This window comes from Humulus lupulus, chromosome 1 (assembly GCF_963169125.1).
Source record: "Humulus lupulus chromosome 1, drHumLupu1.1, whole genome shotgun sequence".
In the NCBI taxonomy this organism is placed as follows: domain Eukaryota; kingdom Viridiplantae; phylum Streptophyta; class Magnoliopsida; order Rosales; family Cannabaceae; genus Humulus; species Humulus lupulus.
The window spans coordinates 259,598,930-259,671,018 of record NC_084793.1 but is presented as its reverse complement, the minus strand read 5'-3'; positions in this window follow the sequence as shown (position 1 = coordinate 259,671,018).

The following is a 72,089-nucleotide window of genomic DNA, read 5'->3' as shown; positions in this document are numbered from 1 at the left end:
CCTGGGGCATGCCACCATGATTTCCCTGTCGGACTCAACATTCTCTTTGTTGACCAAGATGATGAGGCTGTGCTTCCCGCTGATAGGGAAACTTTGCATGTTGCCTCCTCGGCCCTTGTTCTTGTGGGGATGGCAAGGTGCCTGGGGGACCCGACCTCTGGGCCTCGCGTGGTCTGTATTGGCACGCCTGGGTGAAACGCCCTTGGCTCCACATGCGCTGGTGGCTTGGCGGTGTCCTCGGGCTCATGGGCCTTCACCCATACTAGCTGGCCTCAGGACCTGATTGTCTTTAGGGTTCCTACATGCCTTCTTTGAATTTGGAGCAGGGTTATCATCAACCTTCCCTTTGCCATGATCTTATGGCGTAGGTGGGATTCCATCTCCATCTTGGTGTCTGGAAGGCAAGCCTACTGACAGTTCTCACGCCAGCCTAGCTGGGTGCTTGGGAGGCAACTGGCTTGAGCAACAGGTGGCATTCGAACTGGGGCCATAGAAGGCGCACCAGCTGGCTGCCCATATGGTACTTCACCATGGGGTCCACTCACTGGCCTTGGGCCGCCAGAGTAGCATTCATGGTGTTAACCATCTCCTGCGGGGCGGCGATATTACCCTCTTGGGTGTCGATCTTCTGTATGATAAGAATTATATCTTTATGGCAAACGGTAAGTTTATAAAGATAGTTAATTCAAATCGGTCATGTCATATATAATCTCTATTATATGCAGTATTTTTACTAAGATGTCTATCCACATCAGTAATCTAAATCTAGACTACTTGCATCCCGTATACTTAGTAAATTATTAATTGTATATTGTCTTAATTCTCTCGTACTAATACAAGATCATATCCTCATAAATGAATATGGAATTTTCTTAATATTCATTTAAATTATTCAAATAATAATTATAACATTAAAATATAATAAAATTGTATTTTTATTTAAATCAATAAAATGTCTTTACATGCTTTTAGGGCATATATCCTGATATTATGAACTCCCCGTGTCTTAGTTATTTCTTGCGAGGTGTTTGGAACGTTTGTTAGCACATCGAGAGGTACGTATTCCCTTTGGCCTGCCGGAAAAGCTGAATGTTTCTCACGTGTCGATCTTCTAGTAGTCATGACCATTCTTACAAAAAAAAATGTTTTCTAAACTACTAAATGACTTGCCATCTAGTACCTAAAACTGAATATTTCAGCTCATATTTTCAGGGTACAACAATATTAACAATGTGGTGTGGTGCGATTTGAATTACGTTTATACTCTACTACAAATATAGGCTTTCTCTGTGGTTTTGTTTCAACAATAAATAAAAAGCACAGAGAAAAAGTTTGAAAGAGTCAAAAAAGTTTTATTTAATGTCTGCGCCATATTTTATTGCGGTTTAAAAAAAAACGCAGTGAAAAGTTTGAAGTGGGTCACTTTTCTCCGCGGTTTTGGATCTATAACTGCGGAGAAAAGTGTAAAGCATTTCTCTACGGTTCTATACCCAAAATCGCAGAGAAAAGCACTTTTCTCTGCGGTTTTGGGTATAGAACTGCGGAGAAAAGTGTTCCCTCCTCCTACATCAGCCCGAGACCCTACTTTTCCCTCTCATATTAGCATTTTTCATTTTCACAGAGAGGCACACAACGCGCTCCACCACCGTCCCTAGCCACGGGTAAGCCCCATTTTGTCCATTTTTTTTTTTGTTTTTTTTTCATTTTCTTGCATATTAAAGCTTGAAATCATGTAAATATACTTAATCTTGATTTATTTTGAAGTTTTAGGGTAAAAAGAAAGAAATATTGAGTGGGTTTAATTGGGGTTTCAATGTAAGTTTATATGGTTATTTTCAAAGTTTTTTCTAACATTTTTTAAAGTTTATATAGGATTAGAAGACATTTTCATTGTTTAAAACATGTATTGATCACTAAAACTTGATTTTTTTAATGTATATTTTGGTTTTAGGGTATTTTTTGTATTATTTTATTTATAATAATGTTGTTTACATAATTTTTTATATTGAAATATTATTGCTTACTTAATTTTGTATATTATTTAGGTAATGGTTTTTTAAAAGTATATTTTTGTTAATTATATTATTTTAGGATGAATTCAATTACCATATATTTACTAATGTTTAAATTTTTATTGTAGGAAATATTTGTTTGAGTGTGAAGTGTGTTGAAATAGTTGAAGATTAATTTTGAAGGTGAGTAATAATTACTACTTAATTTTTTTTTTATAATTACAAACTATTGTTAGAGGAGTTTGAATATATTAGATATTCATCCGTAGTGAAGTAGGTTCTGAGATAAAATTGTGTGCTGCAGAGATAACAGAAGGTTGATAACATGTGTCTTAGTGAAATAGGTTTTGTGAATTATGTGTGTGCTGCGGTGACTTATGGTTGAGAACATGCATGTTGTTTGTTATATGTTTTGTTTGATGTGAATTTATAGGTAGATAATTTGGGATATGCTATAAATACAGAGGAAACTCTGCCCAATTTTTTTTTTGATGATATTAATTGAACATATTTTATAAGTTAATATATGTAATAATTATGTTTTTGTTTATGTTGAAATTGTAAATACATATGAATTTTGGATATGTTATAGAAATAAATGAAATTCTGCCCATTTCATTTTATAATTTATTAATTGAACATAATTTTTTCAATTACAATATTAATTTTCTTTTAATTATCGACTTAGGAATTAGGTAGATATTATCATTATGGATAAGTCATGGATTCTTGAGAATAGAGAAACAAAACAATTTCAAGGAGGATTCAACCAATTTTTAGAATTTTTCCAAACAAATTGTAGTGATCCGGGAAAGAATTCATTGTCCATGTATAGATTGTGGTAATGGATCAAAAAGAAATATCACCATGATAAAAAAAATCGTGTATTTTGTTCGGGATTTGATACAAGTTATTGTACATGGTATTGGCATGGGGAATCATTGAAAAATAATAATCCATATCCATTCGGGAGGCAAGGGATTGATGATTTGGGTTATAGTGATTTTGATGATCATCCTATGGAATTGCTCGATGAAGCACAAGAAGAGTTTGTTGATGATCCTTCAAAATTCGATAAATTGGTTAGAGATGCAGATAAACCATTATTCAATGGTTGTCTGAAACAAAGATTACAAACGATGGTAAAATTTGACAACATAAAAGCACAAAATGGAGTTAGCAAGAAATGTTTTAGTCAATTTTTAGCTGCTTTTAAGGAGATTTTGCCGTCAGATAATTGCTTCCCTGAGTCTATGTATGAAGTGAAGAAAACTTTAAATTGCATAGGCTTGAAGTATGAGAAGATCCATGCATGTCCGAACGATTGTGTGTTATATCGTAAAGAGTATGAAGACATGGACACTTGCCAAGAATGCGATTCACCGCGCTACAAACCTAACAGGAGTAAGGAGATTAGGAAACTTATTCCTCAAAAAGTGATGTGGTACTCGCCTTTGATTCCGCGGCTTAAGCGATTCTATCAAAGTGCATAACACTCTAAAAACTTAATATGGCATGAGACTAGGCGAGTGAAAGATGGTAAACTTCGACATCCTACAGATTTGCAAGCTTGGAAAAAAGTTAATAACTTAAATCCAAAATTTAAAACTGAAGCAAGACATCTTCGTCTAGGTCTAGCTGCCGATGGTGTAAATCCACATAAATCTCTAAGTAGTTGGCATAGTTCGTGGCCTGTCTTCCTTGTTATGTACAATCTTCCTCCGTGGTTAATGATGAGAAGAAAGTTTTTGATGCTCACGTTAATGATTTAAGGCCCAAAACAATCGGGACACAATATAGATGTTTATTTGGCACCATTAATTGATGATTTGAAAGATTTGTATGAAAATGGTGTTAAGGCATATGACGGTTTTAATAAAGAAGTCTTTAACTTAAAAGTTGTTTTGTTGTGGACTGTTAATGATTTCCCAACTTATGGTAATCTATCAGGGTTAAGCACAAAAGATTACCAGGGATGTCCAATATGTTGCACTAACACAAAGGCTATTCATCTGTCGAATGGGCACAGAATTTGTTATATGGGTCATAGATGATATTTGCCCCTAAATCATCATTATGGGGGAAAAAAAGCATTTGATGGTGATAAAGAACAAGGTGTTGCTCCTTTGCCACTTTCGAGGCAACAAATTCTTAAAGAAGTGGAGAAAATTGATTTCAAGTATGGAAAAATGCAGAAAAATAAGAAAGTAAATGGATGTTTCCAAAGGAAATCAATTTTTTTTCGTCTCCCTTACTGGAAAGATTTACTTGTTCGACATTTTTTGTGTTATCCCCATTTCCTGCATGGACTCGGGACCTTCGTCCAGGCCCATGGTCAGGGGCTGTGTAAGCATGCGGGCCCGGCCCAAGTCCCCTTGGTACGGAGATGTCCGAGAGGAGGGGTATGGGTCGGGGGTGCATGTCTGGGCCCATTGGAGGGGTCCGGCATGGCCCTCCGGGTCCCGTCCTCCGGGACGGTCGTCCGGGTGATGTGCAGATCATTCGGACCCCCAACGTCATATGCGTCCTGGTCCCAGACCTTGGTACGGTCCGGGCCTGTGGTAAATGAAGAGGGACAAAGGTAAACGAACCCGGATCACCTCATCCCCAGTTAGAGGGGTCAGGCGTCCAGGATCCTGAAGCCGCCCCACTCCGCGTGGGCGTTGTCCCCACTTTTCACCTGCAGAAAAGGCCACCTCAGGAATGCACGTCGTCGTTTCAAGTCTGCGCTGCCAAGTACTCTGAATGGTCTTGTCTCCTGAATCTGCCTCGTAACTCGAAGTGTCCAGACCAAAAGCCCCGTTTTGTCGGGCAAGATATAGCTCTTGAGTCAACTTATTGGGCCTTAGCTGGTCTGGAATTCATGTATGTTGTATCTCTTGTATTGGGCTTCCACTAGAAAGGCCAAGAGTATCCGTTTCTCTGATGGGCCCGGGTCATACCCGGCCCAAACCCGGTGTTCTCATAAGCCTATAAATACAGGCTATAGAACACTGTAGGGGGGTTCTCCCTGAGAGACAGATACAGTAACTCTGTCAAAATACAGAGAAAAACGCCATTGTAAAAGGTTTTTCAAGCTCTAATACTATAGACTCGTGGACTAAGGCTAGTTAACGCCCCAACCACGTAAAAACCCCGTGTTAATCTTCTGCTTTCACTACAATTATCCTTAAACAACCTTTATTAATAGAGTGGCTGAAAATCTCGGTAAACAGTTTGGTGCTTTCATTGAGAGCTGAAGGAAGCTAGTGCTAACGTCAGGCCTTTACTACAATGGTGAACACACGACACACAACCTTCGACCCTAGCATTCCAGAGCAGGGAAGTAGAGACCCGCTGCCTTCACAGCATCTTCCTCAGGATCTGCCTGAGAACGCGCCTCCTCAAACATCTCACCATGACGAGTCACAAGACTATGAGGGTGGGACAGAATACGAAGAGGAGAACGAGGAGGAATATTATGAAGAGGAAAATGAGGGGGAGTACCACGACGAAGCTGCAGATCTCAAGACCGCCGAAGGAGAGCCCGACCAGCAAGACTTGGAGGTGACTAGACTGAGACAGCAAGTCCTGGATCAAGAAGCCAGGATCGCTGAGCAAGCGGAGGCACATCGGCGGATGCAAGAGTCTCTCCAAGCCCTGCAGGCACTCATAGCCGCACAGGGTCCGGCTGCCAATCCCGCAACTGGCCCTCTTCCAGAAGCGCAGCAGCCTGCTCCGCAAGAGCGAGCCGGGGTCCCCGAAGGAGCCTGCCCGGCCCCTTCCCCGGAGCCTTTTCCTAAGCCAGCTCCGGGAAATCCGAGCAAGGAGAGAAAGAAGGCCGGTGGAAAGACCCGAGAAAAGACCACCCCCGTCACAAAAGCTAGGACCCGTCCCCGGCCGCTCCCTAGGAAAGAGAAGGTGCGCCCCGTCCCAGGACGAGGCCACCCGATCGATCCACAGGGGACGCGGCCGCAGAACGTACAGCCCCGACACGCCCCAGGGCGAGACGAACGAGAAAGATCTTTGCACCCAAGTGCCTCAGTTAACAAGAATCGTCGGGAACGGCCTCGCCTTGAGGAACGCCATGCTCTCAGTTCAGGGGAGGACACTTCCCAGATAGACATACGCGGTGGACTGAACGCTCGGAAGGAGCAGGCCCGCAAGGAAAAGATCCTCCCCCGAGATGGCGACCTCAGGAACAACCTCAATGACAGGAGGAACGAGAGAATCCACATGGAAGATGGCACGGCCAGGCAGCTCATGGAGCAGATGGTCGCGTTGAAAAAGGTCACGGATCGCCTGGTCCGCAAGCAAGAAGGCGCGGACACCGACTCTGACGAAGAGGATAAAGAGCCCTGCGCAAGGCACATCCTGGACGCCATACTCCCCAAGGGGTTCAAGATGCCAAGCCTCACCGCCTATACTGGGAACACCGACCCCCAAGACCAGCTGTCCCGATACAACCGGCTCATGACAATGGCCCATGTCAGCGACAACGGCAAGTGCCTCTGCTTCTCGATCACTTTGGGCGGCCCCGCCAAAGAGTGGTGGAAGAGACTTAAGTCGGGCTCCATCCAATCCTGGTCTGGGCTGCAGTCAGCGCTTTGCAAGCAGTTCGTGGCCGCCATGAGGATGGATATGAAGATCAGCGCTCTCGCCAATATCAAGCAGCTCCCCGCGGAGACACTGAGGGCCTACATCCAGCGCTTTACTGAAGAAACCTCCAAGACCAAAGTAGACGACGGACAGCGCCTGGTAGCAATGCAGTCCAGAATCCGGGCCAGGTCCCCCCTATGGGATGACATGCAGCGTAGCAAGGCCGCTACCCTAGAAGAGTTCATCAGGAGGGCCCAAGGATTCATCAACTGGGAAGAAGCCCAGATCCAGGCCTTCGGGTGGCCCCCGGCTCCGTATCCCGTCCCCCAGACGTTCCCGGGATATGGGGGACAGTTTCCAGCGTAGTCCTACACCTCACCCCCCGTTGCCCCGGGACCGGCCGTTGCGCCCGGAGTCAGCTACACCCATACGGTGTACCGCCCTGCCACTTCAGCGTACACCCCGGCCCAGTCCACCCACTTCTCCGGTTATGACGTCGCGCCGGCAGGGCAAAGCATGGCCCCTGTTGGGGCCCAGCAGTCACAAACAGGAGTGACTGAGGCGAGCGTGAATCCCTCCCGAGGGAAGCAATCAGGCAAAGGCCAGAACTGACCTGAGCCAGTCAAGAAGGGGAAGAGGGGCTACGAGCCCCAATATTCAGAATACACCAACCTGGTGGACACCAGGGAGAACATCTATCTGGCAACGGAGAGGGCAGTTCACTACCGGAAGCCTAGCCCCATGTTCAAAGGGGGAAGGAATCCGAGAGACACCAGCAAAAGGTGCGCCTATCACAAGGATGTGGGCCACACCACTGATGAATGCCGGCAGCTCAAGGATGAGATTGAAAATCTCATCAAGCTGGGGCACCTCCACCAGTGGGTAAGGATGCCCGTGGGAGTCCCGAGCCTGTCAGCAAGCCCCGGACAGCCCGCAACCCCGGGAGCGACTCGGGCATACCCCCCCCCCCAGGGAGGGTATGCACAGGGACCCCCGACGCTGGCCCCTCAGGGGGCCCCCGTCGCACCAATTCCCGGCCCCGGAATGCCTTACCCCTCTGGGGCAGCACCCCCTCGCGTTGACGGACATGTGGCGACCATCTCGGGCGGGCCTCACCTTGGGGGACCATCCCAGAATGACCAAAAGCGCTACCTGAGCGAGCTGGACCACGATCAGGAGGTGTGCGCCCTTGTCCAGTCTCTGGCTCAGCGCCCTAAGCTGATGGACCTCCCCATCACCTTCACGGAGGACGACGCCCGCAATGTCCACTTTCTGCACCACGAACGGCTCGTCATAGATGCTCAAATCGCCAATAAGTTGGTGTCCCGCCTGTTGGTGGACAACGGGAGCTCCGTCAACCTGTTGTTCAAGCCCGCCTTCACCGCCATTGGCTTGACCGAAGAGGATTTGGCATCGTGCCCGACCCAGATTTACGGCTTCAACGGAGATGCACTTCTCCCCATGGGAATGATCCAGCTGCCGGTTACTCTAGGGAGTGAATTACAGCACTCGTTCAAGTTCTACACCTTTGTGGTGGTGGACTGCCCCACCGCTTACAACGCCATCTTTGGCCGGCCCGTATTGGTCGAGTTCGGAGCCATCACCTCCATCCGCCATCTTTGCATGAAGTTCCCATGCGACAACGGAGGGGTAGGGACTGTCCGGGGAGACCAAAAGAGCGCCCGGAAGTGCTACCACGTGTCGGCCCGGCCCATATACATGGTCTGGGAAGATCCTGTTGAGGACTTCGTCGAACCAATTCCCCTCCCGCCTGCTGAGAGGCTGGTCCCGGACGAGGATGACCTGGACCCACGGATAGGGGACGACCGCGTCCTGGAACCAATGGACGAGATAGAAGAGGTGTGGATCAGCGAAACCAATCCTACCCGGATCATCCAAGTCGAGAAAAGTCTGCCGGCAAACGTCCGAGCCGCCATCGTCGCCCAAGTTAAGGGAAAACAGGATATCCTGGCCTGGTCCCACTCAGACATGACTGGGATCGACCACAATATCATTTTCCACGCGTTAAGTATTGACCCAAACGCGACCTCGGTCCGCCAAAAACGCAGGCCTTTGGGGACGGAGAGGGCTGAGGCCCTCAAGCTGGAGGTTGAAAAACTGTCTTCCATCAACTTCATACGCGAGGTTGTGTACCCCGTGTGGCTGGCCAATCCCGTCTTGGTGCCGAAACTGAATGGGACGTGGAGAACATGCATCGACTTCACGGACCTCAACAAAGCTTGTCCGAAGGACTGTTTCCCACTCCCCCGGATCGACCAAATGGTGGATGCTACGTCCGGGTACGAGATCTTGAGCTTCATGGACGCTTACTCCGGCTACAATCAGATCTCTATGCACGTGGCAGATCAGGAGCACACCAGTTTCCAAACCGACAAGGGAATCTACTGCTACATAGTCATGCCTTTTGGGCTGAAGAATGCCGGAGCAACTTACCAAAGGATCGTCAATCGAATGTTTTGAGCCCAGTTAGGGCGAAACATGGAGGTATACATCGATGATATGCTGGTCAAGTCCAAGACGTCCCGGAGCCATTCAGATGACCTGGCGGAGGCTTTCGCAGTCATCCGGAAGTATGGGATGAAGCTGAATCCCAATTCCCCTCCGGAAGACAATATTCCCGAAGCCCCCGCAGCGCCCGTGTGGGCACCAATTACTAAATGCCCTCCGTTTCCAGTTCAAGGCGTCAAATAACGAAGCGGAGCATGAAGCTGTCCTAGTCGGCCTGCGCTTGGCCCGGGAGGTAGGGGCAGCAAACCTGGAAATTTACAGCGATTCCTAGATAGTTTTCAGACAAATCTCGGGGGAATATCAGACTAATGGAGAGAGAATGGCGGCCTACATGACTTAAGCGAGGGAAATGCTACAGGCATTCGCCGCACATTCCATCCGCCAGATCCCCCAGGAACAAAATGTCTTCGATGATACACTAGCGAAACTGGCCACCGATGTCGAGGCAGAGCTAGCCGGACTGGTCCCCGTCAACCATCTCCCCGTCCCGAGCATCAGGGCCCCCGCGGTCCACACTGTCGATCACTCCACTTCCTGGATGGGACCGCTCATCCGCTACCTGTTTGCCGGGGAAGTTCCAAATGACCGGGCCGCAGCCAGGAAACTCCAGTACCAAGTCCACCGATATGTCATGATGGACGGAAAACTCTATCGTCGGGGTTTGTCCATGCCTTTCCTCAGGTGTGTGTCTGGAACTGAACTGAGCGCCATCATGCATGAAGTGCACGAAGGTTTTTGTGGAGATCACACTACCGGGCCCAGCCTATCCAAGAAGATCCTGCGCCAAGGGTATTTCTGGCCAACTATGAAGAAAGACTGTATTGACTACGTCCGCAGGTGCGAACAGTGCCAGAGGTACGCGAAGGTCCCACGGGCCCCCCCCGACAGAGATAACTTTGATGAACAGCCCCTGGCCCTTCGCAGTGTGGGGGATCGATCTCGTTGGATGTCTCCCAACTGGGAGAGGAGGGGTAAAGTATGTCATCGTGGCCGTGGACTACTACACGAAGTGGGTTGAGGCGGAGCCCATGAGCACAATCACTTCCAAAAAGGCCTTAGACTTCGTCTTCAATAACATAGAGTGTCGGTATGGCCTCCCCTACAAAATCGTGTCCGACAACAGGAAGCAGTTCGACAGCGCCCACTTCACGGATTTTTGCGAAAGGCACGGTATAGTGAAGAGCTTCTCCGCAGTTTCCAGGCAAACAGGCAGGCAGAAGCCGTGAACAAAATCTTAAAGGGGACGCTGAAGAAAAAACTCCAGGCCTGTAAGAGCAAATGGCCCGACGAACTGCCCCGCGTATTATGGGCTTACTGGACGACCGAGAGGACATTAACCAGACACACCCCCTACTCTATGGTCTATGGATGCGAAGCCGTCATCCCAATCGAAGCAACAGTCCCGTCCCATCGACGTGACACGTACGATCCCGCCCAGAACCACGCCTTACTCCAAGAATCACTAGATCTCATCGAGGAGATCCGGGAAGAGTCGCAGGTCCAGCTGAAGATGTACCAAGGCAAGATCACGCAGCACTTCAAGTCCAAAGTCAAGAGCCGTAAGTTTGAAACCGGCGGCTTGGTCTTCCGAAGAGTCTTCCCTGCTACTCAAGATCCGGGAGTGGGGGTTCTGGGCCCAAACTGGGAGGGGTCGTATGAGGTCCAATACGAGGTGTGCCCTGGAACATACCGCTTAAAGCGGCTCGATGGCTCGGAAGTCCCGCGAGCTTGGAATGCGGAGCATCTCCGTAATTACTATCAGTAGTTAGAGAGCCTTTCCCAGTTTAATATTTTTGTTGTAAACAATGTACGCCTCAGGACGAACCTTTTTCAAACAATGAAAATGGCGTGTGCAAAATGTCATAAAGAAATATTGTGAAACCATGCTAATCTTTCTCAAGTGACCCCAGACCCGTCTCCGCTCACTTGCGGGGGGTATCCCGGGTGTAGGCAAACACCTGGCGGGGCGCAAGCTTAGGCTAGTCCCGGCTCGAACCACCAAGGTCCGAGCGACTCAAACCCCACGGTCCCACCCCGGACGAACGATGTCCAGGGGTATAAAAGAAAGAGGACCGAACCCAAGGCCGGTCCCACCCCGGACGAACGACGTCCGGGGGTATAAGAAAGAGGACCAAGCCCAAGGCTGGTCCCACCCCGGACGAACGATGTCCGGGGGTATAAAATAAAGAGGACCGAGCCTAAGGCCGCTCCCACCCTGGACAAACGATGTCCGGGGGTATAAAATAAAGAGGACCGAACCCAAGGCCGGTCCCACCCCGGACGAACGATGTCCGGGGGTATAAAATAAAGAGGATCGAGCCCAAGGCCGGTCCCACCCCGGACGAATGACGTCCGGGGGTATAAGACGAAGGACCGAGCCGGAGGCCGGTCCCACCCCGGACAAACGACGTCCGGGGGTGTAAAACAAAGAGGACCGAGCCCAAGGCCGATCCCACCCCGGACGAACGATGTCCGGGGGTATAAAATAAAGAGGACTGAGCCCAAGGCCGGTCCCACCCCGGACGAACGATGTCCGAGGGTATAAAATAAATAGGATCGAGCCCAAGGCCGGTCCCACCCCAGACGAACGACATCCGGGGGTATAAGACGAAGGACCGAGCCCAAGGCCGGTCCCACCCCGGACAAACGACGTCCGGGGGTGTAAAACAAAGAGGACCGAGCCCAAGGCTGGTCCCACCCCGGACGAACGATGTCCGGGGGTATAAAATAAAGAGGACCAAGCCCAAGGCCGGTCCCACCCCGGATGAACGATGTCTGGGGTATAAAATAAAGAGGATCGAGTCCAAGGCCGGTCCCACCCCGGACGAACGACGTCCGGGGGTATAAGACGAAGGAACGAGCCGGAGGCCATTCCCACCCCGGACAAACGACGTCCGGGGGTGTAAAACAAAGAGGACCGAGCCCAAGGCCGGTCCCACCCCAGACGAACGATGTCTGGGGGTATAAAATAAAGAGGATCGAGCCCAAGGCCGGTCCCAACCCGGATGAACGACGTCCGGGGCTATAAGACGAAGGACCGAGCGAGAGGTTGGTCCCACCCCGGACAAACGAGGTCCGGGGGTGTAAAACAAAGAGGACCGAGCCCAAGACCGGTCCCACCCAGGACGAACGATGTCCGGGGGTATAAAATAAAGAGGATCGAGCCCAAGACCGGTCCCACCCCGGACGAACGACGTCCGGGGGTATAAGACGAAGGACCGAGCCGGAGACCGGTCCCACCCCGGACAAACGACGTCCGGGGGTGTAAAACAAAGAGGACCGAGCCCAAGGCTGGTCCCACCCCAGACGAACGACGTCCGGGGATATAAAATAAAGAGGACTGAGCCCAAGGTCGGCCCCACCCCAGACGAATGATGTCTGGGGGTATAAAATACAAAGAGGACCGGGCCCAAGGCTCGTCCAGTTCGAACAATTGATGTCCGGGAGATAGAAGCATCCGGTTTGCCCCAAGGCAAAGCCATGGCCTAAAACTTATAAAAGGAGAACAAAGCTCCAAGTTAGACTAAGCCCCGATGGCCCTAAACTTGGTGCCAGGATTAAAAACTTGGAGAGTTAAGTCGTTGGGTCTAGTCCAGGCCGTTGGAACCGAAACTGAACCCTCACAATCAATTAATCGCGGCAACAGAATGAAATTTCTACTCGGAACAACGAAAGGAAGCCTACATAAAAACCAGAGAAGGTAGCAGTGTTTTAAATTTAATTACAAGCCAAAAACACTAATAAAATTACAAGGCCGGGGTTCGAGCCCACAACTCATCCGCCCGAAGGTCCGCATCCTTCTTCTCCTTGGCCTCGCACTCGGCCCGCTTCGACTCTGGATCAGGGAAGATGAGGAGGTTCATGCTCTTGTCCTTGCACCAGACCATGTAGATGGCCTCGTCAAAAGTGACATCCAGCAAGCCCTCGGCCTCCTCCTTTTCGTGACGGGTTGTTTCGTGCGCCGCCTTCTCCTGAAGCAGAGAGTCGCCCAGTTCGCAGACTCGGACCTTCAAGGCCTGGATCTCCTCCTTATCCAAGACAGACTGAGCCGCGGCTGTCTCCAAAAGTGTCGCCCGTTCATCGGCCACCTTTGATTTTTGGGACAACTCCTGTTCCAACCCAGCCTTGGCGCGGTCGAGCTCCTCGCACTCTGTCTGGGCACGGGCCACCTCCCAGCCAAGAGCCTCCTTGGCGGCCTCCCTCTGATTCACGGCCGCCTCCAACTCCAGCTTGGCCGTCTCCATCTTTATGGCCAGCTCAGCCACCAGATCGGCACTCCTTTGGGACAACAGGCCAACCTGGAGCAAAGAAAAGTTAGAAAATAAAACCCTCCTCAACAAGGGAAGGAATGTAAGAGAAGTGAAAGTTACCGCGGTGGCCTGGTGGCGAAGAGCCTGGGAGATGAACAGTACGTCCGGGTTGGCTATCGTGGCGTACCTCTTGAGCTGGAGGTTGGACATGGTGTTCCCAACCTGATCTAGCAAGTCAGTCGCCAAGGGGGCCGTGTCCTAGCCGATTTTAGGGCAGAAGCCCACTTCGGAGACTGGCCGATCCACGATCGGCTGAGGAGTGCTGAACTCGGCAGGACGCTCCGCAAACTCAACCTGACGATGGATCGTTAGGGCCTTGTAAGTTTCATCCTCCAGCACCGACCTTTTTCCCAGGTCCGGTTGATCAGCCGAGACTGCTCATCCCGCAAGGCTGACTCCCCCTCCTCGAAAAGAGTCGGGCGTATGGGGAGAACAGGCAGTGCAGGGATTTCCTTCGCGGCCAGCCGACTCTCACCATGCGACTCTTCAGCCGAGCCTGCTCGCCTCGTCCGGGGCCTCTTCCCGGTGTTGCCCTCTACGGCACCAGCATCCAGGCCCCTCTTTCCCGAACTCAGGCTGACCGCCACGCCTGCCTCCAAGTCAATCACGGGGGGCTGGGCGGGGGCGGAGATTGCAGCAGGCTCCACGGCCTGGAGGGGGACCGCGGCCAGGACTCCTTCACCGGGACAGAGCTCCGTCCCAGACATTTCCTTGGTAAGGTGGGGCTCCGGGCCCGTCACCTCATTGTTCTTCCTGGCCGCCTTCTTGGCCGCCCTGTCCTTGATGAGCCGCCTCATTTCGCTGGCGAGGGTTGACATATCGGAATCCCCTGCAATAGTACAAAAAAAGGAGTTAGGGCGATGAACCAATCAGACAAACACGCAAATCAAAGTTAGAAATGACCCGGGACGAACCCTCATCTATGCCCCGGGCGTGACTCAATTCCTCTAAAGCAAATGAATGGACCCGATCCCCTATGTCGTCCGGGTTCAAGAAGCCTCCGTACTGGAGGAACCCGGATAAGAACATGAGGACCTTCGAGCCTACGGGGACGGGAAGCGAAGGTCTCATCTCCCCATCAGCCCCAGACGCGGGGCCCGGGGGTACTAGCCTTTCCCTAGCTAAGTCCCCAACTCGGGGAGCATAAGTTAAGATTAAAGGGGAGTTACCTCGCCCCGATACGCTAGCCCCGGGAGTCCCAATGTTTGGTAGGGCATCTCCGAAGAGCTCCTCCGGCTCCTCTGAGGTTGCCGCCTCTGTCGGGGCCTGGTCCTTCTTGCGCCGGGCCGCGTCGGCTCGCACCGCTCTTTCCACACTGGCAATGTGATCCAGGGCCAACTGCTCCTAGACGTCGACGTTCTTCTCGCAGGGGATGCCCCGATGGTTCGGGATAACAATGGTCTGGGTGGCCGCGAGCATCCTGACCAGTCGGAGATTGTCGTTTGTGACGTAGCCACCCACTTCCAGATCCTCCGCGCTCAACTCGGAGTAAAACCTCCTCCTTTCCATGATGAACTCGGTAAAGGGGGTTTGAGCGAAAGGCCCTATCACCTGGAAGACATGATAAGAGACGACTAAAAAGGATAAGGAATAAAGGAGAGAGCCAGAAAAATACTTACCCACTCGCTGGAAGTCCAGCAGCAGTGTGGGGTTCTTATCCACGAGGAACCTGGACATCAGGAACCAGTAATGCCTGACGTCCGGGGGATGCCTCCAGGAGCTGGTAGGAGCGGGATAGCCACTCCGCGACTTCAGTCTATAAAAGCCGTCCAGGGTCTTGTCCTTGACGTTGACCTGCGGCTCCAACTTGTAGAAGTACAGGACCTCCGCAGGGGTGGGCTCCGCGACCTCCTTCGCGATGCAAAACACCCGCCATCCAGCAAGTATCTGGTACGCTTGAAGTAGAAGCTAGAACGATGCAATTCCCACTTACATCAAGAACCGCACGAAATAGTTGTGAAGCGGGAGCATAGCTCCCGCGCTGATGTGACCGGCGCTCCAGGCCCCGAATCCTTCCACGGACGTATGCGCCCACTCCTCGATCCTGGGCACGCGGTTGTGAAAGAGTCCAGGAGTTGACTCGATGCCCAGACGCTGCTCTAGGAGCAGCATCATCCAGTAATTTTGGAATAGGTTGGGCGTCACGTCCATTTCCCACCTGTTGCCCTTGGGCGTCCGGGATCCAGAAACGGCGACAGGGGCCCTATTGACCTTTTCTTCAGAATGGAGCGTAACGCCCGTTGCCATAGCTGATGATCTGGGAACAAAGAAAGAAAGCCAAGCAGTCAGTACCTAAACCCAAGAAATTCGGTCAAGGTACGGGGGGTCTCCTAAGGACTGCTTGGAGCCCCTTCAAATCTGGTCCAGGGCTCCGAAGAGCAGCAGGACCCTGATTGGGAAAGAAGGAAACTACTAAGACCCACCCTCTGTCCGAGAAGCATCTGAATACGGAGCAACCCGAACTAGGCGGCCTTCCTAATAACTCCTAAATATAAGGCCTAAACGCACGCATTAAAAGAACATTATAAGTTCACAAAGTCGTCAAGAGAGTCAGGAGGACTTACTGTGAGTGGTCGGCCGTAGAAGATGGTGGTGGTCCGACTGTAAGGACGGCAGAACCTCGTTATTGAAGTGGTGTAGCCGGTCTAGCAGTTTGTTGACAGGACAGGCCTGAGACGCGTCTTCGGGTAGAAGCGTAGAAGTTGGGGTTCTGGGGAACAGGCGGCGGCGCAGAGTCAACAGATGGTGATATATGCCATCGGCGATGTCGGGCATGCGAGGCTCGAGCAAAGCTTATCGGTTCTTAAACTAGTTCGAAGGTATAAAAGTGACAAGTTGGCCTTCGTGGGGTTTTTATAATGGCCCCAAGTCCTGGCCTCCGATCCAACGGACAGGCGTCTCTTCATCGGATGGCCAGGAGTCGCGCAGGGACATTTATGAGTCCTTTCAGGTTAGATCCTCGCCATCACAGATCTAACGGCCCAGAAGGGGCGGATGCCAAAGGTCGCCCCATCCTACGGTCCACCTCATCCCAGGGACATTAATGATGGACCCCCGTGCGGATGGGACGCTTCGTGACGTGCGCTGACACACTAGCCTAGGCCTAGCGACCCTTAGGAGGGCTAGGCGACCTTTCAAGACATGTGCAACAATCGCCCGGTGACACGTGTATCCTTGCCACAAAGCGGGACAAAGGTAAACGTCCCCGGGTATTGGTAAACGGTCCGGGCCAAGCATACGGCCAGTACCACGGCCCGCTGTCACGGACCCGCGATCCCGGGCAAGAACTGGGAAGGCAACCATGCGAGCGCCCTGGGAGCGATGGAACCCTCCTCCTGGCAGGCCTAGGCGAAGGCTTGGGGGGTAAATGTTATCCCCATTTCCTGCATGGACTCGGGACCTTCGTCCAGGCCCATGGTCAGGGGTTGTGTAAGCATGCGGGCCCGGCCCAAGTCCCCTTGGTACGAAGATGTCCAAGAGGAGGGGTATGGGCCAGGGGTGCATGTCTGGGCCCATTGGAAGGGTTCGGCATGGCCCTCCGGGTCCCGTCCTCCGGGACGGTCATCCGGGTGATGTGCAGATCATTCGGACCCCCCACGTCATACGCGTCCTGGTCCCGGACCCTGGTACGGTCCGGGCCTGTGGTAAATGAAGAGGGACAAAGGTAAATGAACCCAAATCACCTCATCCCCGGTTAGAGGGGTCAGGCGTCCAGGATCCTGAAGCCGCCCCACTCCGTGTGGGCGTTGTCCCCACTTTTCACCTGCAGAAAAGGCCACCTCGGGATTGCACGCCGTCGTTTTAGGTCTGCGCTGCCAAGTACTCTGACTGGTCTTGTCTCCTAAATCTGCCTCGTAACTCGAAGTATCCAGACCAAAAGCACCATTTTGTAGGGCAAGATATAGCTCTTGAGTCAAATTATTGGGCCTTAACTGGTCTGGAATTCATGTATGTTGTATCTCTTGTATTGGGCTTCCACTAGAAAGGCCAAGAGTATCTGTATCTCCAATGGGCCCGGGTCATACCCAGCCCAAACCCGGGGTTCTCATAAGCCTATAAATACATGCTATAGAACACTGTAGGGGGGATCTCCCTGAGAGACAGATATAGTAACTCTGTCAAAATACAAAGAAAAACGCCATTGTAAAAGGTTTTTCAAGCTCTAATACTATAGACTCGTGGACTAAGGCTAGTTAATGCCCCAACCACGTAAAAACCCTGTGTTAATCTTCTTCTTTCACTACAATTATCCTTAAACAACCTTTATTAATAGAGTTGTCGAAAATCTCGGTAAACAGTTTGGATGTCATGCATATAGAAAAAAATATGTGCGAAAGTATTATAGGTACATTACTTGATATTCCCAGTAAAATTAAGGATGCTTTAACTAGTCGTTTAGATCTTGTTGAAATGGATATACGAACTGATTTAGCACCTGAACAGAAAGGTAAACGAACATATTTACCTCCTGCTTGTTTCACGTTGTCCAGAGAAGAGAAAAAAGTTGTATGTAAATCATTTGCGGAGATGAAAGTACCTGGTGGCTATTCATCCAACATTCAAAACTTGGTATCCATGGGAGATTTGAAGCTGATGGGTATGAAATCACATGATTGTCATATGTTGATGCATCAATTACTTCCAATTACTCCCGTTAACCCGGAGTTTATAGAAGAACGCGAGGCTATCTTCATCACTTCGGAAGACGTTTATCAAGCAGCCTCCATGGATAATATTGGATCCTCAGCTATGCTGTTTGGTATGAGGTATGTATCAATTCAAATTGAACTCAATCTGTTATGTCATTACAAACTATTAGAGGAGTTTGAATATATTAGATATTCATCCGTAGTGAAGTAAGTTCTGAGCTAAAATTGTGTGCTGCGGAGATAACAGAAGGTTGAGAACATGTGTGTCTTAGTGAAGTAGGTTCTGCGAATTTTGTGTGTTGTAGTGGTTTATGGTTGAGAACATGCATGTTATTTGTTGGATGTTTTGTTTGCATTTAATTTATAGGTACTAATAATTTTGGATATGCTATAGAAACAGAGGAAACTCTGCCCAATTTTTTTTTCGATTTAATTTATTAATTGAAAATGTAATATGAATGATTGATTCTACAGATGCATTTGGGAAAGCATGCACCCAAATTCACGACAATTATACAAATTTTTTGACACCAAACATCTTTCTATTGGCAATGATGAATGTAAAAATTATACGGTGGATCTTATAGCCAAATGGATGATGACTATGGATAGACAATGTCAAATATATTTCATTCCTTGAATTGTTGAGTAAGAACGAACTACTTAAATATTATCACTACTATGGTTGAATTTTAATCTTATAATAATCATAATTTATTATTGTTTTAGTCGACATTGGATGTTGGTGCTCGTGATGATGCGAGGGATGACCATAATTTTGGACCCTTTAAAAAATCATAAATCTCCACCAATAATTACGGAGGTTATGGAAAAGTAAGTTCTTCAATTGTAATGTATGCATTGTTAATTTTTAAAAGTTGAGAGTATAATATGTATTTAATTAATTTTAATTTTTGTAGAGCATGCGCACAATGTTTGGAAAATGAATACATTGGCACATTTACAAAATTTCTAAGAGGTTCTTGTCCAAAACAACCTGAAAGTCATGAATGTGGTTATTATGTACTACGATACATTTATGATCTTGTAAATGCACTGAATCCGGCAGAAGTTATCAAGAAGAAAGTATGTTATATTTTAAACTCTTTTTTGCTTAAGAAAAACTAGATATAGTATTTAGGTATCTAATCTATATTAACTTTTCAATTTTGCAGTGGTTTGACAAAAATGAATACAATGTCAAAGAGGATCTACTACCACTACAAAGTGATTGGTTAGCAAGATTAATACCATTTATTTATGAAATCTAAGTTTTCATATGTATGTAAGATTAAAGTGCTAACTTATATTGGTTAGAAAGATTAAAGTCATTGATTCATTACTAGCCAATTATTTTGTATTAGTTATGAAATGTATATATAACAATTTAACAAATTACATTATAATATTGAAAATAATTATATGTAATTAAAATTTAAAATTAAATTTTTTATTCAAAAGGCTAGGTTATAATTATAAAAATATATATAATCAGAATTCAAAATAATTATATAATCGAAATTGAAATAATTTTTTATGAAAAGCCACTTTTCTGTGTGGTTGTGATAAGCCAATCGCGAACTAAAGCCATTTTTCTCTGCGGTTGTGATAAGCCAACCGCAGAGAAAGGTGGCTTTTCTCCGCGGTTAGCTTATCACAACTGCAGAGAAAAGTGACTTTTCTCCACTGTTGGCTTATTACAACCACAAAGAAAAGTGTGGCTTTTTTCCGCGGTTCGCAAACAACTTTTATCTGCGATCGAATACACTGTGCTTTTCAATACTCTCGAAAACCACAGTGTATTAAGTAAGAAAGCCGCAGATAAAAACTTTTTTTGTAGTAGTGATAAAATTCAAAATCGTAAGATTGCACTGCACCGCACGGTTTGACACAAATGCAAACTGCACCACGAAAGGTTCCAAACCGCAAATTTTAGTGCGATGTAGACGGTTTGATGAACACCCCTAGTATACTAACAAACTCATTAACCCATTAAAGAATCAAAGATGGAAGAGCTCACAAATTTTTTTTAATAGCATTCGAGCTCAAAGGAAAATGTACAACTGAGTAGTAAATAGGTGCGAGTTTGTTGACTTCAGAATCTCGAGCCTTAGAATGCCAACCCTCAACATGCATTCTAAGGCAAATAGGTTGTGGATAATAAGGAAGAAGGATAAAGGATGAGGGTGGTGATAATGTGGAGGATGAATCGGGACTATGGTTGAATAATAATGGAGTTGTATCTATAATTTTGTTGTAAATGATTTTGTTTAATGGCTGATTTTTTTGTTTTTGTTTTGTTTTTCGTTTTGTTTTTTTTTTCTTTTGAGAATTTTGGTTGTATAAACGATTTTAAAATTTCCATTAGAGAGATATAGCTATATGAGAGGTTTAAAATTAAAATTTGATTATGAAATTATTTTAAGTTATATCCATAAGCAACCGCCAGGTCCTCTCCCGCAAGGCTTGAAATACGTTGCAGCTTTTTTTTAATTCTGAACTTCTAAAAATATCAATTACTTTATGTATAATATGTTAAAACACTAACCATAGTGTGTGACAGTCCACCATATATAACCACGTATAATCATGAACACAATAATCAACGGTTTAAAAATAGTTCTTACCGATGGCCCCACACAGAAGTCTCCTAAATATATTAACAAAATACAAAATGTACATACGAAACTTATACATCAGTGTAAAGCAGTTATTTTTAATAAATAAATAAAAATCAATAATGAAAGGCAACTTTCGTAGCAAATTCATATCATATGCATCAACATGGGGTAAAATGAATATTTAGTCTTTAATTATATTGTATTTGTTTCTAAGTAATTAAAGGAGTAGAGGAGTGCTAGGATCAGACATGTTTGAACATACTCTTGTTCAAACAATAACTCTTTGACTGACACGTGTAAAATTGATTTATTTTTCACTCAATTAAAAAAAATAAACTTATTTTACTTAATTTGCTAAAGCTGCCATTATGAATTCATACATAGATAACATTCTCTCACCCTAACTTCATTCTCTCTCAGTAAGTCTTCTCTCTCTCATAGTCACACTCACTTACTTCCAACTTATGGCTCCATTCTCTCTCCGAAAATGTTATTCGCATGAGAAGTTAAATGAGTTAATATTTTAGTCAAAATAAGAGGGAAATTTGAGATTTTATGCATAATGAAGGGCCAAATCTAGAGCACTCTCAATCTTGGCATCATGTAAAATTAATATTAAACTTTGTCTAATTACCAAAAATATCTCTACCAAATTTTCTAACTCTCTACTTTATTCGGGAAATTTGAGATTTTATGCATAATGAAAGGACAAATCTAGAGTACTCTCAATCTTGGCATCATGTAAAATTGATATTAAACTTTGCCCAATTACCAAAAATACATCTACCAGATTCTCTAACTCTCTACTTTATTCTCTCTCTCTCTCTCTCTCTCTTAATCTCACACACTTCCATATCATAATACACCACACCCACATTTATTTATTTCAGATTTGAAGACCACACATCGACCCACGAGCACCATGAAAGCTCTCTTGCCATCTTTTTGCTCTTTGTTTTTTTTCTTTCTAATTTCATTTCACTACTACAAACACACCATTTTATGATATTTGTTAGGGCACTCACCTAGATGAAAACCCTAAAAACAACTCTTAGACTTTTTAGGGCTCACGTTGCGAGTCCTTAAGTCATCTCCACCATGAGCTTTCCGAAAAAAATTCGGCCACCTCAAGCCCACTACTACAAAAAAGGCATTTTAGAACTCGCATTGCGAGTCCTAAAAAAGTTTTTAGGACTCGCGGGGCGCGAGTCTTCTATTTGAGAGCCTTAAAAACTTAGGTTTTTTAGGACTCGCGTTGCAATTCCTAAAAGAATCTCGTTGAGTGCCTTTAAATAAGTAATGTTTTTAAGACTCTCATTGTGAGTCCTAAAAGAATGTGCAAGTCCTAAAAAGTCTTATTTTTTATTTTTAAAAAATTAATTGATAGCCAAAGCTCTCGCCAGAGCTCCGACGTTAACATCGGCGCCACCACCCCACGGTGGTGGTTTGGGAAAATGATCAATCCTTTAGTGGGTTTTGATGCCCAAAGCACAAGGAATGCACTGGTGGTGTTTGTTTGGGTCGGGGTGGCTCGAGGCGGTCCGAAAAAACTCGGAAGAGTTTGGGAAAAATAGCACCACCACGACTTCGAATGACTTTAGGCGGCAAACGGTGGCGCGTGAGGGGCTGGGCTCGCGAGGGTCGAAGGTCGCCGACCTTCTTCGTCCATTGCGCTAGCGCGTGTAGGAGGGGGTGGCCGGAGCACCGCCGTTCGTGGCTTGGTTGTGGAGTTCGTGAGAGAGAGAGATAAAGAGAGAAATGGGGGAAGAGAGCGAGGAGAGAGAGAGAGAGAGAGAGAGAATGGGTTGTTGTGTTATATTTTTCTTTGTGAAGTTATAAATAATAAAATTTTAGTTAAAAAAAATAGGAGGAAATTTGAAATTTTTTAAAATTCAAACTTTTAGGACACACATAAGTTTTTAGGACTTGCAATTTTAGTTAAAAAAATTGGATGGAATTTGAAATTTTTTAAAATTCAAACTTTTAGGACACACATAAGTTTTTAGGACTAGCAATTTTAGTTAAAAAAAATTGGAGGGAATTTGAAATTTTTTAAAATTCTAACTTTTAGGACACACATAAGTTTTTAGGACTCGCAAAGCGAGTCCTGCAAACATTCTTTTAAGACTTGCAATTTTAGTTAAAAAAAAATTGGAGGGAATTTGAAATTTTTTTAAATTCAAACTTTTAGGACACACATAAGATTTAGGACTCGCGTTGTCTAAGAGGTGTTTGTTTAAAAAAAAAACTCAAACTTTTAGGACACACATAGTTTTAGGCCTCGCTCCACGAGCCCTAAAAGAAATTCTTTAAAGACTCGCTTCTAAGTGAGTGTCCTAAAAGGGTGTTTTTGTAGTAGCATCCTCTTCGAGCCGAGCCACCACCACCATCGTACTCAGTACACCATGGGGAGCAAACCCCACTTAAGGATCAGGCCCAAAAACCACCGTGGGTGTTCGCCGGAATCCATGGAGATTCTGAAGCTTTCCGGGGATTTTCCGACCATTCTAGACCATTCCAAGCTAAACCGCTACCACCACGACGTTCCTTATGACTTGGGATTTGAAGCCCAGTAGTTTGTTTCCTCAACCGCCACCATTGAGTGGTGGGTCGTTGTCGAAGCTCCGTCGTGGGGTCTCGGCCACCGCCATTTAGAGCGAGCAGAGACTCGTTTCGAGCTCCAATGATCGCCATTCAACTCATATAACAATCTCGAGCGCTTGGGTATAAATTTCTAACCCCTAATTTAATAAATTTGAGTTATGAAAAATTGTTGTGCGATTTGTATCTAATTATGCGTAATGGACTGTTTTAATAATTAGAATTGTTTTGTTATTTATTTGGTTGCCTGAGATTGTTTGATATGTTGTGTATGTAGGTTTTTAAACTTTGGGGATGTTCGATTTACAGCTATTATGCTGTCGAAATTTAGAGAAAATTGATGGATCTTTATTTAATCAATTTCCGTCAATTTTTTCAAAGTAATTATAGTAACCTTATTTATTTATACTACAATAAAAATCTAGTTATAATTTTTCATATTTGGTGTATTATAATGTGAGTTTTCATGTTTCATGAATGATTTTAGAAAGAAGTTCATGGCAGTCAATCCTTACTTTGTAAATACTATTGGTAAGGAGGGTGAGTACAAGGACAAGAAGAAGAAAGATATGTTGTTTGACAATAAATTTAGTGTTTTATTTTATTTGTGATTTTTATTTGAGTAAAGATATTTAGTGTTTTTTTGTGGTTAATTATTTACTTTGTAAATGTAGTTCTATTTTTTTAAGGTTAAGTAGTAGTGTTATATTTGTTCCAAAATTTGTTTTATTAGATTTGTAAATTCAATGTTTAAGTTATGTTATTTTAACCTATAAGTTTTCAGATTTGTATATAAATGTTTCATTTAAATCATAATTTTTAATTTAAAATAAAAATAAATATTTTTAAAAAAAATTGAAAATATAACTTTTTAGGGCACGCATTAGGAGCCCTAAAAAACTCAGTTTTTAAGGCTCTGTGTGAGCCCTAAAAAGTGTTTTTTGTAGTAGTGTTTGTCTATAATGATTCAAAGCATTTTTCGAATAAGTCTGTGTTTGATTTTGTTTTTTTTTTTCAATTTTTTAGATCTGAATCATAAAAATTTGCAGAAAACTTGATATACCTCGATGCCCAGCTCAATGGGCCCTTAAAAATCATGATTTTCATGAAAAAGGTCATCTGGGCCTCGATAGAACTCGATGCAATTCGTAGAAAGTGCATAACTTTTTACTCAAATGTTCGTTTTGGGTAATTTTTTTAATTTGGGTATTTTTTGAGATCTACACGTCTATGATGTGTACATACACATTTGGGAAGTTCAAAGATTAAAAACATACCCAACTTTGAAAATATAGGGGCATTATTTTTAACTTTGGGGTGTTTTCAATCTTTGAACTTCCCAAATATGTGTGTACACATCATAGACGTGTAGATCTCAAAAAAAAACTAAATTAAAAAAAATAGTCACTCAAAACAGACACCCGAGTAAAAAGTTATGCACTTTCTATGAATTGCATCGAGTTCCATCGATTTCTATCGAGGTTTGTCGAGGTCGCATCAATTTTCATCGAGACCTGTCGAGGCAGATCACTTTTTTCATGAAAAACATGATTTTTGAGGGCCCATCGAGGTAGGCATTGAGGTATATCGAGATGTATCGAGGCATATCATGAAAATCATGATTTTCATGAAAAAAAAAATCATTTGCCTCGACAGACCTTGATGAAAATCAATGTCACCTCGACAGGCCTCAATAGAACGCCATGGAACTCGATGCAATTCATAGAAAGTGCATAACTTTTCACTCAGCTGTCCCTTTTGGGTGATTTTTTTTTTAAAATTTGGGTATTTTCAAAGTTGGGTATGTGTTTTAATCTTTGAACTTCCCAAATATGTGTCTACACATCATAGACATGTAGATCTCAAAAAAAATATCAAAATTAAAAAAAAAATCACCCAAAACGAACACCCGAGTGAAAAGTTATGCACTTTCTATGAATTTTATCGAGTTCCATCGAGGCCTGTTGAGGCAAATGACTTTTTTCATGAAAAATATTATTTTTAAGGGCCCATCGAGCTGTGCATCGAGTTATATCGAGATATATCGAATTTTCAACAAATTTTTATGTTTCAAATCTTAAAAAATTATAAAAAAAAAACAACAAAATCAAACACAGGCTTGTTCGAAATGCATATATTTGTGTTTTAACTAAACTTTTTACTTAGTTTATGTTTTGAATCATTAAAGAAAAATGAAATTAGAATGAAAAAAAAAAAGAGAAAAAAGATGGCAAGAGAGCTTTCATGGTGTTCATGGGTCGTTGTGTGGTCTTCAAATCTAAAATAAATAAAGGTGGGTACGGTGTGATTGTGCTATGGAAGTGTTTGAGAGAGAGAGAGCTTGGTGAGGTGAAAAGAGAAGAGAGTTAGAAAATCCGGTAGGGGTATTTTCGGTAATTGGGCAAAGCTTAGCATCAATTTTATATGATGCCAAGATTGAGATTATTTTAGATTTAAGTCCCTTCATTACGAATAAAATCTCAAATTTCTCAAATAATATTCTTGTTCTCCAACTCATATCTCAAATTACCATATCTATTGTGGACCTCGAGCCCAACCTTCGGTCGTTGCCAGGCCCGTCAGTGAGTCGTCTGCCTCACATCATGGTCTTGTCCAGATCTCACCATGGTTGTCGATCCTGCAAAATAAAATTACGAGAGGGAGAAGAAGAATTTGGGTGGAGGGGGAGACGAACGGGTAGAAAGAACTTGTTAGATTTTATTGAATAATGAGGGTATTAGAGATTTTGTTTTTCGGGTACTACAATACTCATTTTCCATTGATGGTGCTTCAAGATATTTTGTAAATTTTATTTTATTTTTTTATATTTTTTTCAGATGTTGTAGATGATTAGTTTTAACTTCCATTGATTTGTTTATATTTTTGTTGCCGGTTGTGGCTTTTGGTGTGAGAAAATATATATGTGACTGTGAGTCTATTTTTGGTGAAGTAGTTGTAGAAGCATGGTTGATATGTTTATGCTAGTGATTTCTTTCCAGCAAAAAAAAGCAGTTATTTTTGGAATTTGAGACATTAATTTATGGAATTAAAAAACATATTTAGTTACATATATCATCGATGAGTGGCAGTTTGTATGTTGATGACTTCTTTTTATATGACATGATTTAAAAAAGAAAAACAAAAAGGATGTCCCGACCAAAAGAAACAAAAGAAATTGAGTTGCAGAAATTGGAAATGAAGAAGTAGACTAAAATGAGACCAAGAAGAAGAAGAAAAATTAATTTCTTTATTTTTATTAAAAGTTAAATGAGTTAATACTTTTTAGATGCTTTTAATTTTTTGAGAGAGGAGTGAGGGAGAAGACTTACAGAGAGAGAATAGACTTGCGAAGGGAGAGATTTAACCGTGTATTATTCACAATGGCAGTTATAATAAATTAAAAAAAATAATTGGGTATTTTTAATTTGATTTAAAAATAAAAACTTTACACGTGTCCATCAAGAAGCTAGTGTTTGAACGAGAGTGGGTGAAAATGTCTAAACCTAGCACCCCTCAAGTAATTAATAAATCCGTTGTTTTTATAAATTTAATGTTTTAAATTAAAGCTTCAGTAATATTTACAAGTTTGTTAGTTGTTAAGTCTTAATAGTTATCTCTCAAGATGTTTAGTGGTTGAAAAGTCTCGATGATTTCCTTTTATACTTTTGCTTTGTATCTTTATTTACTAGGCATATCATGGAGTTGATTGCATAACATAATCCTCATTATACCCTGAAGTTTAACCTATGTCAGGTGAACACGATAAGCTCGACTGAGTAGGTGGTTGTACTTGAAATGTTGGGTCAGGAGGAGAAAGTTATTATTTAATTGTACAGGTTAGCTTCTCAATTTTTACCAACAATATCACTTTTACAATTTAAAAACATTAAACCTAAAGAAAAAAAAAAAACTATAATTTCACATTTGATTGAAAAAATATTAGGGAATGGTATAAATTTATAGGGAAAATTTTAATTATGTTTTCAAAAAAAATATTAAACCTCAATTTGTTAATAATGGAAAGGAAAAAAAAACTGAACGACGATATTCAAGATTTTTTGTTTTTTCTCTTATTTTCACCACCGTTGATGTGGTTATTGTAAAACTCTAAATTAGTTATCTTAAATAGATAATATATTTTATAACTCAAAAGTATTTTTTAACAAGTTTGAAATCGTTGTCCCGATAGGTTTATGATCTATTGCGACAATTTGTTTTTCCAGATTTGTTTTCTTAAGTCTTAATTCTCTAAAAATCATCATATATGTTTATGACAATTTTTTTACTTGAATTTCATCTATATATGTTGATGTTTCGTCCATATATGTTTATATTCATTGAGAAAATATTATTTTATTTACAAGAAGATTTTTCTTTAAATAAAATATATTTTTCCTTATTTATACTTTGAGACTTTCTGTCAACTGATTAAAGAATATTTTGTCATCTTATTTATTAACAAATTTCGTGGTAATGGCTAGCTGTAGAAAGAAAGATTCAAAAAATGTAGTTTCCCTTTTTGAAAAAAGAAACTTTGTGTAATAAAGAAAAATTTATAGAAATTTTTTTTATGATTTTAAATTCTTTTTATTGTGATTTTCAGAATTAATATCTTGGATTAATTTGTAAGATTTTCAAATAATTCCTTATTTAGTTTGATATTATCATAATATGTGTATTAAAGGAATATGTATCTTGCTTTTATAAAGAAAATATTATGTGCTTACTCAAATTCATTGTTGAAATATTTGTCTTTGGATTTTCGTCCTAACCAAGATAATAAACTTCACGAAATACAATATTTGAAGTAATTATTTGTTATTTCAATATTGAGAAATTTGATCCGACACAGGTATTAGCTGCCCCCCCACAAAATCCATGTTTGTCGGATCAGAATCATCTTCAAATATTCTTGCTTTTATTAGGAGATTATTTCTCAGCCTTTCTGAGCACGAAATAATCTCTACAAATAGGCTTCTAGGGCCTTGAGAAAAGGTGAACTCTGTTGGGAAAACTTATACAGGATCTTGTTTATTTTCATGTAGATCTTATATTAAACAAATTAATATAAGAAAACCTAAAACATGTTTCTAAAATTGAATTCAAACATAAATAATGATAATAATACTTAAATTATACGCAGCGGAATGAATGAGTCATTTCTTCAGTTTCTCTAACCCTTGTATCCTTTCTATCGCAGAGTATTACCAAGAAACTGAACTGTTTTTCAATTTTCTTCATAGTCTTCCAACACATGAGATAAATACAGAGATATACTAGGGTGGGCAATTCTCAACACATGAGATAGATACTGAGAGAAGAACAGAAAAGAACAATGAGACTTAGAAAATGACTTATGTAGTAGAAAAAATCTAAAATCTATCAGAAACTTGTGATTCAAAAATCTGATTTCAACTCTCACTTAACATTCTTTTTATAGGCTCAATTAGGTCACTTATTTAATTAAAAAATCAATAAAATAATAGCAAATTAATAACCTTAGGTTGAAATTATCATGGGCTTTAGGTCCGTGAAATTTCCCATTTAATTATAAGCCAGTTGGACTTAAAATCAAGACCTGTATTATTTTTTATTGCTTAATTTAATTAAATAATTATTTAAATCCTTTATCAAATTAATTATTTATAATTTGAACCTTGATTTAAACTTATTTATTAATTTAGATACCATTTCATCTTAATTAATAAATCTGCCCAAATTTCTCTTTTCTTCTCTAAATTGTATAACTCTGTGAAACTATAGAAAATTGACATGGTCATTCTAATTGATAATTAAATCAATTAATTGAGACTATCTAGATGATTTTATCCAAGGTACAGTGAGAACCATGGGCCTATGTAATCAAACTCCAATAAGTTATCATAAATCTAACAAATAAATTTACTAAGTTATTAATTCCCCTTGACTCCACTAAAGACTCAGAATTGCACTCTTGAATTCGTGGAACGCTCTATAACAAATATAGATACGTTACTAATTATCCATTGTTACAACCATAATTGTCACTCAATCCTCTATAGACGGTCTGCAATGAGATGAGACTACAATACCGTTTTACCCCTCATTGTATTTTATCCTTAAAACACTTAGTTCCACGTAAATGATATTTCTGTAAACTAATATTAATTACTGAAATGAGATCTCTATCATTTAGAAACTTGAACCAAACTAAAAGGAAACCATCGTTTGACTTCTTCATCAAAAGCTACAGATGTTCATATCTATGATTAGTACTACTCAATTATACTACCAAGTTCTCAAGATGTAAGTATGGGCTAGTCTGTAGGGTAAGCTGCTAATGAACAATTCAAAGAACTCAAATAATACAATCAGTTAGAATACTAACCACTCAGAATTGAGATTAAATGGACCTATGGTCAACTATATGATATAACTAGAATAGATAATAACGGTATGTTTACTCATCCTATCTACCATCAATATCAGTCCAGTCCGATGTAACAAATACATCCGATCTTATCTACTTTGCTAATATTTTGGAAAGAACATAACACCGTGATGTGTAATTAGATCATATCATAAATTGGCAAGTCAGTGTAAATCCTGTGCACTGACTAATCTTATGACTAACTTATTTTGAACATATAATCATATTTATATTCCACTGTGATTATGTCACTATAAGTATGATTAGCTATATGCTCGGGATTTAATAGAAGTTTATATTAAACAAATAATCATGAAAATAAAATATGTGAGCAAAGTGATTGACCAAGTCAAAAAATGATTTCTATTCTTTTATTGATAATAAAATGAGATTACAAAGAAATTGGGGTTTAATTAGGGCATAAAACCCCAACAAACTCCCACTTGCACTAATTGAAACTAATGTCTTAATTCTACTAATCTCATTTCTTTGATATGCTTATCAAATGTAGCTTCTAGCAGTGTCTTCATAAACCGATGTGGAAGATTGTCTTCAGATGCAATCTTCATAACCTTCACATCTCCCCTGGCCACATATTCTCGAATTATGTGATACTTCCTTTCTATATGCTTACTCCTCTTGTGACTACGAGGTTCTTTCGAGTTGGCTATCACTCCTGTATTGTCACAAAACAATACAAGCGATTTATTCATTTCTGAAATAACACCAAGATATGAATAGAACTTCTTTATCTAGACTATTTCCATAGCTACTTCTGACGCAGCTATGTATTCGACCTCCATGGTGGAATCTGAGATCTTAGACTACTTTATGCTTCTCCATATCACAGCGCCACCCCCAAGAGTAAACACCATTCAAGAAGTAGACTTCCTATCATCGACATCAGTCTGAAAATCTGAGTTGGTGTAGCCTACAAGGTTCAGAACACCACCCTTGTAGACTAACATATAATCCCTAGTTTGCCTTAAATACTTTAGGATATGCTTAACTGCTATCCAATGTTTTTGTCCTGGGTTTGACAGATACCTGCTCACTACTCCCATTGCATAGCAGATATCTGGTCTAGTACACAACATAGCATACATCAGACATCCAATTGTAGATGCGTAAGGAACTTTTCTCATTGCATCTTCCTCTTCAGGAGTCTGGGGAGACTGCTTCTTTGAAAGATGAATTCCATAGCAGGACGGTAAACGTCCTTTCTTGGAATTTTTCATTGAGAAACGTTCAAGCACTTTATCTATGTAAGCTGCTTGAGATAAAGCTGAGAGTTTGTTCTTTCTATCCCTAATAATCTGGATACCAAGAACATAACTTGCTTTACCCAAATCCTTCATCTGGAATTGAGTGCCCCACCAATTCTTCACATATGAAAATTTCTTAACATTGTTTCGAGTGAGTAAGATATCATCTACATAAGGAACAAGGAATACCACTATTTGATTTGCCTTCAGTTGGTAAACACAAGGCTCGTCAATATTTTGTTCAAAGCCATAGGTTTTGATTATTTCATCAAACCTAGGGTTCCATGAACGAGAAGCTTGCTTAAGTCCATATATGGACATATTCAACTTGCAAACTTTTCCTTCTTGTCCAACTACTTTGAATCCTTTTGGTTGATCCATATAAATGACTTAGTCAAGCTTTCCATTAAGAAAAGTTTTCTTGACATCCATTTACCAGATCTCATAGTCGAGAGCGGCTCCTATGGATAGGAGGATGCGAATGGACTTGAGCATGGCTACCAGACTAAAATTTTCCTCATAGTCTATGCCTTCTCTTAGGGTATAACCCTTTTCCACTAATCCAGCTTTATAAGTTTTGATATTTCCATCAACACCTAGCTTCTTCTTGTAGATCCACTTGCACCCAATGGCCCTAAAGTCACTAGATGCTTCCACAAGATCCCAGGCGGAATTTGAATACATGGACTCCATTTCCTATTTCATGGCTTCGAGCCATAGTTCCTTTTCAAGGCTAGCCATTGCATGTGTTGAAAGACAATGGATCATCGTCACCAATGTCACCAACAACCATATTGGTTTCACCATCCAAACCATAGTGAACTAGGTTCCTAGAAACCTTCCCACTACGACGTGGCTCCGTGACCTTTTGCTCAAGAACAATGGTACTTTCTTCATTTAAATCGACTTTCGTCGGTTGGGCATGAAGAGTGGGAATTTCATCATCAACTCGCGTTGATGATGATGGAACATTGGTTGGAGTCAATTCTTCAACCATCTCCTCTAAAACTACTTGCTGCGTGGTTTAAAGTTTTGGACATAGTCATTTTCCAGAAAAGTAGCATTTGTAGAAGTAAAAACTTTCTTTTTTGAATGACTATAGAAAATTCCACCTTAAGTACCTTTTGGATAGCAAACAAACATGCAAACTTTAGTTTGCGATTCTAGCTTTCCTTCCTTTTTCCTCAGGACGTGGGCGGGACACCCCTAGATTCTATAATGGCGTAAACTAGGTTCACGACCATTCCAGTGTTCTAAAGGTGTTTTGGGGATTGATTTAGACGGCACAACATTGAGAATGTCGTTCGCGGTTTCAATTGAATGTTCCTATAACGAAGTTGGTAGAGTTGAGTAACTAAGCATGCATCTAACCATTTCCAATAAAGTTCTGTTACGGCGTTCCGCTACACCATTTTGTTGTGAAGTACCCAGGGCAGTAAGTTGTGATAAAAGCTCAAGTTCACTTAAATGATCTTGGAACTACATATCCAAATATTCTCCACCCTTATCAGATTGCAAGATCTTTAACATTTTACCTAATTGGTTATGAGCCATAGATAAGAATTCCTAAAACTTTGAAATGTTTTTGATTTCCTATGCATTAGGTAAAGACATGAGTATCTAGAGTAATCGTTAATGAAAGTGTCGAAATACTCAAAGTCACCCCTAGCTTGTCCATTCAAAGGTCCACAAACATCTAAATGAACAAGTCCAAGTTGTTCTTTGGCCCTATCATCCTTTGCAGAGAATGGACACTTGGTCAGTTTGCCTTCTAGACAAGATTCACAGATAGGTAATTCACCTAAGGTGAGTTCCCTCAAAGACCCGTCCTTTTTAAGTCTTTGAATCCTATCATAGCCAATGTGACCTAGTCTCAAATGTCATAAGTATGGCATGCCATCGTTGTCGATCTTTTGACGTTTATTAGTCCTAGGTTTAGCTACTTTGAATAAATTATTCTTAAGAGCGAGGGGTTCATTAGGTCGCAGAATATATAGCCTGTTTTCCAAACATGCAATACACAATTGTGATCCTTTGAAAGAAATAGACATATTAAAACTTGTGAAAATCATAACAAATTGTTCTAATTGCAACATGAAAACAGAAATTAAATTTCTACAAAAATCCGAAATAAAAAATACATCTTTCAAAATTAATTATTTATTTATGAACTTAGGCAAGCTCTTCCTCTATCTTGGACCGCAACGAACGCTCCATTCCCAACTCTAAGCTTTAAGCTGCCTTCCTCCACTTCCTCTCACGATTCAAGAAGCTGTAAAAAGTTACAGACATGGTTAGTAGATCCAAAATCAATAATCCAAATGGATTTATCATTCTCTAAAACACATGTTTCCAAGACAAATGAACTATAATCATTACCTTTGTTTTTCACTGCTAGAAACTTGGGGCAATCCTATTTCCAATGGCCCTTCTCTTTGCAGTGAAAACACACCTTTACCTTTTTGTTTTTCTTGTTCTTCCCCTTAGGCATCTGTGCATTTGGTTGTGCACTCGTCTTTGTAGCCTTTCCAGGCTTGGGGTTGTCTTTTTGTCAACCTTTCCTCTTGTTTCCAACTTTCGAAGATGAAGCCTAGTTAGCTTCAGCTTTAGCTAGATCAGTGGTAGTAGTAGTAGTTGTCTTCTTTTCTCCTCCCTTACTTAGTCCACCCATGATAGACTCAAAAGTTTGAAGCTCATTCATGAGCTGCATCAGACCATAGTTGAGTTTATTCAACACATAGTTGGTGGTGAACGACAGGAAAGCTGGAGAGAGACTGTTGAGGATTAAGCCGGCTTGAGTTTCCTCATCTATTGTTGCACCATGCAGTTCAGCTTCCTGAAAGTAGTTTTTCAATTTGATCAGATGATCGCGAACATGTTGAGAAGGTGCCATCCGATCATTGACAGTGGAATCGTGAGCATGCAGAGACGGTGCTCATTTTGGGGATTCCACAGTCATGACGAACTCGGAGTTGTCACCAATCAACACAATGCTGATGTTTTGCTTCCATTTAAGGAAGTTTTCTCCAGTGAGTTTCTCCATTGAAATTTGAGAAAGGATGGGAGTAGACATAGCCATACTTAAAACTACCAATTATCAAGAAAATATAAATCAATCACTTTTGCTCAATAAAACTTTTATTCACACAAATTTCAAGAAAAAAAATATGTAAATATGTAAATACCAAAAACAATCATATCTTTATTTCTTTAGGTTCTTAACTAATCTATGATATCCTTGTCCCGATTGGCGAGAGTCAAAAATACAATTAGTTAAATAAAGTTGTAAATTTATTTAATAATGGACACCATCATTAACAACCTACTATTCTATGAAAATAAGAAAACAAAATCTCTTATTTTATGAGCTAGACCCACAGTTTCGATAATCATAGATCTAGTCCTAGTAGTCACCGTAGGGATGAGTCTAGTAGAATTTTACCTATAATTATTTGTCTTTCGAAATCTAACCTTGTCAAAAATAACTAATGAACACCTTCCGTAGGGGGACAACTCAAAACTTCTCGAGGCCCCATCAAGCTATTGGCCTTGTTAAACCAACGGTGGAGATCGAATATAATTCTTAAATAAGCTCATTATAAAATTAAAAATAATATTTTTATTATTAATTTTCAAAAATTAATGACTATGGTTCTTCAAGAAATTGTAAGAATAGAATATTTAAAACCAAAGTCCTATAATTTCCTATTAATTATAAAGTGTCACATTGAAACAAATTCAATTAATTTAGAATTAATTTGTTGGTTATCAATATTTAGGTTTAACTAGTATAATGAACCTATACAATTAATTCCAACTCAAGCAAATGGGCCTTAACAATTAGGCTTGCATGGAGGAGGGTTGGTTCCAGTATGTCGTTCCCTCTACTGAGGCTCCCATACTTCTATACAAGGTCCCAAAGAGAGGAATTTAAACATTTGTTTTATTAATTGATTAGGCACACTATAGTCATGCAAACCAAATGGGCCTTCACAAGTGAAACCACCCACAAGATAGGAATTTAAACTTTACATTTTCTTAGGGCCCAAATAAAACCTATCATTTTATGAATGTTTTATTTAGCAAAAATCAATATATCTAGCAAACATATGGGTCACTATATGCATCTAAGCCCAATTGCAAAAATACCACATATAGTGCAAACAGACATGTTATAATTGGATGGGCCTCATCATCTTACTATATGAGCAAGACTATGAATTTATGCAAAAATACAACAATTTATTTCATTTGCAAAAATACCACTATTAATTTTCTATAATTTATCAAAAATTTGAATTAATTAAATTTTTACAGAAAATAAGTCAATTTAAATGAAATTTATCAGCAACTAACAATAGTTAATTTAAATTTTATTTATCAACAATCAACTTAGATAGGTTAATTTTTAAAAAATATTAATTTAATTTAAATTGGATTTATCAACAATTAACCATTGTTAATTTAAATCCCATTAAAAATATATATTTTAATAATTGGTTGAAAAAAATGATATTTTTCAAAATTTAACCAATTTTAAATTTTAAAATTAATATCTTAACTGTTTTTCAAAAAATATATTGTGTTATTACAACTATAAACATATATGTTTACCCAAAAATGGCTCCTAATGACGTGGCAAGAATTTATTACACGTGGTTGGCACGTGGCAGCGTTCAAGAGAAGGGATGTTGTTCGCCTATCGGCCAGATGTCTATTGCTTCATCAAATCTCACGATTAGATGCGACCAGTCTGGTTGCATGCTTCAGTTTAATTCCTTTAAGATATGTAATCTTGTAATAACTATATTTATTATATTTTCTCTTTATTGCCTTGATACGCTGAGATTAAGGATAATAAAAGCTTATTGGCCCATGTATCCCCCTTGAGCATATAAATATGAATGAGAGGGCTTAAGGAAGAGACTTTTGAACCTTGAACTTGAATACTAAGAGAGAGAGCATAGGGTGATTATCCACAGAAAGTTGTAATTCTCCTAAGGCTTGTGAAACTCAAGAACCCTAGTTCTTTGATCACAGTACTGGGCTTCAACTTCAATAAAAACACTAAGTTGACATAGGTTATTACCACACAGTTGGGGCCAAACCACTATAAATCATTTGTGTGACCTTCTTCCCATTTGATTTCATTCTTGTTTTCCTTTCTGTTTCTTTGTCATTATTTTGACTTCGTGTCGTTGGCAAAATCAAGGGTCAACATTCGGGTGCCTTCATTGAGAGATTAGTCAAAAAGCTTAAAGAAAATCAAATGGTGAAGATATCCAAGAGAGTTGGACAGGCTGCTGGCGCTATGTCATCTCAACCTCCTCCTCCAAATGTGGCTGAAAATGAACCACACTTGGATTTTGAGGAGGAGGAAATGGATGCCGAGACGCTGAGGGCAACACTAGGCGTGTTGCAGGACGAGTTGGCCAACCTGAGGGCCAATCAGGAAAATGCGGCAGAAACCTTGGCACTGCAACAAAGGGAGATTGAGCGTCAGTGCCAGGAGATAAATGAGCGGCAGGCAGAAATGGACCATCGACAGAGAGATTGTAACGCCCCAAACTCCAGGGACCGTTACGGTGTGCCTTGTAAACAGTGCTAAACTCGCTAAGCGAGTCATTTGGCCAAAATCGTGAACTAAGTATGATTAGCGGTTTAGGGATTAAAACTTTGGTTAAGACGTAACGTTTCACTAGAACGTCTAATATATACATTGGGATCCCGAAAATATAGTTTCAGAGTTTATTACATAAAATATTTACAACAGGCCGTACTAAGCGACAAAACAGGGTTCAACCCTAGTTCCACTTTAAACCTCGGTCGTGGCGGACGAGCAGCTGTATATGTACACGTCATCACCTAAGCTCTCCAACTCAAGGATGGTCCAGCTTCCTCTTGCCTTTACCTGCACCACGTAGCACCCGTGAGCCAAAGCCCAGCAAGAAAACACAATAAAGCGTGACATAGTCTTAACAACGATCATAATAACCATTCAGGACTATCAGTCCAAGAAAATAGGTGACAATAGCCAAAAGTCACAATAATGAGCATCGCTCCTTCTAGCCATGTGACGATAGGGTCACCAGGGCTTAACTGACAAGTGATCCTTTCATAAGTTTGATTAGGACAGGTGCATGGTGAATGGTCACCAACATAACCTTCCTCCCGACCCTAGAGTCGTGCAATGGACAGTGTCCCTTGGCCATGTGACAAACAGTCACCGGGGTCATATACCTTGGCCATAAACATCTGGTCATAGACCAGGCAAGCGCTTATAGTTCTCATTGACCTTCCGGTCGGTCCAGCATTAATACCCCATATGAGTCATTCAATGCCGACCTCGATTAGATCTAATCTTTAATCGGCCCGACGTTCACAACGCACTGCCACTTCTGACCCTTGGGTCGGTAAAACACGACCAGTGCTCAGCCCGTGGTGAACTTAACTAATAAGTCACAGCCTCACAGACGGATCTGACACTATTGTCGATTCTAACTAATAAGTCAGCGCCATACACAGGTAAGCCATGCCACCAAACATATATCACATGTCCAATATCCATAAACAAGGTATTTAGCATGCTTACTAATAGATACCAGTACAATTAGGACCATGCACAACCACAGAGGCTCATGCTCTGAACAATATCATACCCAGTATACAAAGCATGTCCTAATCACATATTTCTCATGCATCATATGCAGTATATCCAGCAAACCAACATGCACCAATAACAGCCATGCACGTCACGTTTAAAAGTCAACTAACATGCACCAAGAACAGCCATGCATGTCATACATATTAATAAACCGACATGCATCATAATAGCCATGCATGTCACATATACACAGGGTGCAATTTTCTTACCTCAATGTCGAGCGAGAACGATTAGAAGAACGACCCTTGAGAACGATCAACCTTTAGTCCTTTAGCGGTCACCTAGTCATAACCAAATATAAGGTATCATCAATAAAAATGATAACTGAGGGTTCCCAAACCAAATCCCAGCCCTCGAGGCATAAAAAACTACCCAGTCGGGTACTAGGTCCAACCCCGAGGCCTAAGGTTTGAATCCCCAAACTAAAAACCACATTTTGGCAAAATTTGCCTTAAGGGCCGCGGCCCTCCCCTGCTGCGCCGCGGCGCGCCTTCAAACAGAAAGGCTCCCCCCTGCCAGACGCCAAGGGCCGCGGCGCACCACAGCTGCGCCGCGGCGCTCAGCCCAGACTAGGCAAAAACCAGCACGCGAACTCAGAATTTTCCCCTGCGTTTTCCCTTAGAACCAGCCCCTCAAATTAGCCCGAAACCTCTTCCAAACACTCATTCAAACCCCTAGACATCACCCATAACCTCCCCACATCAACACCCAATCTTATCATCCATCAAAACCCCTTTGAATCCAAACTTTTAGTAAGAAATCAAAGCTGAAAAACCAAAGAAGAAAACAGAGTATCACCTGAGTTCAAAGGCTAAAACTCACCTCAAACACAGCTTTGAATCCCCTTTGATGGTTGTTACAGGTTCCCTAGCTGCCACCTTTAATCCCCTAGCTCAACACCTCCATTTGAGCTCTCAAAATTCAAAGAAAGGTGAGGGAGGAAGCTTGTACGGGATGGAAGGGAGAATGAGAGGATAGGCTCTGTTTTTAATATCAATCTATAGCCTTTATGTCATATATATCCTTAGGGTCAAAAGACCAAAATACCCCTAGGTCTTCTAAAGCTTCCAAAGCCACTTCAAGGGTAATTTTGGCACATTCCACTAATCCCGTTAATCATAATTAATGCTTCCCAATTCCAGCTAATCTCAATATTCCCAAATACCAATAAATCATATCCCATTACCCTTTAATTCCCGGTAATGCTCTAATCATCAAATTCACCCCGAGACTCACCCCGAGCCCCGAACTTAAACCCGTTATGACCAGACCGAACACTTACATCCCATGACCGTCTCATGTCGAATAGCTCGAACCAATCCACCTTATAATGTGGCTACATTAATTAATCACAGTCATGCACCCAAAATATACAATTACGCCCACAGTAGCCAAATTACCAAAATACCCTCACAATAATAAATTCTCCCATATGCATGCATTCACCATCATATAATAATATAATTCACATAAACATGCATATAATCATTAAATATTATAACAAATCAATTATGGCCCTCCCGGCCTCCTAATCAAGGTCCTAAACCCTATTAGGAAATTTGGGGCATTACAACTATCCCCTCCTTACAGAAATTTCGTCCTCGAAATTTACTCAATAACTCGGAACCGGAGTTCCACTTACAGGATATAAATTTCCTTAAGTCATTTCCTGACTTCAGTATTTCGATAGCCTTACCTTAACCCAAGGTACATCCTACTCAATAGAACCTCATTACTTATGTCACAATCTGAATTGGCTATCCCTTGCCGGAATACTTAACCTAACCTTCAGATTCTCATAACCCAACTCATAAGTTCCTTCGGCCCATGCCCACTGCATGGAAGCACATAACTCACTGTATACAACTACCAGTGCCAAAAGCAACACTAATTCAGAGTCACCCTACTCAGACCCATTCAGGATCCAACTGCTGAAAGAAATTAGGACTTAACTTACCTTAATTCCTTACCCCTTCTCCATGGTGATACTTTAGAGAAGATACATTCCCCTACTTGGAATTCCACATTCCTCCTATCCAGTTTAATAATATTTCCCATTTATTCCAAGAAGTGATCATCCAAGATTCAAACTCCAGCAATCTCATAACTCCCCTGAACCACCTCAGGATTCAGACACATACATATATTTTTTTCCTCACTTATCTAATAAGATGTTCCTCCAATCACAATCGGATAACCCTCTCTCTCTGATTTGCCACCAGTCTGAGAATAACAATCTGCACTGAGTTCCATTTTCTACTCATCACCTTCCTAACCCTTCCATAACCTGGAAGTCACAATAAAGTCTTCATCTGATAAGATAGACCTTGAGTTCATGAAGGCTCTCTATCCTTCTCACAAGGAAACTCAAATATTGACCAGCTGTACTATTCACCTATCTTTACTGGTATAATAAACCCACTTGGACTACCAGTCCAAAATGACTTAATACCCATTTCATACCGATCCATCAACCTGGGAATCCCACCGCGGAACTCATCGCGATGCTCGCTCATTCCCACTATAAAATACCCAAAGGCTGTAATGGCCTTGCTATTTCCTGATATACTGTTTTGACCTGCTAACAGGTAAGAGCTTTACACATGCCTTATTATATGTCCCTTCTTCTCAGGCCATTACTATAAAATGTCCATATTATGCTACCCTTTCACAATTCCTGAATGAAACAAATAAAAGAACAACATGAGATTCATCCAGAATCTCTCAGTTAATCTTAGTGTCCATCGAATCCCAGGTCCGATCTCTATATCACCATAAATTCATGTCTGTCACTTGAAAACCCTTAGCTAGTCCAGCTAAAGCTTTCCATTCAATCTTGCCCGTCTGTGGCTCACTTAACCATCTTCCCTTTTATCTTTCTTGAGGTAATAATCTCTAACAATAAACTGGCCACTTGGCCCGCCAGAAACTCTACCCAGTTCTGGTCAGATTCTTAAATCAACATGTTGCATAGGCAATCACTTCCCTCTATCACTAGGATGTCATAACAACCACTAACTGATCCTGGTCTATAAAGACCCAGCACTTTCTTCCCAAGGCACCTGAAACATCTTTGCTAACCATGGACACTCCTGTCCCCAAGGCACTCTTCACTCTTAGCAATTCTCCACAGAGAAAACACCACTATTCCATCGTCCATGACAATCATAAATCCCATTCAAGTCTACCCTTGAATGCACTATTAACCTGATTCACAAACACCTAGCATCAAACCAATTCCCAAGATATACTCAGCACTCACAGTGCTCTAATCTGTTATCAACTCAATCCTTTACATAATTTTCTCACTCTGATCTCTAACTGGTCTTAACCAGATCCAAGATCCACCTTAAAGGGTTCCATCTTACTCAGCAACTAACTCTTTAATTCTTATAACCCCACTGAGCCACTCGAAACAGTGTTTACACCTAATTCCATCTCTGGTACTAAACCAATCACCATTCCAATTTCCTGTTATAACAAGAAGCCCTGGCAAACCACCTGGGAACACATTCAGAACCCACTGACTAATCCAGTCTATCCTGATCTCACTAACACAATCTAGGTGGTATTCACCACACTGGCTAAGAGTTCCATGCATCTCCCTGCACAAACTCCAGCCCCCACATCCGGTATCATAAACATATCAAATCCAGGCACAGTGCCAATTGTCACAAGACTTTCCGCTTACAAGCTCAAGAATTGCTATACTTTTCTTGCCATTTAAAGTTGTCCCACAATTACTTAACCGATCCACACCCTGGATCAACCATAGTCAGTCATAACTAACTCATGAAACCAACGATAAGTCCTTGCCATAACCCAACTTATCTCTCAAGTTGCCAATACCGCATTACTTTTCCCATCCCAATATAACCATGTGATCTACATATACCATCAATACACCCTTCTCCATATACACACTAACAAAAGAATAACATGGCGCCAAGGCTAAACAGCATAATTCACAGCTCAGAACTAGAAAACTGACCTGCCATCCCCGAGGAACTAATCTCTGTCTCTGACTCTGACTGCCCTGAAACAAACACTTGAGTTGGAATCAAACTGTCTATCCCCCTTTGCTCACGCTCTGTCCCTCGACTTGGGCAATCCTTCTTAAAAATGCCCAACCTTTCTACATATGAAGCACGCCTTCGCTCGGCATTCTCCCAAATGATGCCTCTTGCACCGAGTGCACTCTGGGTAAGGCTTCCAACTTTTCTTCTTGCTTGTTCCAATAAGTGGAGGTACCGCTATCTGGGCTACGTGCTCTCCAGCACATCGCTGCCCAATCTGATGTCCTGTGCTCTCAACAGCAAGAGCCTTCCCAAACACCTGAGCATAGGTAGAGACTTCATGCACTGGGGCAATTCTAATGCCCTGAGCTATTCCAGGATTCAACCCCTGGATAAATCTCTCCTTCCGAGCTATATCTGTGGGTACCATGTCTAAGGAAAACTTGGCCAACTCATCAAATTTAGTAACATACTCGGTCACTGACACATTACCCTGAGCAAGACTCAAAAACTCATTCACCTTAGCAGTCTTAGCCACATCACAGTAATACTTCTCATTAAACAGCTGCCTAAACTCTTTCCAGTCCATCACAGCTGTGTCTCGTGTCTGGGATACTACCTCCCACCATGTCTGGGCATCATTCTGCAATACACATGTAGCACAGATCACTCTATCGTGACCCACCAGTCCCATACTATCAAGAATGGAGCTGATCATGCCCATCCATTGCTTAGCTCTGAATGGATCTAGGCCTCCCTCAAAAATTGGAGGATAAAACTTCAGGAATCTTCCACAGAGAAATTCCCATCTGTTCTCAACCTTAGGCTGAGCTAAAACTGATACCACCCCTGGCATAGCAAAGGAAGAGGTACTGCCCAACAAACTCCGTTGTTGCTTCAAGTACCTGATCTCTTCCTCCTGCCTCTGCAATCTTAATTGCAAATCTGTAAGCGTCTGCTGAACATTCAGAGATGCAGACGAAGAACTAATACCCTGGCTGTAACTCCTAGCCCCTGTATAACAATCACCAGGCCTCATAATCCGCCTTGAGCATAAACCTGCTGATTGAATCTGCAGTCAATAACTTGATCCATTAATCACAATAAGCATATCAAGGGCTTTCTCCCACGGGATAAACCTTACCACACCACAATCATAAACCACTTGCAGTGCTGCAAACATGCCCATGGCATTCATACATACTCATAACTCCTGCTTTTCCAATACTCAGACCATGCTTCTAACCCCAGCTTGCAATAACACAATTATATATATTCACAGAGCAGGTAATCATATGATCACAGTCATATATACATATATATTCGCGGAGCATATAATCATATAGTCAAGAGCCAGGATCTATCAGAATCTCATGCTCCCTAATACAATGTGCAGGTAAAGCATTCACATGTTATTTAAACAGCTATACACATAGCTACAGAAATATTTACCATTCCTTGAGTGAAGCTGTCTTCAGTGATGAGTGTACATGCCCAGCTTGTTTTCAGGAACCATAAACCTTGGCTCGCTCTGATACCAAGTTGTAACGCCCCAAACTCCAGGGACCGTTACGGTGTGCCTTGTAAACAGTGCTAAACTCGCTAAGCGAGTCATTTGGCCAAAATCGTGAACTAAGTATACTTAGCGGTTTAGGGATTAAAACTTTGGTTAAGACGTAACGTTTCACTAGAACGTCTAATATATACATTGGGATCCCGAAAATATAGTATCAGAGTTTATTACAGAAAATATTTACAACAGGCCATACTAAGCGGCAAAACAGGGTTCAACCCTAGTTCCACTTTAAACCTCGGCTGTGGCAGACGAGCAGCTGCATATGTACACGTCATCACCTAAGCTCTCCAACTCAAGGATGGTCCAGCTTCCTCTTGCCTTCACCTGCACCACGTAGCACCCGTGAGCCAAAGCCCAGCAAGAAAATACAATAAAGTGTGACATAGTCTTAACAACGATCATAATAACCATTCAGGACTATTAGTCCAAGAAAATAGGTGACAATAGCCAAAAGTCACAATAATGAGCATCGCTCCTTCTAGCCATGTGACGATAGGGTCACCAGGGCTTAACTGACAAGTGATCCTTTCATAAGTTTGATTAGGAAAGGTGCATGGTGAATGGTCACCAAAATAACCTTCCTCCCGACCCTAGAGTCGTGCAATGGACAGCGTCCCTTGGCCATGTGACAAACAGTCACCGGGCTCATATACCTTGGCCATAAACATTTGGTCATAGACCAGGCAAGCGCTTATAGTTCTCATTGACCTTCCGGTCGGTCCAGCATTAATACCCCATATGAGTCATTCAATGCTCAACCCGTGGTGAACTTAACTAATAAGTCACAGCCTCACAGACGGATCTGACACTATTGTCGATTCTAACTAATAAGTCAGTTCCATACACAGGTAAGCCATGCCACCAAACATATATCACATGTCCAATATCCATAAACAAGGTATTTAGCATGCTTACTAACAGATACCAGTACAATTAGGACCATGCACAACCACAGAGGCTCAAGCTCTGAACAATATCATACCCAGTATACAAAGCATGTCCTAATCACATATTTCTCATGCATCATATGCAGTATATCCAGCAAACCAACATGCACCAATAACAGCCATGCACGTCACGTTTAAAAGTCAACTAACATGCACCAAGAACAGCCATGCATGTCATACATATTAATAAACCGACATGCATCATAATAGCCATGCATGTCACATATACACAGGGTGCAGTTTTCTTACCTCAATGTCGAGCTAGAACGACCCTTGAGAACGATCAACCTTTAGTCCTTTAGCGGTCACCTAGTCATAACCAAATATAAGGTATCATCAATAAAAATGATAACTGAGGGTTCCCAAACCAAATCCCAGCCCTCGAGGCATAAAAAACTACCCAGCCGGGTACTAGGTCCAACCCCGAGGCCTAAGGTTTGAATCCCCAAACTAAAAACCACATTTAGGCAAAATTGGCCTTAAGGACCGCGGCCCTCCCCTGCTGCGCCGCGGCGCGCCTTCAAACAGAAAGGTTCCCCCCTGCCAGACGCCAAGGGCCGCGGCACACCACAGCTGCGCCGCGGCGCTCAGCCCAGACTAGGCAAAAACCAGCACGCGAACTCAGAATTTTCCCCTGCGTTTTCCCTTAGAACCAACCCCTCAAATTAGCCCAAAACCTCTTCCAAACACTCATTCAAACCCCTATACATCACCCATAACCTCCCCACATCAACACCCAATCTTATCATCCATCAAAACCCCTTTGAATCCAAACTTTTAGTAAGAAATCAAAGCTGAAAAACCAAAGAAGAAAACAGAGTATCACCTGAGTTCAAAGGCTAAAACTCACCTCAAACACAGCTTTGAATCTCCTTTGATGGTTGTTACAGGTTCCCTAGCTGCCACCTTTAATCCCCTAGCTCAACACCTCCATTTGAGCTCTCAAAATTCAAAGAAAGGTGAGGGAGGAAGCTTGTACGGGATGGAAGGGAGAATGAGAGGATAGGCTCTGTTTTTAATATCAATCTATAGCCTTTATGTCATATATATCCTTAGGGTCAAAAGACCAAAATACCCCTAGGTCTTCTAAAGCTTCCAAAGCCACTTCAAGGGTAATTTTGGCACATTCCACTAATCCCGTTAATCATAATTAATGCTTCCCAATTCCAGCTAATCTCAATATTCCCAAATACCAATAAATCATATCCCATTACCCTTTAATTCCCGGTAATGCTCTAATCATCAAATTCACCCCGAGACTCACCCCGAGCCCCGAACTTAAACCCGTTATGACCAGACCGAACACTTACATCCCATGACCGTCTCATGTCGAATAGCTCGAACCAATCCACCTTATAATGTGGCTACATTAATTAATCACAGTCATGCACCCAAAATATAAAATTACGCCCACAGTGGCCAAATTACCAAAATACCCTCACAATAATAAATTCTCCCATATGCATGCATTCACTTTCATATAATAATATAATTCACATAAACATGCATATAATCGTTAAATATTATAACAAATCAATTATGGCCCTCCCGGCCTCCTAATCAAGGTCCTAAACCCTATTAGGAAATTTGGGGCATTACAGAGATCCCATGGCCGCTCTTGAGGCAGCCATTCAGTTGGCCAGAGGGCATGCTACGCTGGCCTCTCAACCGGATCACCCACCAAGTGCACCTCCACAACAGGCCCTTAATCCGAGTCCTCCGATCCATCCAAAATGCCCGCAAAGGCCGGAGCAGCCACCTGTTGCTCAGGATGATGTCCCAATTCGGGATCCTAAGCAACATCTACCTTCTCAAGCTGGTCGCGGCAATCCCCAGCACCAGAGGCGGAATAGGGCCGAGCAGCCACCCCGTAGCCCTAGACGCTCAGGGGACGATGAGCCAAATCCACCAAGCAGGGGGCAACGTCCTTCTACCCACAGAAGGCATAACGAGTCAGGATCTGTGGTCAGGGCTCCGCCACAGCATAATAATGCACGGGGACCCACCGACCAGCGCAGGCCTCCCCCTGACGCTCGGGAAATGCCAGCTATAGGAGTAAACAGCGTGACCAGTCGATCGCACCAAATTTGGCCGCAATTTAGAGAAGGCCATGACTACAATGAGGGCGATTCCAACAGGGGGAATATTGGTCAAAGGCATGAAGAAAGAGGTGGAGACAGGAACCCCCCACCAAGAGACAATAAGCATGTAAGCCATAACGCTGGGGGGAAACCCAGACATCATAACGTCTTTGATTAGCTAGGAGTTACTGAGCAAAGGCGCAGGGATGATGACTTGAGAGACGTACTCAACGACAGGCGCGAGAGGCACGATGAGTACGCTCCTCTAGCACCAGTCGCCCCAGCAATCCCAGATGCGGTTCAGGCTCAAATTGATACTCTGAACCAGGCAGTACAACAGCTGGTCGGGAGCCGAACATCACACATAGAGTACGACCGAAGGAGAGGCACTTCGTTTGTGCAGAGGATTGCTGTGGAAAAAACCCCCAGCAAGTTCAAAATGCCAGTACTGCCAAACTTTGATGGGTACGGGGACCCATTATCTCATGTCAACAAATTTGAGATACAAATGGATATTCAAAAGGTGTCGGACGATGCCCGCTGCAGGATCTTCCCCGCCACACTATCTGCCACCGCCAAGGAGTGGTTCTTTAAATTCCTTCCTGCTATCATAGTATCCTGGGAAATGTTTGTGAAGGAATTTTACGGACAATTCTACGCGGGTCACGTACACCCTACTGAGGCCAACCAGCTAGTCGAGATACGCCAAAAGGAGGGAGAGCCCTTAAAGGAGTATGTCCAGTGCTTTATGCGAGCAGCGGCTGGAGCCAAAATAGTGGGCGACGAGTGAAAGATGATGGCCCTAACTGCCGGGGTTAGACGCCACTCCCCCCTCTGAAGCAGCCTGAGAAAGAATGGGGTAAGGAGTACCCAAGAATTTCTGGATCGAGTTAATTGATACATCAACCTCAAATATGTGATTGCCAATGAAGGGAAGTCATCCACGAAAGATAAAGGACCGAAGGAAGATCCTGACACGGCCGCCAATGGGTCGGATAAACCCAATGGCAACAGTAAAGGCAACGGGAACGAAAATGGCAGAAATGGTGGGAAAAGAGCGGGCAATGAGCCGTCAACATCTAAAAATAAACGCCCCAAAGGCAATAGATATGAGCCAAGATTCACCAACTATACAGACCTTGTCAAAAGTAGAGCAGAGGTCTACCAGGCGACCAGCTCTAATGTCCTTTATAAGCAACATGCGCTTATAAGGAAGGATATCTCCAAGAGAGATACAACAAAATTTTGTCGTTTCACAATGACTATGGACATGACACCAATGAGTGTAACTAGTTGAAGGACGAGATCGAGTTCCTGATCAAGCAGGGACACCTAAGGAGATACGTACGAGCCATAGGAGGTTCTCAGCGAGAGGCTCCAGGTGGCAACAAGCAGGCGCTTGCACACCAACACTCGCTCCTTTACAGCCAGCTCTTGTGGTAGGAATGTTACTCACCATATGTGGCGGCCCACACATACGCTTAGACTTTATGCCACGACTAGGTCATCGAGATGATGAGTGTGGAGGATCGATCACCAAAGAAAGCTTGAACAGAGGAGGAGTTGATAACCTTCTCTGAGGACGATGCTCAGCACGTCCGATTCCCACACTCCGATCCGCTGGTCATTGACGTCCAAATCGCCAAGATGATGGTTAAAAGGGTGTTGGTTGACAGAGGAAGCTGAGTCAACATCTTGTACAAGTCTTCACTGGAAAGGATGAAGTTGTCCGTCAAAGACTTAGAGCCATGAAACCAAACCATATATGGTTTTTCTAGCGAAGGGCTCGCCCCGATATGATCGATTAAGCTCCCAATTACAACAGGAGCTGCACCTGCAAACAGGACATTACTCACTACTTTCATAGTAGTTGATTGTCCATCAGCGTATAATGCTGTAATTGGAAGGCCAATTTTGGTCGACTTGCGAGCCGTTACCTCGATATAGCACCTTGCCATGAAATTCACAACCAACGCAGGGATAGGATTCGTGTTGGGAAACCAACGGGAAGCGAGGGGGTGCTACAACGCCTCAATATCTAAAGCGAAGAAAGGTATATCGATGGAAGTTGCCGGGAAAGAGTTGCATACGACTAGTGATATGCAAACCCAATCAGGTGATTGTGTCACCAAATAGGGTGTTGTCCAAAGTGAAGATAGGGATTTGGATCCCTGCTTTGGGGATTTTGATGAAGAGATAAGACCCATCAAGGACCTTGAAGAGGTCTAACTCGATGACGCAGATCCGACCAGGGTTGTGAAAGTCGGTAAAAACTTAGAGACAACAACAAAACAAAGGCTGGTGGAATTTTTAAGAAAGAATCAGGGAGTCTTTGCCTGGTCGCATAAAGACATGGTTGGAATAGACCCTGCGGTCATTAGCCATGTCCTGAACATAGATAAGAGTTTTCCACCAGTGCAACAGAAAAGGAGACAGCTCGACAAAGACAGATCAAAAGCTTTAAAGGAAGTGGTCGAGAAGCTAAAGGAGAATGGATTCATCCGGGTAGCGTTTTATCCATCTTGGGTCTCTAATCCTGTACTGGTTCCAAAGTCGAATGGCAAGTGGAGAACATGCGTGGATTTCACAGACCTTAATAAAGCCTACCCTAAAGATTATTTTCCACTCCCTAAAATCGACCAGTTGGTCGATGCCACTGCGAGGCATGAGATCCTGTCATTCATTGATGTGTACTCTGGGTACAATCAGATCACTATGCATCCCCCTGACGAGGATCACACTAGCTTTCGAACCGATACAAGGCACTACTATTACAAAGTAATGCCTTCGGTTTGAAAAGCACTGGTGCGACTTACCAACGACTAGTCAATCACATGTTCAAGGAGCTGATCGAAACAAACATGGAGCTATACGTCGACGACATGCTGGTTAAGTCGAAGAAGGAAAAAGAACATATAGGGGACTTGCAAGAATGCTTCAACATCTTGAACAAATATCAGATGAAGCTGAATACCCTCAAGTGTTCCTTCAGAGTTGGGTCAGGGAAATTGATGGGATTTATAGTAAACTCCCAAGGAATTGAGGCCAATCTCGAGAACATCAAAGCCCTGGTCGATATGAAATCTCTAACAAAAATCAAAGATGGTCAAATCTTGACCGGAAGAATTGCTTCTCTAAGTAGATTTATTTCCAAATCAACAGACAAATACGTCCCATTTTTAATCTACTCAGAGGCAACAAGAAATTCGAATGGACGGAGGAGTGTGAACAAGCTTTTAAAGCCTTAAAGACTCACATGTCGCAGCCACCAATTCTATGAAAACCGGTTGATAAAGAGACTTTGTTCATCTACTTGGCAATAACGGAATACGCTGCTAGTGCTGTTATAATAAGAGAAGAAGAGGGCGTGCAGAAGGCCGTATATTATGTAAGCAAAAGGCTAATAGGAGCATAACTATGATATCCACCTAATGAAAAACTAGCCTATTGCCTGATCTTAGCCTCTAGAAAACTGCGGCCATACTTCAAAGCTCACCCAATCAAAGTTTTGACCGACCAACCCCTACGGCAAGCTCTGCAGAAACCAGAAGCCACAGGGCAATTGTTGAAATGGGCGGTTGAACTGGGGCAGTTTGATATCTCTTATTCACCACGAGCAGCAATAAAAGGACAAGCTCTGGCCGACTTTGTCGCAGAACTCACTGGACTTCCAGATAGCGAGCAGCCAGAAGAGCTTGGAGAGCCTGAACCTCAAAGCCAAACTCCCTCATGGAAGTTGTTTACAAATGGATTTTCTAATGAGCATTGCGCTGGAGCCGGAGTGATTTTGATAATGCCTGAAGGGCATCGATTTCACTGCGCAATTAGATTTGACTTCACCGCTTCAAACAACGAAGTCGAATATGAAGCGCTGCTCGCAGGATTACGGCTAGCCAGAGAAATGCACATAAAGTCACTTGATATCTACAGTGACTCTCAGTTAGTGGTCAATCAAATCATTGGAGAATACCTGGCCCGAGGCTTAAAAATGGTCACCTACTTGAATAAAGCGAGGGATCTATTGGCGTAGTTTGATAAGTACACTCTCTAGCAAGTACCTCGTGACCAAAATTCAAACACTGATGCTTTGGCCAAGTTGGTAAGTGCCAAGGATGATGGGGCCCTAAACATAGTGTCGGTTGTGCGACTATCTGCACCAAGCATCCAAGAAAAAGAGGGCTCTTTAGTGATTCAAGCGGCATATACATGGATGGCACCTTACATGGAGTACCTGACGAAGGGTGTGTTACCAACGGACAAAAACAAAGCCAAGATACTTCAGCGGCAGGCTGCTAGGTATATCCTAGTCGATGGAATCTTGTATCGAAGAGGATACTCAATGCCACTCCTCAGGTGTATTTCAAGGGAAAAGGCCAAAGAATTAATGAAAGAGGTCCACGAAGGCTTTTGTGGAGACCATACTGGGGGGCAGAGCTTATCAAAAAAGATCCTAAGGCAAGGATACTTCTGGCCAACAATGAATGAAGACTCAGTGGAATTTGTGCAGAGGTGCGACAAGTGCCAGAGGTTCTCCAAAATTCTGCGAGTGGCCCCTAATGAACTAAAACAGATGCAAATTCCATGGCCATTTGCAATCTGGGGTATAGACCTAATCAGATCTTTGCCCACAGGAAAAGGCGGTGTCAAGTACGCCGTGGTGGCCATCGATTACTTCACAAAATAGGCCAAAGCTGAGCCACTTGCAACCATAACGACCAAGAAAGTGCTGGATTTTGTGGTTAAAAACATTGTGTGTCGCTATGGATTGCCAAGAAAAATTATCTTAGACAACGGCACACAATTCGATAGTGATCTGTTCACAAATTTCTGCGAACGGCATGGAATTATCAAGAGCTTTTCTTCAGTTGCTCACCCTCAGGCAAACGGACAGGTCAAGGCAGTCAATAAGACACTAAAAGATACTCTAAAGAAAAGACTTGAAGAAATGAAGGGGGCATGCCCAGAGCAATTGCCTGAAGTCCTCTGGTCGTACAGAACATCCCATCGAACGGCAACAGGCCATACCCCATTTTCCTTAGCTTATGGATATGAGACTATGTTTCCTGTTGAGTTATATCCTCCATCGCATCGAAGATTAACGTACGATCAAGGCTCTAATGGCCAGCTATTGATGGAATCTCTAGATTTGGTCGATGAAAAGTGAGAGCAAGCCCAACTCTGAGTGGCAGCTTACCAACAAAAGGTCACCCGATATTTCAATTCTAAAGTACGCGAAAGGAAATTCAATGTCAGAGATGTAGTACTTCGAAGGGTTTTCCTCAACACACGCGACCAAGCTGCTGGAGTACTCGGACCTAAGTGGGAAGGACCGTACCAAATTGAAGAAGTCCTCCACCCAGGCACTTACAAACTTGCTCGCTTAAATGGAGATCTCATTCCTCGCTATTGGAATGGAGAACACCTACGCAAGTACTATTAATAAACAATTATTCTTAAAGAATTGGCTTGTATTAATTTTACTTTTTACAAGTTATGAAAAAGGGTTGGTCATTTTATGTGACTGGTCGCTTATAAGTGTAAGATAATTTTGGTGATCACTCGTACAGACACGTTTTGTCCATTTATTATGAGAAATAAAAGGAACTGTGCACAGCCAGTCAATCTTGCCAAATATTGTATTTATTACAAGTATTTTCTCATTACGTGTGTTGTTTTGCTATATTCTCATTTTAAAATTTATCCTACGAGCAAAAATGTTTGAGCAGGTCTTAATCAAGGCAAGTGACCGAGGACCTAAAGCTCCTCAATCAATTGGGGGCCATATAAGGTATCTAGTAAGCAAAGAATATCGAAAGGAATGTAAACACATGAGCAAAATAAGTGAAAGCATGCTAGGGTACTTAGAGTATTTTTCATAATTTTGTTATTTTGTTAAATCAATCCAAAGTACTATGCTAAGTTCGGTCATGTGAACAGATGTTATAATAAATGCAAGTATTATAATATCAAAATAGAAAAAGAATTCCTTTACACTGCGAACAGTTCTGCTCGGATGTAATTGGTTGATTAAAAGGAAAAAAGTTGCCCATGCAGCAATAAAAATTAAAAAGGAAATTGTCTTTACATCACGACCCGTAGATCGCGTATTTAAAAGATAATAAAATAAAGAGAAAAATAAAAGACTACGAGGCTAGAGGATCTTGAGGAGTGTCCTGGTCGACAATAGTGCCAGCTTCATTGTCCGCGCCATCAATCCCCGTTGCTAAGGAAATTTATGGGGAAGCAGGAATTTTGGCTCTTTCTTCTTCCTCTAGGAGAATGGTGCATCGGGTTATTTGAGTTTGTCTCAAGCGCTCAGATAGATAGTTGAAGTCGGCTTTGCGATTATGCTACCAAAACTCGTAGAAGCAAAGGTGGGTGGCTTCCCTATACTTCTCCAAGTTTTTGGAATTAGTCTCTTCGAGCTCCTTAACGCGCCCCTCCAGTCCTCTGTCTCATTTCTGCTTGCAATCAGATCAAGCTCAAGCTGTTTGGCTTCTTGGTAGTTGAGTTTGGCACTCTCCCTGAACTTTTCTTTATCTTCTTTAGATTTGGTCAGGGTAGCCCGACATTCCAACAGCTCTTCAGTCAACTGGGCTTTCTACTCGCGCAGTTCATTGTTCTGGTTGGTCAGTTTTGTGTTTTTCTCGAGCAGTTCATCATTCTTCCCCTCGACAACCTTCACCGCCTCAGTGTGCCTGGTGCCAAAGTCCTTGGTCTGGGTGACCAAAGTCCCCATACAGTGCCAACCAGTAGTGATAGTCAGAATCCCTGCGATTAGATAAAGGAGGTAAGATAATGGTAGAAATTAACAAAGTAAAATGACTCAGCAATAGAAAACAACTTACACGGTCTATCTCGTTCAGCCCTCAGTTTATTATTTGGTCGACCTCCATAGAGCTGGTGTCGACGATGGCCTCTTGGCTGCGTTTGTGCTTGGAGAGTTTGTATACTCTCTCCCTGGCCGAACTGACCACGGTTCTAGTCAGGGTATCTTCAGGTTGAGTGTGGCCTGGCTGGTCAGTAGGCGCTGGAGGAGTGGAGTGCTGGTCAACCGGTGCAGTTGGAGACGGTTGGTTGAGTGGAGAAAGAGGTGGCGTTGTTTCTTTTGTGGGAGGTGGCTTGGTTTCCTTCAAAGGAGTAGTTGCTGAAGGACCCTCAGTCCGGGCCTTCTTTGAAGCAGCTTTGCTGCTTTCTCCACAAACCCTCTTGCTGTTTTTCTTCCTGCTCGAGGGAGTAGCAGCGGCAGTGTAGTGATCGAACATATCTTTGGAAGACATACCTACAAGTAAGGAAGCATCGCAAGCAATTAGACAATAATCATAGATGGAACTGAAAGTAAAGACAAGGAAATTATAAGTGAAGTACCCGTGCTATAACTACTGGTCGCTATATTACTTATTGAACTACAGCTACACTCACTCACTACCTGGAAGAAATCTAAATTTAAATTGGGAGTATACTTAAAGTTGCCATCCCCATCAAATAAAAGACAGGGAATGGGCAAACTGTGTAAGAATGAGAAGACAGTACTGTTCTCATCGGAAGACTCGTCGATGGGTACAGAGGGTTCGGAAGCTTTCTTTTTTCCCTTTCCCAAAGGGGCAGGGGGAGCAGCTACTCGCGGGGTGCTGGAGGGTTCCCTGATTGTCACTCCAATTGGTCTCCTTCTTGGAGGTTGCGACACGTCTGGGTGCTGCTCAGGAATTTCTCCACCAGTGGCACTCCCCGTCGTTGACTCCCTCACGTACTTGTGAGGTGCCAGAAGCCCGACCAGCCTCAGGTTAGCTTCAGTGACCAGCGGTTTGACGCTTTTCTCTACGTAAGTCATGCTGGCCAGTAGTGCTGCTCGTACCTCCATTTCTGGAGTAGCAGCCGGTCACAGCCATGGACCTGAAATGTGCTAATCTTCTAAGGGAAATGCAGATAAAATACAAGGAAAATAAATGACCAGAAAAACGAAGAGGTTACCTCCTTGGGTGAAGGTTAGGTTGTTGGCGACCAGGTCAGTAGTCAAAAAGTACTCTTGGTGGTACTTTCCTACATTAGACTTGTAGGTAGTCTTACTCAGGAAGGTGCGATTCGTTTCCTGGTGGCAGAGATGAAAGAACCCCGTGTTGTCCTAGTTAGGGTTAGATTTGAGATCAAACAGGTAGTTGATCTCGTGAGACGAAGGGACATGCCATCTTTTATGGCTGTAGAGGATATAGAGTGCGGAAAGCATTCTATACCTGTTTGGGGTTATTTGGAAAGGAGCGACCCCGAAGTAATTGGCCACTCCCTACAAGTAAGGATGAAGAGGCAGGATTGCTCCTACCTCAATGTGAAACCTCGACCAAGCGCTAAAGGCACCACCAGGCAGGTTTGCCCGTTGGTTGGTGGTAGGAAGGAACAAAGAAACCCCAGAAAGTCCATACTTTCTGAGGAAATTATTTACCATCCTAGCAGTGATTGTGCTAGGGGGAGCGAGGTACCATTCGACATCTGGTCGAATGGCATTGCAGAGATGGGCCTGTGTTTGGATTTCGGGATCAGTGGTTTTGGCTCTACCACTGGTCGAAGGAATCTTACCCCGAGGAGCAGGCTGATTTTCAGAGGGTTTTGATGGTTTCTTTTTCTAGGCAGTGGATTTTACTCTACCCATTTGGGATGGACTAGAAGGAGGTCTGTTGGGTGGAATTCGAGAAAAAGGGATTTTTGGGATGAGCATCGACGGTTGTTCTTCGTCCACAAGTAGTTGTGCAAGAAGGTCGTCGTCAATTGGCATCTCACCTCCCCACGGATCTTGCTTGAAAATCTGCGAACAGAGAGGGGGAGATGAGAATCTACGGCCTAAAAAGTTGTGTTAAAAGTTGGAATAATGTTGCTCGCGTATAAAAGTTAAGCTTTTATACGACCAGCAGCATTCTAACAAAAACACTATGTTCCATACGAGCAATTTGAAAAATGGATAAAAAAGCAAAAGTAAAAAGTTTTTCAGGAAAAACTTTTCGACTCTAAAGGGGCGGGAAAAACCCAGTTTTTCTACTAGCTTAAAAATCAAATTTTTACTTCGATTTTACGCCCTAAGTTCATGATCCTAACTACCAAACTAATTCCTAACCTCAGCAAGGTGTTATTTCCCTACCATATTTATCATAGATCAGCGTAGCCATTTATCCCAAGACCATTTTGCAAGAACTAACAGAGATATTCAAGAACTCAAAAGTCAAAAATGAAGGGAAAACAAGCATTACACGACACAACGTGATAGAAAAGAATTGATTAGAAGACTTACTTGGATGAAGGATTGAGAAGATTTCAAAAAATCAGACAGGCCCACCATGGACCAACGAACTTTTCTGGGCTTAATTTTGTTTTGTTCTTCAGAGTTCTTGAAGGCAAAGGGATTGGTAAAAGGTAAAAAATGAAAAGGATGGATTATTTATATTGATCGTAGCACTGTAAAATAGGTAATCATGGAATTACTTTTTCAAGTCATGGATAAATGCAATAGCCATCAGACAATTTTTGGGAAACTGAAAGACATGATTGGTTGCCTTTTTCGAGAAAGCATGGGCGGCTCTGACAGATTTGGTGGGGTATGCGAAAGGTCAGTCTCTTAAGTTTACTTTATGCTGGTCGCAGTAAAATAAACTTGGGGGCAAATGTTTACCCAAAAATGGCTCCTGATGACGTGGCAAGAATTCATTACACGTGGTTGGCACATGGCAGCATTAAAGAGAAGGGATGTTGTTCGCCTATCGACTAGATGTCTATTGCTTCATTAGATCTCGCGATTAGATGCGACCATTCTGGTCGCATGCTTCGGTTTAATTCCTTTAAGATATGTAATCTTGTAATAACTATATTTATTATATTTTCTCTTTATTGCCTTGATACACTGAGATTAAGGATAATGAAGGCCCATTGGCCCATGTATCCCCCTTGAGCCTATAAATATGAATGAGAGAGCTCAAGGAAGAGACTTTTGAACCTTGAACTTGAATACTAAGAGAGAGAGCATAGCGTGATTATCCAGAGAAAGTTGTAATTCTCCTAAGGCTTGTGAAACTCAAGAACTCTAGTTCTTTGATCACGACACTGGGCTTAGACTTCAATAAGAATACTAAGTGGATGTAGGTTATTACCACACAGTTAGGGCCGAACCACTATAAATCATTTGTGTCACCTTCTTCCCATTTGATTTCATTCTCGATTTCCTTTTTGTTTCTTTGTCGTTATGTTGATTCCGTGTCGTTGGCCAAATCGAGGGTCAACAATATATTTTAACCATTTAAAAAAATATTAATAGTTATAACAACCCTAAAATATCTCAAAACAGTTAAACAAATTCAAATATCCATAAAAATATCTAACTAACAAATTTCAAATTTCAAATAATTTAAATATTAAAACTATAGTATAAACAGAGATATTAATATTTTCAAATAAAGATTTAATAAAAATATTTAAAAGAAAATATCTCTAATGTCTGATATCTTAATTCTAATATTTTAATATATTAAAAGATTTAAAATTAAGTTGTTAGCCTATTTTTAAATTTGAATTTGAATCTTTGTAGAAAATATCTAATTATTTAAATTTCAAACAAAAAAACTATCTTATTTTAAAAAACATTTTTAAATGATAAAATAAATTTGATATTTTTTGCTTTGATTATAAATAATAAATTTCAAAATTTTATTTAAAATTTTTTTTTTTTAAAAGATTGGGATGAACAGTACCCGTTTCGAGTACTGTCACCGTGGCTTGCCTGCAGGTATGCGTGTGCGCGGTTGGTTTGGCTGCCGAGGATGACGCCATGGTGCACGCGTGGGTGTTGGGTGACGCGCGCGCGAGTAAGCCGCAAGAGTAAAAAATAATTTAAAAAAAATTGTGCAATTTTTTAAACCAAAAACGCTTTCTAATTAATTTCTACAATGTTTTACTCAAAATAAAGCATATATCAAAATTAATGTCATAGAAAACACAACAAAATAACCTAAAATTGCTAATAATCACATAGAATTCAATATGCTTCATAAAATCATGAAATTCATCCAATTACTCAAACTCATAAAAAAAAATTCAATTTTTAACTTGTTCATGCATGAAAATAAAGATTACCAAAGGCTCTGAGGCCAGTTGTTGGGAAAACTTATACAATATCTTGTTTATTTTCAAGTGGATCTTATATTAAATAAATTAATATAAGAAAACCTAAAACATGTTTCTAAAATTGAATTCAAACAGAAATAATGATAAGAATACTTACATTATACGTAGCGGAATGAATGAGTCATTCCTTCAATTTCTCTAACCCTTGTATCCTTTATGTCGCAAGGTATTACCAAGAAACTGAACCGTTCTTCAATTTTCTTCAGTCTTACAAAGTATCCTTAGAATCACCTAGACTAGGGTGGGCAATTCTCAACACATGAGAGAGATATAGAGAGAAGAACAGAAAAGAATACTGAGGCTTAGAAAAGGACTTATCCAGTAGAGAGAATAAAAAACCTATCAGAAACTTGTGATTCAAAAATCTGATTTCAACTCTCACTTAACATTCCTTTTGTTATACCCAAAAAATAGGAGAATGCATTCTAGGAGGACTAAGGGGAGTGGTCCTAGGAGACCCCAAGGAGGATGTGGTCCTAGGAGACCCCAAGAGAGTGATCCTAGGAGAACCCAAGGATGAGGTCCGAGGAGAACTCAAGAAAGTGGTCTTAGGAGACCCCAAGGAGAAAGTGGTCCTAGGAGACCCCAAGGAGAAAGTGGTCCTAGGAGACCCCAAGGAGGATGTGGTCCTAGGAGACCCCAAGGGTGTGTTTGAGGTAAGCCTCCCAAGGTTTCCTAAGTGTTGGCTCGAACGTGTCCAAGGTAAGTAGATAAGGAGGAGGAGTCCCATGCAAGCCAAGAATGGAGACTTAGATTTTGCCCAGGAGAGCCTACACAATGTCCGATCGGACATAGTTGGGAGATGCTAAAGGGGAGTGCCTCAGGCTTGTCCAAGGAGAGATGTCAAGGAGGATGCCTTGGACCACCTTGGTCCAAGGAGAAGGCAAGAGGAGGATGCCTCGGACCACCTTGGTCCGAGGAGAAGGCCATAAGGTCTGATCGGACCTTGATTGGAGAAGGTATGCTCGGACTTGTCCGAGGTGAGAAGCAAGGGTGTTGCCTCGGACCACCTTGGTCTGAGGAGAGCCAAGCTTGTATCACCTTGGTCCAAGGAAAGCTTGAAGGAGTAATCAACATGCACAAGTCCTACCACCATGCACGTTCGACCAACACTTGCATGGGTAGTCAGTAGGAGGTGGATCAGTTAACTAGAGGAGACTAAGTCAAGGTTCCCAGAGACAGCTTCAGCAACATACGCGGGAATCTCTCATTCCTCACTCAAATTGAGGAATTAGTTGTATTTTAAATATTTCTTGTAATATAAATATAAGATGAATAATAAAATATCCCTATCTAAAGGGGATATCAGTTTAGTATCCCAGTCCTATAAATAGAGGGCTTATGGGATTAGAGAGGGGGTTCTTCTGCTTCTTCTTTCTAGAGAGAGAAAATTGGGTCTGAGTATTCTAGAGAGAGAATTCTTGTATTTTTGCCATCAGTACTGAAGAAACTCAGTTGGCTCAGTCCATCTGATCTTGAGTACAGATATATAAATCACAACTCTAAGTGGATTAGGCTATTACCGACAATCAGGGCTGAACCACTATAAAAATCTCTTGTGCGTTCTTTATTTTCTTTATTATACCATCTATGTCGTTTATATTCTCTTGAAGGCTTGTCGTTATTGACGTTCTCACATCGTTGGCTAAAAACGCAGTCAACACCTTTTATAGGCTCAATTAGGTCACTTATTTAATTAAAAAATCAATAAAATAATAGCAAATTAACAACCATAGGTCGAAATTATCACGGGCTTTAGGCCCGTGAAATTTCTCATTTACTTATAAGCATGTTGGACTTAAAATCAAGGCATGTATTATTTTCTACGGATTAATTTAATTAAATAATTATTTAGATCCTTTATCAAATCAATTATTTATAATTTGAACATTGATTTAAACTTATTTATTAATTTAGATACCAATTTATTTTAATTAATAAATCTGCCCTAATTTCTCTTTTCTTCTCTAAATTGTATAACTCTGTGAAACTATCAAAAATTGACCTGGTAAACTTTGATAATTCTAATTGATAATTAAATCAATTAATTGAGACTATCTAGATGATTTTATCCAAGGTGCAGTGGGGACCATGGGCCTATGAAAGCAAGCTCCAATAAGTTATCATAAATCTAACAAATAAATTTACTAACTTATTAATTCCTCGTCACTCAACTAAAGACTTGGAATTGCACTCTTGAATTCATAGAACGCTATATAACAAATATAGATACGTTATTAATTATCCATTGTTACAACCATAATTGTCACTTGATCCTCTATAGACGGTCTACAATGAGAGGGGACTAAAATACCATTTTATCCCTCATTGTATTTTATCCTTAAAACACTTAGTTCCTTGTGAGTGATATTTTAGTAAACTAATATTAATTATTGAAATGTGATCACTATCATTTAGCTCCTTGAACCAAACTAAGAGGAAACCATCGTTTCACTTCTTCATCAAAAGCTATAGATGTTCATATCTATGATTAGCATTCCCACTCAATTATACTACTGAGTTCCCAAGATATAAGTATGGGCTAGTCTGTAGGGTAAGCTGGTAACGAACAAGTCAAAGAACTCAAATAATGCAATCAGTTAGAATACTAATCACTCATAATTGAGATTGAATTGACCTATGGTCAACTATATGATATGACTAGAATAGGTAATAATGGTATGTTTACTTATCCTATCTTCTGTCAACATCGGTCCTGTCCGATGTAACATATACATCTGATCTTATCTACTTTGCTAATGTTTTGGAAAGAACATAGCACTGTGATGTGTAAGTAGATCATGTCGTAGATTGACAAGTCAGTGTAAATCATGTGCATTGACTAATCTTAGGACTAACTTATTTTGAACATATAATCATATTTATATTCCATAGTGATTACATCACTATAAATATGATTAGCTATATGCTCATGATTTAATAGAAGTTTATATTAAAAAAATAATCAAGAAAATAAAACATGTGAGCAAAGTGATTGATCAAGTCAAAAAATGATTTCTATTCTTTTATTGATAATAAAATGAGATTACAGAGAAATCAGGTTTTAATTAGGGTATAAAACCCCAACAAACTCCTCAGTGTATAATTATGTGAGTGAATTGTAATATTTGTGAGGGTTCATAGTTTGTATTCAAGATCCTTGTATTCACATGTTCTTGTAGTAAAATGAGTGTTTAGTTTTGTAGTGATTCTATACCACATTCATCGGTGAATACAGGTTGTAATTTGTACATAATTCTTATAGTCTTTCGGAGAAGGGTTTTACAAGCCTTGCACTGAGAGGATGCAAGCACTCGCTAGCCATTGAAGGGAGTTCAAGTGGTTAGGCGTTTCAATCAGAATCAGATTAGTGAAGAGAAGTACAAAAAAGTTGCAGCAAATCTCAAGAGGGAGTCTTGTTTTGCTTTAGTCAATATTTTGTACTTGTGATTTTTTATTAATTAATTTTATTCTCTGGGCATGGCCCAAAGGAGTAGGTTATCCGAAAGGGTTCCTTGTAAAAATTTGATGTGTTCTTTATTGTTTTTGCACTCTCTTTTTATTGTGTTCAATTTCTGTCGTGAAAAGTTCTTATTCCGTCCTGACAAATCTAAAATCTGTTTCAACATTTAATTACCATTCCGCACCTTAATTAATTTACCTGGTTTAATTAATTTGGTAATTACTAAAAACTGAATTTCAAATGGTATCCTAGGAGGTCACTAAACTCTTAGTGATATTTTATGGTTTTCAGTTTGTTTTGTTTCTTGTGAAATATCTTTCTTTGTAGAAGGTGGATCTATAACTCGCCCTCCATTAATGAATGATACAAACTATCCATATTGGAAAGTAAGGATGAAAGCTTTTATCAAACCCCTTGATGAAAAGGCTTGGAGATCAATATTGACTGGTTGGACACCACTTGTCCAGACCGATTCGAAATCCGGTAAGACACAGGTGAAATCTGAACTTGAATGGTCTAATGAAGAAGATAACTTGTCAATTTATAATAATAAAGCTTTACATGCAATTCTTAATGGCGTTGGTGAGAGTTATATAAAATTGATTTTATCTTGTGAGTTTACCAAAGATGCTTAGGAAATCCTTCAAACTCAATTTGAAGGAACTGCTGATGTTAAGTTGTAACGCCCTGGATAACCAAGACTGTTATATTGTGTGTTTCAAATATTGCTTAACCTACTAAGAAAGTTGTTTGAACTAAAATGTGTAATTAAAAACTAAGTCAAGGTCAAGTAATAAAATATTTGGTCAACAAAATAATTATTTTTCATTAAAATATTAAGTGTGTACACGGGATCCCAAAAATCAGTTTACAGACTTGTAAAATAGAAGCAGATACAATTTAGCCGTCTTAAGCGGCAAAAACAGGGTTTAACCCTAGTTCCTCCCAAGCTATCCTGACTGTGGTGGTCGAGCAGGTTGCATATGTACACACCGCCCCCTGAAGCTCTCCAACTCATGGCTGGTCCAACTATCAACACCCTTACCTGCACCATGTAGCACCTGTGAGCAAAGGCCCAGTAAGAAAACTTAAAAACAACAAATGTATATAACACAAGAGCGATTAATAACTTCAAAACAATTAATTCAATTAATTAATAGAATACAATCAGCAACCCTCCCAGGCTATCTGGGGCACGCGGGCCGCGACGCCCATGAACTGGGTCGCAGCGCGCTCCCGTGAACCCAAAATTCCCTGGGTTTTCTAGCGTTTTCCCCTAATTTTCAGCCCCAAAAATCCAACCTTAACATGCACCCTAACCAAAACCAAGTTCAGATACGAGTCTAGGATCCTTAATCACAAATTTTAGGCATTAAGTACCCAAAAATTCTACTGATCCTATCATCTCAATCAATAAAAATTCTTGACTAGAAACTTAAACAGATTAAGCCTAACAAGTCTAAATTCCAGCAGAACATAACACAATCCTTACCTCAATTTTGAAAGCCTCAATCCTCAGCAAATTCTTGATTTCCCTAGCTTCAATTCCCCAGTTCCCTTCAGCTCAAATCCCAACTTGTTTTCTTAAGTTTCCTCTTCAAAGTTCAGAGTTTTCCCTTAGGTTTTAGAGAGAAAAAGAGAGAACGTGTATGATGAGAGAGAGGGAGAGATTTTTTAGTGTTTGAGAGGGTTCTGGGTATGTCTAAGAATTTCCACTAAGTTTATCCCTCAACTCCAAAATGACTAAATTTCCCCTTGAACTTACTCAACCCTCTAATTACTTCTAAGGGGTAAAATGGTCATTTTCCTAATTCCCGCTAATTCCTCAAATAATCCTACCAATTCCTATCTAATCCTGAGATGTTCAAATAATTACCAAATACCTACTCGTTACTCAATAAAACTTAAATTTACATTAACTTCCCAAAATACCCCTAGGCTCGCCCCGAGCTGGGTATTAATCCCCGCTGTGACTATTCCACCAATCTGTTCACTAGGATCGCCTCGAGCCATATTCTGCAAATATATCCTCATAATAATGTAGTCTCAATCATTTACTCACATATAATAACATTTATGCTTGCAACGGGCCAATATTACAAAAAGGCCCCATCTATCAAGATTGGGCCCACATGCATAGTTAATACTAATAAACATGCATTTTAATATATTCATTTCATCATATATATCATGTATGCCACATAGTTATGCATTTAATCAATTAATCACAAATATATCCAACTATGTCATCCTGGCATGCTAATCAAGGCACTAAACCCTATTAGCATTTTTGGGATGTTATAACTATACCCTCCTTATTGAAATTTCGTCTTCGAAATTTATTCAAACACTTCGGAATACAAATCTGTAATTCTGACTGTAGCCATAGAGTCTAGTCCTTTACCATTTATCCTTCAGTAACACTCTCATTAGAGTGACAATATTATTCCATTAGACCTTATCTCATTTATCATAATTCATTAACTTTTCCTTGCGCAATAACTCTCGCTGAAATCCTAGGGTCTCCTCACCTCATCAGCAGTGATTATCATACATTTCCTAACTTGGCATTGGTACCAGCAACATTCAAAAGCCACCACCCATACTAGGGAAAGGCTAATATGTAGGCCCCTGGCCTAGTCCTTGGTAAGATCTCTAAAGTCTTATTAAATCGAGAGTCAAAACTCCTCTTTCTTTTCCAAAACTTATTATCCTTTCTTGTCTACAATATTCAAAGAAATAAAAAGTCTCTCATCCTAGACCTTCGTGTTCCCATTCTTGAAATTTGCGAACTCTTATGTCCTTTCAGATAAGCAGACACTTCTGCCCTAACAATCCTAATAACCTCATTGGTTTCTCCGAACCAATACTGAACCACAACATTCTCTGTCTTTCATTTCATTACTTGGAACAAGTACTTCTCGCTCTCTACCTTAACATATCTTATGCAGAGTCACCCTAGCCGTCGACTGACATTCACCATTGTGACTATTCAATCAAGGGACCGTACTTATCTCAATGCCCCAAACACTTGCACATTCGATGTATAATTCTTCAAAACCTAAGTCACTTCTTCAGATTACTAGTCTATCTGTAGGTAACCATTAATCCTATGTCTTAATCTTATACTCTTTGTCTTCTACATTCTTTTCCAAAACTTGGAAAATAAAGGGTCTCAACCTGACAGTATCAACTTTGGTGTTCCACGGAGATATATAGTATCATGTCGCCCAAATGCCTTATTGTGTCACCCGTTCACCCAAGCCAAAGTTTGTTAACTCAATCTGTTGAGTCACAACCTTTCATGTCCAACCTTCTTACTTGTCGTCTAATGTGGCCCACTCTTACAGTCCACTACTATACCTTTTTACCTTCTATTATACAAATTTTAGATCTTAACATCCATTTAAACTTCATGATTACAATATCCATAAAGAGGTAGTACAATATTCATCTAGAATTTCCATCTCAACACCAGGTTCCATCGGATCTTCATATCTTAATTCATTCATACTAAAATAGTAGGATTCAAAACCATTCCTACAAGATCTTCTCTCTGAATTTCATTGTCCATAGAGATATATCTGTGCACTCTCAACGGTAGATACTCTATCAATCTTGATCGTTACTTCGTCTGACTTTATTGTAATCTGTAGTGTCTTATCCAACTGGCATAGATCTTTCGAACTTAGGAGGTCAACTTCCATACTAATTTTCCCTTATGCAATCAAGGGTTTCCAATATGAATCACCCATTAATTTCCACTGGTTCTTGGTATCAAGGTTATTCCTTTACAGATGACCAAACACTCAAATCCTTTGCATTAATACATTCATTTCTATTCCGTGAGTGCCAGCACTGCATCTTAACCGTGGTTATCTAGCATTACGCCAACTTAATGCTCCATGTATAACATTCATGTTCTTATTCTTTCTTCTATCGTGAAGCACGAACAACCATCCTTTCAGTCTATACATGGGCGGGTCTTAGTCTTTGATGCATCGTCATATAGCTTCATGTCTCAATCAAAGACAATATCCATCATGTTGTCCTCCCCTATTTGTCCATTACTTACGGATTCTAATACCATAGGGTGCTAACCTATCCCTATTCGATCTTTTGAAAATTTTGGTACGAAACTATCCATTCAGAAAAACTTTAGGTTCTTGTGTCTTCCCAAACTTGGGTGTAGCTGGCTTCGAAGATGCTTCAAGTAGTAATTGACGTGTCTTACCGGTCTCACTGTACTTTTCACCCCTCAGACGTTCTTTAGTAATTTCTTTGTGGCTTCTGACTGAATTCCTTCATACATGATCCCATCACTTCCTATAACGTGAACTTGAATACCTTTGCAGAAATCGAAGCTTGCACTTTCTGGAGCCTTACCTAAAACCCTGCTTCATCAGTCTTAGTATTATCAACGTAATAATCGTTCACATCCTATATCTAACTGAGAGTAGGCCAACACATTCCTAACCAATTTGGATATGAATCATTCATGTCCTTCCTATACTCTTTTCTTGTCGAACTTACTTGTGATGTGGAAGCATTGGTCAGTTAAGAATCTTCACTGATAATCCATCACATCCTACTTGGTACAAGAAGTAATTCCTAATATGTTTCTTTCATTGATCCTCAGCAGGTAATAACCAGATCAAAGATCAATTCCTAAGAACATTGTCCTCTAGCGCCCTAGATGACCAAGACTGTTACACAAGGTATTTTTAAATAGTGCAAGACTTGCTAACCAAGTCGTTTGAACAATAGTGTGTTCCAAAAGTCATCTACCAGGTTAGGGTTAAATGATTTTGATTGTAAACAAATTAATTTTCATTAAGACATATGTTTGGTACATGGGATCCAAAAAAACAGGGTTTAGGTGACAATTTACAATCCTCAAAAGTTTAACATAAACAACGGCCACTCTAATGGAAAAATACAAGTTTTAGGCCTCTGTCCCTGTACTGTCCCTCGGCCGTGGCGGTCGAGCAGTTGACTATGTACACTCCGCCCCCAGAGCTCTCCAACTCATGGTTGGTCCAGCTTCCCTTTGCCTTTGCCTTTACCTGCACCATGTAGCACCTGTGAGCCAAGGCCCAGCAAGAAAACCATAAACAACAAACACATAAACTGTAGTAGCAATCAATCAATCTTAAAACAATCATTTAGAAACCCAACAGATTATAAGCATCAAGCTAGTAATAGTAAACATGTACTCTCAAGAACATATTTTAACCAATAATACAAGTGCTTAGGGTCGGCATTCTTAGGCTGAGCCCTCCATTTACTAAGCTGACCCCGGCTCACAGTGGCCAAGTCGCGTCCAATGCGTTAATCATCAGCCCCGGCTCCCTTAGGCCGTACTTTAATATTTCACATAATAATAATACAGTTACATAAAACATATAACTAGATACAGGGAGCCTTAGTCCCAAACACAACCACATGGGTGCAGTTTCCTTATGTTGAATTCCCGAGCAGAGAATTAAGAGCGGTCCCAAGTATGATCCTCTGTTCTGAGCCTTAGCAATAAACCTAGTCACGGTGTCAATGGGTAATCATCAACTTCTAATCCAAATAAATACTTAGGAAACAATAGCTAGCCTTTGGGACCTTGAATTCTACTAAACCGGGTAGTACAAATCATCCTGAGCGCTTAAGTTCGAACCCCCAAGCCTTCTGAATCCTAAAAACCAACCTAGGCTAAAATTCCCTAGGCGGGCCGCAACCTGGCCCTAGGGGTTGCGGCGCGCCCTCAAGACAGAGACACAACCCCCATGCATCTTGGGAGGGGGGGGGGGGGGGCGGGTCGTGACTTACCCCCTAGGGTTGCGGCGCACCCTCAAAATAGAGAGCCCACCCAGGGCATGCGGGCCATGGCGCCCATGAACTAGGCCGCGACACGCCCCACGAACCCATATTTTTTTGGGTTTTTTCGACATTTTTCCAGGGTGCTCCCAATAATTCAACCTCAATCATACTCCCAGATCCAAACCAAGCCTAGCAACGAGTCTAGGACCCTTAGTCATGTATCTTAAGTATAATATATCTTAGAAAACTCTACTGAAACCACCAATCCAGCCAACAACAATTCGCCACTAAAAGGACTTAAACCAATTGATCATAACACCCAAATCATTAACAGAAATAAAAAAAAAATCTTACATCAATGGAAGATAAACCCACAGCTTCAAACCTTCAATTCTTGAGCTTAAATTCCCAAGTTTTCCAGCTGAAGTTCAGCAAAAATTCCCAGCTTAAGACCCAAGTTCTTCTATTTTTTTTCCTCCTTAACATCAAGGTGCAAAGAGAGGGAGAGAGAGACTCGTGAGTGAGAGGGAAATGGGAAAGTGTGAGAAACTTCCTTAAGGTTCCTAATCTTTCCCTTCACACCTGAGTATATCTTTAGCCCAAAAGACCCTTTTGCTCTTCAAGTTTATTCACTCTCTAATGATTTTTAAGGGTAGAATGGTCATTTTCCTCTGATTCCCGCTAATTCCTCAAGTGTTCCTACTGTTAACCAATTAACCACGTCATGTCTAATTAATTACCAAATACTTATTCATTACCCAGTAGATCCCAAAATATTCTCTAAATTCCCAAAAATACCCCCAGGTTCCCCCGAGCCGGGTATTTAAACCCCGCTATGACTATTTCGCTAATCCGCTCATTAGGACTGTCTCGAGCTATAAAATAGAAATATATCCACATAATAATGTGATCTCAACCATATATAACATAAAATCACACTTATGCCCTTATAAGACCAAAATTACAAATACGCCCTTATAAGCAGAAAATGGCCCGCATGCATATTTAATACACATAAACATGCATATAATACATTCATATAATCATATTAATTGTAATGACCCAAGTTTCCTAATAAGGCTTAGGACCTTGATTAGGAGGCCAGGAGGGCCATAATTGATTTTTATGCAACTAAATGATTATATGCACGTTTAGGTGTATTAAATATGCATGTGAACCAATTTCTGATTAATTGGATGATTTTCATATTTTGGCCATTTTGGGCATATTTGGAATATATGTGGTATATGTGTGGTGATTTATTATTATTTGGTTATGCTAGGGTTACTCAGCACGAGATGATCCTTGGAGGTAAGCTAGTGGGAAGTCACAATGGGATATATACTTGACTCGGAGTGAGTTAAGGGGTATTTATCACATTACTAGGATATTGGGTAATGGGAATAAATATTCAGTGATAAATTGGGAATTAGTGAGATCAGGGGGAAATTTTGGGAGTTTTGACTATTTTACCCCCAGGGGGCATTGTTCTGGACCCCGAGCATTAGGATTTGTTTGAGGTTACTTAAGCTTGAAGTAACCTGTTAAGAAATAAAGTAACATTCAGAACATTCTGTCTCCCTCAAAGTTCCATTTTCGACACCTGATCACATTTTCAAAGGAAACTTGAGTTCTATGACTCGAATTCAAGCGATGATAGAGGCATAGCGATTCTAGGGAAGATTAGAAGCTTATTAGCCAAAGGATTTAGTTGGGAAACAACTCAATCGGAGGCAATACAAGTTTTAAGTTCTAAGTTTTTAAATCTTTTAAGCTTTGAATGGATTTTATGATTTGATTGAGGCTTGGGTTTTGTTGATTTTGGATCATGGCGATGTTTGGGAATTTTGATTTTGGGATTTGTATATGTTTGGGTAGGTTTTTGGAAGGTTTTTAGATGGTCAAAATGAGGATTTTGGCTGGGTTCATGGTCGGGCTGCAGCCCAGGCTTGACAAAGAAGGTGAAGGTTGCTGATGGGTAGTTAGGGTCGCGGCGCTAGGCACAGGCAGAGATGGGTTCGGCCTCTATTTGGAGGTGGGCCGCGGCGTAGGTCTTGTGTGGGGTCGCGATGCTAGAGGGCAGTTTTGCCCAGATTTGGTTTTTAGTCATGGGAACTTAACTCTAAGGGCCTGGGATCAATCCTACTACCCAGTTGAGTGGGATTCGACGTCCCAGAGGCTTGGGTTTGGGTCTGGAAGTATTTATTTGTTCATTTTGATGAGGTTTTATATTATGGTTGTGACTAGGTTATCGCTAGGGGCTTGGAAACAGGATCATGCTTTTGGCTTGTTTATTGGTAACATGTGCTTGGACCAAAGGTAAGAAAACTAGACCCAGTATGTGATGCATGTGATGCATGAGAAACATGTGATTAGGGCATGACGTGAATGTTCAACATGAGATTAATCAGAGCTTGAGTCTCTGTAATTGTGCATGATCATAATTTTGCTAGTGATTATTAAGTAAGCATGCTGAATGCCCTACATTTGGATATTTGACATATGGTATATGCCCGGATGCATTACTTACTTGTGAATGGCACTAACTCATTAGTAAAAATCGGCAATGGTGTCGGTATTAACTGTGAAGTTGTGACTCATTAGTCAAGTTCGGTAGTAGTACTGAGCACTGGTCGTATGGTATTGGCTTAAAAGTCAAGAACAGTATCAGCAAGTTTAACGCAAGCCGAAAAGATTAGATCTAATCGACATAAGCATTGAATGACTCATCATGAGCATTAATGCCTGACCGACCTCAAGTTCGATGAAAACTAAAAGCGCTTGTCTAGCCTAATGGGTAGTTACTTAGAGCCAGGGCTAGAAGGCCCAGGTGACTGCATCGTCACATGGCGATGGGTGTTGAGCCCAAGCTAGTGACTTACTCATTAGTCACTCATCTGGTTTAAGTTAGTGACTTACTCATCAGTCACTCATGTGGTTCAAGTTAGTGACTTACTCATCAGTCACTCACCTGGTTTAAGTTAGTGACTTACTCATCAGTCACTCATCTGATTAGGGCTACACGCCCCAGTATGATTATTAGAATCTCAAAGTGTTAAATCAATCATCTGATTAAGGCTACACGCCCCATCATGATTATCAGAATCTCAAAGTGTTAATCACTCATCTGATTAGGGCTACACGCCCCAGCATGGTTATCAGAACCTCAAAGTGTTAATCACTCATTTGATTAGGATTGACTTGATACCATTCAGGAGGGCAGGATCCCCCATCATTATCTGGACTTATTTGCATGCATGAATAGGGCTATTATTGCTAGGCATGCACATTATGATTTAGAAACATGCTATTACTGTTCATGAGCATATTGAGTTTTCTTGCTGAGCTTCGGCTCACGGGTGCTATGTGGCGCAAGTAAAGGCAAAAGAAAGCTGGACCATCTTTGAGTTGGAGAGCATAGGTGATGATGTGTACATATGCGGCTGCTCGACCGCCACGGTCAAGGGTTTAAAGAGGAACTAGGGTTAAACCCTATTTTTCCGCTTAGGTCGGCTGGTTGTAAATATTTTATTGTAATTAACCTTTAAATTATATTTTTGGGATCCCAATGTATACAGTAAACGTTTTAGTGAAACGTTGTCTCTTAACCAAAAATTTTAATCATAAACCGTTAATCATACTTAGTTACACGATTATGGCCAAATTACTCGATTAGCGAATTTAGCACTGTTTAAAATGTACACTATAATGGTCCCTGGGTAGTAGGGCATTACAATAATCATGCATGCCACATAATCACTCATTTAACCAATTAAACATACATTTATCCAATTATGCCCTCTTGGCACACTAACAAAGGCACTAAGCCCTATTAGCAAATTTTGGGTCGTTAGAACTATCCCCTCCTACTGAGAATATCGTCCTCAAAATTTACTTGAATAACTCAGGATACTGATCCTGCATTGCTGACTCCATATCCCAGGTCGCTTCTTCGACCTTGCTATTCCTCTATAATACTTTGACTAGAGGAATCATCTTGTTCCGTAGAACCTTGTCTTTCCTGTCTAGGACCTGAACCGGTCGCTCCTCATATGATAAATATGTCTGCAACTCCAAATCCTCATGCTTCAACACATGAGTCGTATCTGAGACGTACTTTCGAAGCATTAACTTGTGGAATACGTCATGAACCCCTGATAACGATGGTGGTAGTGCCAATTTATAGGCCATCTGCTCGATCCTCTCTAGGATCTCAAAAGGTCCTATGAATCTAGGGCTCAGCTTGCCCTTTTTCCCAAATCTCTTCACCCCTCGCAGTGGTGACACTCGCAGAAACACGTGATCCCCTATCTGGAACTCCACGTCTCTACGCTTAGGATCAGCATAGCTTTTCTGTCTACTCTACGAAGCGAGCATTTGAGCTCAGATCTTTTCGACAGCCTCATTAGTCTTCTGAACCATCTCTGGTCCCAAATACTTCCTCTCACTCATCTCATACCAATGAATGGGCGATCTACACCTCCTTCCATATAACATCTCATGTGGAGCTACTCCAATCGTTGATTGATAACTATTGTTGTATGAGAACTCAATCAACGGGAGGTAATTACTCCAAGACCCCTCAAAGTATAGCATACACGCTCTAAGCATGTGTTCCAATACCTAGATTGTCCTCTCATACTGTCCATCTGTCTGAGGATGAAAGGTCGTACTGAACTTCAACTGAGTCCTCATAGCCTTCTGCAATCCACCCCAAAACTTTGAGGTAAATATGGGAACCTGATCGGATACTATAGACTTGGGAACCCCATGGAGACATACAATCTCCCTCACGTAGACCTCCGCATACTGATCCATAGTATAAGTCATCTTCACTGGTAGAAAATGAGCTGACTTGGTGTATCTGTCTACTATCACCCACACCAAGTCATGTAACCCCACTATCCTGGGTAAACCTCCTACAAAATCCATATAATATCCTCCCACTTCCATTTGGGAATACCCAAAGGTTGTAGCAGCCCCGCTGGTTGCTGATGCTCAACCTTCACTTGCTGGCTGGTGAAACACTTGGCCACATACTCCACTACGTCCTTCTTCATCCCAGACCACCAATATAACGTTCGTAGATCCCGATACATCTTCGTGGTGCCCATTTGGAGTGATTATGGCGTGGTATGAGATTCATCAAGTATCTCTCGTCTAATACACACATCTGTCGGGACACAAATCCGATCCTTATACCGTAGAAAACCTGTCTCTAAAATGGAATAGTCCTTAGCCACTCCAGCTAGGACATTCCCTCTAACCTCATGCAGTTGTATATCATCCATCTGACCTTATCTTATCCTCTCCAAAAGGGTCGACTGTAAGGTAATATTGGCCAATTGGCCTACAACCAGCTCTATCCTTGCTCTAGCCATCTCCTCTGCCAACTCC